Source organism: Rattus rattus, chromosome 8 (genome assembly GCF_011064425.1).
Source record: "Rattus rattus isolate New Zealand chromosome 8, Rrattus_CSIRO_v1, whole genome shotgun sequence".
Classification (NCBI taxonomy): domain Eukaryota; kingdom Metazoa; phylum Chordata; class Mammalia; order Rodentia; family Muridae; genus Rattus; species Rattus rattus.
Window position 1 is genome coordinate 97736129 of NC_046161.1, and position 66097 is coordinate 97802225.

Genomic DNA, 66097 nt, shown 5'->3' on the forward strand with positions numbered 1-66097 from the left:
AGGTGAGAAGCCTCCTAACAGACCTTCCTTCCCCTTCTCAAAGATGCCCCTCCCCAAGCCACTCCTACCAGGCACAAAGGTCATGTGGATGGTTCTAGGGAACCGGTGGCCCTCGCTCTTCAGCCTTCTCACGGCCTCCAGGTACCTAAAGGAGCAGAAGTTAAGTGCTCAGGGTGTGCATGGTGTAGTCTTGTGCCCTAGACACTTGGCTGCCATATATTTCAGGGACTCCAGAAAACTCCCTGCCCTTTTCTGGGCCCGTTTTCCCATCCATAAATGGCCACGGCAGCCATTTCTGCTTTAGACAGACAGTCAAGATGATCCCTGCTTGACTCGGGGTTTTCCAACACATCCCTGTGCTCTTGCTGACTCCAGAAGGCCAGCGGTGGTGGTCTGGGAGGAGGCTACTCACTGGATGCTGACACTCTTCATGTCCTGGGCGCCCCTAGCATAGATGTAGCCCTCGGAATCCTTGAAGGCTTCAAAGGGGTCATGATGCCAATGCTCCTGAGGGCAGAGGTGGGAAGAGAGGTCCGCCACAGAATTGAATTGAGAGAGACGGAAGGCTAGAAACCCCAGCTACCTGCTTTCCATCCCCCACTTGTCTCCTGCCGCCACCCCCCTCCCTAACACAAAATCCTGACTGGACAAAGGCTGCTGGCTTGGAGCCATAAGAACGTTAAGAGTTAGTGGTAGATAAACTGGGCATAATGGCGCATGCCCTGGCTAGTCAGAGCTACCTAGTTGAGACCCTGTCTCAAGAAAAACAAAACAAAATGAGTCAGTGGATGAGATCAGCACCATGGGTCCCTGGGGAATCCTGAAGACTACACTGTGTCTGTCCTCCAGGCCTGCACACATCCCTCCATACACACCTTGAAGACAGGTACCACATCTGTGTGGGAGTTTAGCAAGATGGAAGGAAGCGACGGGTTGGTGCCTGGCCAAGTCAGCACAGTGATCACATAGCCAGGCACCACCTGCAGAATCAGGGCAGGAAGCAGTTAGCACCAGGTGACAAGGTGTCCCCAAGCCAGGGCCTCACCCTGCTCAAGGCCCCAGGCTCACCTCTATTTTCTGACAGCTCAGACCCAGCTGGCGGGCTCTCTCCTCAAGGAAGGTGATGGCACTCCCTGGGAAAACAGAGAGCTTTGGCACTGCTTTTGCTGGTACCCACTGGCCTAGGCAGCCCAGAGATGTATAGCTGCTTTCCCAACACAATTTCAAATCTCTCAAGACATCTGCACCTGTGTCCCCCAAGGAACACATGTTCTTGGCTCATCAGTGACCCTCTGTGAAGGTCTTTAATGATAGAGAAGTCAGAGATAAAGAGACTCAGCTTGTAAATCCTACAACAGGATTTGGACCCACGCACAAGATCCTTAGCCACTAAGCCAGATTCCCTAAGGAGTGGCCTTTGTACAACTTTGGTAGTGTTAGACCAGGGATGGTTGGCCCAGTCTCCACACACCGCTCTGGCCTTTGAGGAGTGAGGTGAAGCCACGCCTTCCTTAAACGAGCTGCCAGGCATAACCATTAGAAGTTGCACAGCATAGGGAAAGTGTGGGTGCATAGTGGGACCCGTTGCCTTGGTCAGCTAACCTAGGGCATGGCAACAGGAAGGGAGGTAGCAGAAACAGCAGAGTCGGGGTCCACAGAGTGGCAGGTGTTGAAGGTAATGTACAGCATTCTCCCAGCCCATGAAGCCCCATCACGGGCCCTAAGACCCTTCGTTCTCACCATAGTCAGGATTGGGTTGCACAGTGCAGATGCGCAGGTACTGGCGGAAGAGCGTCACGGAGGGGTGCTCAGACTCAGGACCCTTGGTGGTCATGCTGGCTTGGGTAAAGTGAATAGTTAACTACTACTCCCAGCCCCGGAAGTTGGGGCCCGTGGTCTGCACCTGAACTCTGGCCTTTCCAATGTTGTTCCTATGGGGGTTTGACTCCCCCATTCTGTGCCAAGCCACGTGCTGGCTGGTTTCTAAACATTCCCTCATTTAATCCTCGAAGGAGTGCCTGGAAGTCAGTTTGATCCTCCGAGTGCCCACCTGACATAAGAGAAAGCTGGTGCACAGAGCCAGTTTAGGAGAACTTGGTTTGAATGAGACACTGACTCCCTATACCCTCCTCAAAATATTTCTCCCAAAGGTCGGGCTTTTATGCCACAGAGCCACGGAGCCCCATACTCCTCAACCCCTCCCTAAGGTCCCCCAACCTTGCTCTCTCCAGGTCTCAGTCCAGTGCTCTCCTCTCTCAGGGCCCTCTTGAGACTGTGGCCGGAACTCAGGGTCCACCGAGGTCACAATCTCAAAACCGCCCGGGGCCACCCACCACGTGGCCTGGGCGGAGTGGAGGGGCGGAGACCGAAGACTATAAGGGCTGTCCCAGTTCCCGTGGTGGAGCCGGCGCCGTTGTCCCTGCCAGGCTCTGCGTGGGGCCTGCGCTGGGTAACTGGAAGCTAGGATCCGGGATCCACCCACTGGGTCCTCCTCACTGAGGCCAGCTCCGCCCTACCGATACCCCGCCCTGGAGCCTGGACCGCCAGCCCAGGATGGTCCCGCCCCCAGGGAACCCTCCTCCCCTTGCAGCCTCCCGATAGGGCGAGAAAAGAGGGCGGGGCCTGGCGCTAAAAGTCACCGCCGCGCGTTAGGTACTCTGTTCTCTAGGTGCCTGCCTGCAAAGCGCATCCTGTCCTCTCTGCCCTTTCTTGCCTCCACTCCTCAGGGAGACCCCACTCCACCCCCAGGTTACCACACTCCTCCTGTAGTGAGGTTTTTGTTTAGTGTCTGCCCTCCCAACTCCGTGAGTTCCACGAGGCTGATGTGCCCATGGCGTTCTAACCCTGGTCAGGCAGAGTGGGTGTCTGGCAAAGTGCCATAACCATAAATGAAATATAAATACCCGGATGGGAGAACGTGCGACTCTGTCCACGAGTTTCTGTGTGGCCAAATCCGTGTAACGGTGGATAGAACCGTATGTGTGACATTGCTAGTCTCCATTGCTAGTGGAGGTGCAGAGCGTCGAGCACAATCGGCACACCTCTCAGTATGGGAGAGGGGGAAGGAAAGAGCAGCTTGGCTGACCCTACACTGAACTCTTAGCTCTTCTGCCTCCAGCTGAGCGAGAAACAGAGGCACGACTGTTCCTCTGGCCACCCACAAGCGGTTTGTAACTGTAGCTGCCCACTTGTGCTCCTACCTAGCTGTCCTTTGTACTCCCAGAGAGTTCTGCCCTCTGTTCCAGAGGCTGAGCCAGCTCCGGGAGGGACAAGGGGCAGAAGACTTCAACCCTGGAACCAAGGGAACTGGCAGGGAGGATCAAGGAGGGGTTCATCTCACCCTTGGGGTTGAAGTCTCTGGCTGCTCACCTTTAATAAGGAAGCAAGCAGGTTTGGTGGTTAAACATCAGTTTTAATTCTTAAACCACACTCCATCTCCACCTTCATGTACTCTCCCTTGCTTGCACTCAGCGCAGTTGGGAAGTGACCTATATTCCCTACCGACCCCAGTGGGACTGAAGCCCTAGTAACTCATCTTCCTGCTACCCCAGTCCTATATCACCCACATTCAACCCCACAATTATTCCCCCTGTTAGACACTGTTACCAGGCCATTTTACAGCAGAGGAAACTGAGGTGCAGAGAAGGGAGCACAGATTTCAAGGAAGTATTACACTCTCACTTAGGCTCCCAGGAGCACCGCCTCCAGCCTCCCAATCCCAGCACTGCTGCAGTCTTGCCTCCCACTCCCAGCTTCCCCACATAGTCAGGAAACACATCACTCTCCAGGCAAGACAAAAAGGCTTTTCTTTATTGTGCCTGTGAAATGGAATACAAAAGTCCTGGTTAGGTTTGATCCCCTGTCCCCCAATCACAGCCAGGGACTGTCACCCTGGAAGAGGAGAATGAGGAGGTCTAGACTCTTCGAGGTGGGTCCTGGGAAGTGAGTCCATTCAAGGCAAATGGTCGAGAAAGGCAAGGAGGGCAAGGTGGAAGGCTTCTGGCTTGTGGAGATAGCAGGCATGACCTGCATCGTGCAGCTTCACCACGGAGTGGTTGGGCAGGTGGCGGAGCTGCTGAAGCGACTCTCGTGCCAAGGTGTGGTCCAGTTCCCCATACAGGATAAGAGTTGGGGTCTGCAGGGCAAGGCCAGAGCTTGTTGATCCAGGGGCTTGGTGAGGACCAGACCCACCAGCTATTCCTTTACTTGTCCCACCCTCTACTTCTTCCATGGAACTGCAGAGGTCAACCCTCTAAGACACCCTCCCACCCCCAGTCATACACACACACACACACACACACACACCTTCATAGCCTGGAATTGTTCCTGTGCATAATTCCGGGTGGAGGTGGGTGCGATGGGCACGAATCCACATAGCTGGTGGTGACTTTGCATCAAGAAGGGTAGGGCATAGCTGCCACTCAGTGAGGGGCTCACCAACACAGTATTCTGCAGCTGTAGGTCCCGGAGCACGCCCTCCAGCAACTCCACTCGGCCTGACTCTGTGCTCACCTCCTTTGAAGGGGCTGAGTTCCCAAAACCTGGGAACAGCAGTAGGCACAACCTCAGAGGAGCTAAGAAGTGCTCAGGACTTCCTGCCCATTGCAGTGGGAAAAAGAGCAGAGGACACAGCACACTCTACCCCAGCTATTCTCAGAAGCAAGTTTTTCTAGTATAACAGGTCCACTAAAAGACAAAGCAAACCATGATTCTAGCAGGTGACATGGCTCACTGGGTAAAAAAGCACCAGCTGCACAAATCTGGATGACTAGAATCTGATCCCTGGAACCCATGTGGTGAGAGGGGAACATGTCTCATGTAGATTAGAAGAGATGTGGAGTGGATACCTAAAAGACTGAAGGAAGGATAAAACTATTTTGTAGCTTTTCTGAAAGGAAAGACAGTGTATCCCCTGCTTGTAGTGATAATTCTGGAGTTGTACTTTCTTTTTTTTTTTTTTTTTTTTTTTTTTTTTTTTTCCGGAGCTAGGGGACCAACCCAGGGCCTTGCACTGCGTAGGCAAGCGCTCTACCACTGAGCTAAATCCCCAACCCTGTAGTTTCTTTTAAAAGCACAGAAACATTGTAAGAATATGTTTTGTTGGGGCTGGAGGGATGGCTCAGCCGTTAAGAGCGCCTGACTACTTTTCCAGAGGTCCTGAGTTCAATTCCCAGCAACCACATGGTGGCTCACAACCATCTGTAAAGAGATCCGATGCCCTCTTCTGGTGTGTCTGAAGACAGCTACAGTGTACTTATATATAATAAATGAATAAATCTTTAAAAAAAAAAAGAATATGTTTTGTTTTAATCTCAGGTGTGGCCATATGGGGCTGCTACAGACAGTCTGTAGCAGCTGACTATGATTTGTCTTGTGCTTTATCAGAGGCGTGGTTTTGCCAGCAGCAGACGGTTTCTGGGATTGTGTGATGTTTGGGATCTGGGGACCTTTTCAGAGGGTATATAAATGCTAGAGCCCAGATAGATGGGGTTGGTGGCTGGTGATCATTCAGGGAGGTTGGTTGAGGTTTGTTAGTAATCGTGTTCAAAAAAGAAACAAGAAAGAAATTAGATTCACAGATCTTCCCCCACCCCCCATCTTTCTTTCTCTATCTATCGAGAGGGGGTACAACCAGGGGGGTAAAGGGTGGGAAAAAGAAGAATCCAGAGGGCTGGAGAGATGGCTCAGTGGTGAAGAGCTCTGACTGCTCTTCCAGAGGTCCTGAGTTCAAATCCCACCAACCACATGGTGGCTCACAACCATCTGAGGGATCTGATGCCCTCTTCTGGTGTGTCTGAAGACAGCTACAGTGTACTTTAAATAAATAATTAAAAAAAAAAAAAGAACCCAGAAATTATCAAAGACCAGCTATATCTGACCAACTAATTGTCCTTGATACCCAGAGAAACTATTGCTCTGTGTCTTTTGTTTCTGGTTTCTTCCCCCGGGGCCCCAGCAAAGTTTCTCTGTGTATCCCTGGTTGTCCTGGAACTCACTTTATAGATTAGGCTGGCCTCAAACTCAGAGACACCTGCCTCTGCCTCCTGAGTGCTGGAGGCATGTGCCACCATGCCTGGCTCTCCTATAGTTAACACAAAATGTCTAGAGAAGTTTGGGTTACACATTTGAGCACTTCAGGTGACTATGACAATGTTAAATTGAGGAATGTGCATAAGAAGCCGGTCCATGTCTCCCATGCTTTCCACTGCAGCATTAACAATGGAGAAGGAGGTTTGGAGGACCTGGCTTGGCCTACAAGTCATTGGGTAACCAAGGAAATTAAGGTGTAAATATATTCATTTAAACAAGCAGGATGCTAATACTCCCAACCTCCATATATAGCCTGCATGTTGTTTGTCCGTGTCCGTTTCTCTTTCAGTCTCTCTCTGTCTGTCTGTCTGTCTGTCTGTCTGTCTGTCTCTCTTTCTCTCTCTGTACAGGTAGGTTGAGCCCAGGATCCTGCACATGCTAGGCAAGGGCTCTACCATTGAATGACATTCCCAGGCCTTTTTTACTTTTTATTTTAAGGCAGGGTCTCTACTAAATTGTCAGGCTAGCCCTGAACTCACTCTGTAGTCTAGGCAGGCTTAAATCTGGGACTCTCCTGCTATAGCCTCCAGAGCATCTGGGATTACAGGTCTGTACCACCAACCCACCTGTCTGTTACCTCTATGCATGGAAATACCTGAAAGTGGGGGCTGTCACAGCTGTTTAGAGAGTCAAAAGAGAAGTAGCATTGGTTTCTAAAGACTTCACTTAAAAAAATTGATTTTATTTTTAATTTATATGTGTATCCCTGCATGTAGGTTTGCACGTGAATTCAAGTCCTCTCAGAACCCAGAAGAGGGCATTGGGTCCCCTGAGCTGGCATTAGAGGCTGTTGTGAGCTGCCTGTCACGGGTATCAGAAAAACAAACTCAAATCCTCTGCAGGAAGGCTCATTGCTCTGAGGCTGAGCCCTCTGTCTAGTCCCTGGGCGACCCTCATCCCTCTACTTCCCATCCCCCACACTTTCCATTCTTAATGAGAAGAATGATGGCGTGGGGTTAGGAGTGTAGCTAGGAGTGTAGCTTAGCGGTCGGTCGAGTACCTGCCTAGCATTCTTGAGGCCCTGGGTTCAATCAATCCACAGTACTAGAAACACCAACAAACCCAGAAAAAAGCATAGTCCATGTATAATGTTAAGAAGAATCGGGGTTGGGGATTTGGCTCAGTGGTAGAGTGCTTGCCCTAGCAAAAGCCCCTGGGTTTGGCCCCCAGCTCCAAAAAAAAAAAAAAAAAAAAAAAGAAGAAGAATCAAGGCTGGGCTGGAGAGATGGCTCAGCGGTTAAGAGCCCCGACTGCTCTTCCAGAGGTCCTGAGTTCAATTCCCAGCAACCACACGGTGGCTCACAACCATCTGTAAAGAGATCCGATGCCCTCTTCTGGTGTGTCTGAAGACAGCTACAGTGTACTCATATATAATAAATGAATAAATCTTTAAAAAAAAAAAAAGAAGAAGAACCGAGGCTGGTGAGGTTGGGTTGCTAAGTGAGTGGGTAAAGGGGCTACCAAGCCTGACAGTAACAGAAGGCAGAAGGAGAGGACCAACTCTAACAAGTTATCTGCCCCCAATGGGGTGGGGGTAAAGCCACAAAAATCACATCAAAAAAAGCACAGGGAAATCCTCTCTGATGGTTGCTCCTGAAATGAATCACTTTTCTGTTTTCTCTGTGACCTGCGATAAATAACTCACAGTGTAGTTTTCAAGGTAGGAAATAAAAACAGGTCTTTATTGTGGTGCTTTCTTGGGACCTGCAGCTGGTTTTTCCAGACGCGGGGACCCATACGCCCCAGTTTTGCCACCCCTCCAGTTCTCCCTTCCGGTGACTTCCTTTGTTCCGACTGCAGTCTGTCCTCTCTAAACTCGAATGTGGGGGTACTTACCTGGAAGGTCGACGGCCACGGCCCGGTAGCCCCTCTTTGAGAGTAGCTGCAGTGTACCCAGCTGCTCCCATGTGTGGGAATTAAATGCTTTCCCATGGAGAAACAGGACTTCCGCCCTGCAGACACATTGGGAAACACGTGGTATGGGACCGGAGCAGCCAGTGTCCCTTCTTCCCAGGGGTCTTCCACTGTCCTCCCAGGCTCTGAGACCCGTGAGTTAGGCTGGGGTCGCCACTAAACCCTTGAGTAAAGCATTCACCTGTGTGTCTGCTGGAGCGGCAGCACCTCCCGGTAAAAGATCTGAGAGCTGCCTCTGGTGAGACCAGTCAGGACTGTGACATTAGGACCTCTCCCGAGTTGGGAAGTCTGCTTGGGTGGGCCAGGCAACCCCATGTACAGTAGGAACATGAGGAGCAGGCCGAGACCCAACAGGGCTGCCTGGTACCGGGTCATGAAGATCTGTACCACACAGCCTGGAGGAGAAAAAGGAAGAGAGAGGCTGGGGAAGACTTGCAGCCCTCTTCCCTTCTTTTGCCCTGAATGAATGTCTGGATGCTCATACCCAACTACTTCTCAGGCTACTTTTTCTGGCCGTAGCCTCTGTGCTTGGGTCTCTACACTCAGCACTCAGAGGCCACAGAAAACACAGCGAGCAGATAGGGTTATAGTTCTCTGACGCCAAGGAATCCAGGCTCACAGGTGAGTTCTCTGCTGCAGTAGCAGCCGGGGAACCGGGACCCAGGGCTAGCTTCCAAACCATCAGATCGAGTGTGTTGGCAGGAGATGGATGAACTGCGGAATCAGCGGAGGGTGGAGGAGTGAAGGCTGCTAAAGGTCAAAGGGTGCAGAGAGACCTCCACTGAGGGCCTGCCTGGAAATGATTGTCTCTCCTCACAATGAGTAAACTGCTAAAAGCAGACTGTGCCATACGATAGGAGGGGATGGTTCGCGGTCGCCTCAACCTTTGTGGGCCAGTTCACAGAGGACTCTGGGCATATGGCTGAGGGGTCAGATGGTGGGGGCTGGGAGGACTGGAGCGGGTCTAGAAATGAAGGGGAAGCATGAAAGCCAGAGAGAAGGGGCTGGGGATTTAGCTCAGCGGTAGAAAGCAATCGCAAGGCCCTGGGTTCGGTCCCCAGTTCCGAAAAAAAAAAGAAAAAAAAAAAAAAAGAGAGAATTCCCCCTCTGCCTTGAGTTGAGTTCTGTAACTCGGGAAAACCTCCTGGTACCTGCCCAAGCTTCTTGTGAGATTTTCACAAGACACTCCACCTAAGCTGGTGGGGAGGGGGCGTCCCTGTCATCATTTACGGGGCCTAAGATGCACGTGCTTGTCTTATTCTGGGATTCTGGATGCATCTTTACTGAGTGTGAACAAAGTGTGTGCGGTGTGGTAGGGTTAGGAGCTGGGGCCCACCTGGGGCCACACGCACCTCCGTGGAACTCTTCTGGAAGCCTCACTCCCAGCTCCAGTCAGGCAGTGTGTGGGCTGCAGCAGATCCTCCAGCGCTGATAGAAAATCAGGAGCCAGGTGGAGGAAGAGCACGCTCTTCTTCCTAACTGGAGCAGCCAAGGACGCTTGTTTCCATCGAAGCTTTAGCTCAAGTTCCCAGGAGGCGGAGTCAGGTTCCCAGGAGGCGGAGTCAGGTTCCCAGGAGGCAGAGCATCCCGATGGACGGACCACACTCTTAGTGTCCTGTGCTTCTTTCAGGATCAAGGGGTGGAGTTTCATTCGTTGCCAGGGCAACCTGAGTGCCCAAGAGTAGACAACTTGTAGAGGTTCTGACGCAGACTGTTCTGCAGGTGAAGGAGGTTGGAGTTAAACTGTGCTCGTTCGGGCTACTGAAATGCCCCCTCTACCACGGCACACAGGAGTGCACACTCTCATAACAGACACAAGAGCCTCACTACTGCACACTTTTCAAAGGGCTATCCCCCCAAATGTACAACAGCCTCTTGGCATCCCCAGTGGCTTACGCAGTCAGACTCTTGCCGTAACAGCCACAAAATCCCATGCATGGGTGTGTTAACAGTCTCCTCTAAGATCAAAAGATTCCATGCTGCAGAGAAGCTCCTCAAAGCAGGGAGGTGAACCACCAGAAATCAGTTCCAAGAACTGCATGAAACCGGCAAGATTCACCAGGCCCTTTCCTGCCAGAGCAAACCACAAAAGCTGAGAACCCCTCTCCCACCAAATAAAACTAAGCTGCAAAGAGGACTCCGAGAGCACACCAGCTCCCTGAAGAAGCAGAAACCAGCCGAGCTGCCTACACGAGGCTTACACACCAGCTGGGGCACTTGGGAAAGACACTCTCCAACCAGTCGAGCCGCCTGCTGGCTGTGCAGTGTGCTCCATGTTTTTGTGAACTGTCACCCCTGCTTTGGGCTCTTGGTGACACAGCTGTCTCTGAGTCCTTTCTGCTCCCATAAATATTTCTGTAAGTAACCTTGATAAAAATAATTGCTTCGACGAGTTGGAGTCTGATGGTATCCGTGCTGGGGTCTGTCATGGGCTCCCTATCTGGGATAAGTAGACATGTGTTGGGGCTGGAGAGATGATGGCTCAGCGGTTAAGAGCACTGACTGCTCTTCCAGAGGTCCTGAGTTCAATTCCCAGCGAGCACATGGTGGCTCACAACCATCTGTTATGGGATCTGATTCCCTCTTCTGGTGTGTCTGAAGACACCTACAGTGTACTCATATAAATAAAAAAAAAGTAGACATGTGTTTTCTCTCTACAGGAAACGTTTTGTCACAGGATGTTAGTCTGTGACAAAAACAAAAAAACAAAAACAAACAAACAAAAAACTTTTGTTATCAGGACAGGCAGAGGGATGGACACATAGGATTTCAAAACCATGTGTAAGTCAGGCACGGTGGCCGATGGTTTTAATCACAGTACTTAGACAGAAGTAGGAGGATCTCTGTGAACTCGAGGCCTGCCTGATCTACATAGGGAGTTCCAGGTCAGCCAGGGTCACATAAAGAGACACTGTCTCAAAAAATTAAAAGTCAACCCATACACAGGCATGGAAGTTCGATATCCAGGACCCATAGAGTGAAAGCAAGGAAACAATTCTCGAAACTGTCCTCCAAAAGAAAAAAGACGCAAGGAAAAAGATATTACTAGCAAGCAAGGACCTGGGGGTGCGGAGGGACAGGCGGGGGAAGAAACGCACCAGCTGAGGGACACACATAAACTTTCGGAAATACACGCAGTCATATGCAGAGATCAACAGAAAAGAGACCTACAAGCAGGCAGGCAGACCGGAAAACACCTACCTCCAGGCGCCCCCCACCCCCACTCCACCCCGGCCAAAGCGGAGAGAAGCACTTATACCCAGACCTTCAAAAACACACAGATATTCTCGTGCATAGGGGCACAGGAACACTGTTGTTCACGTGTTGCCTTGCGCTTGCGCCTTCCGAAGGACTCTGCCCCAAGCGGCAGGGACAAGGATGGCAGATCTCGGGACAACCTGCGTGCCTCCTTCCCTGGGGACACTCACCGCACTGACAGGAGTGACCAGGAGGGCTCCGGTGACGCGGGGCCCGGCCTAGGCGGAGCCAACTGCCAAACAGCCTAGCGGTTATGGCACAGCCTCCTCCTTGGTAAGCTGGCGACCGAAGTCCAGCCACCCAGGCGCGCTTGCGCAGTATGCAGCTGCAGGCCAAGCCTGGTTACTAGGGAAGGACGTGGGGCGGTGCCCTAAAGCACCGAGGCCCGCCCCTCTCAGCCCCAGATTTTCGGAATTGTTTTGGCCTGAGGCCTGAGAACCTGTGGAGGGCCACCAGATTCATCAATTTTAGCAGGTTTGTTTGCAAAATGGGGTTTAGGAAAGACCCACTGCATAAGGTTGTCATAGAACTTAAGGATAGGTCAAGCCTCAGAAGAGTTTTTGGCACCGGGCTCTCCTAGCGTAAGTGCCAGATGATGTTATTGTCATGCATCAGCTCCAGGCTTCTGCCCAAGCATTTTCCTTACTCTCCCCATTCCCCTGCTGGGTCAGAGTTGAGGTCTGTACAGGGCATTTATTATTGGTTGGCAACCTGTGATCGACATCTGGTCTGTCCCAGGTTCAGGCCTCTGTGTTGCAACCAGACCTCGGGGCAGTGAGGCCCTGAAGGGCGCAAAAGATTCACTACTTACTTATTGGTACCTCGCCAAGGTTGATATTAACCAGATTCATTCTACAGGCTCAGAACAGACTCCAAGGCCACCTGGCTGAACTTTGGCAGAACCTTTCACTCAGATATGTAGGATGTCAGCTTTATGACAGGTGCACAACCCGTCCTGTACTGTCCTGACTCGGGGTGAGGGCTGGGATGGGGGGGTGGCGGACAGCAATGATACCAGAAATAGCTTTCGCCTTTAAGTCAAGCCATTTCCGTGTGGGGCAGATTGCTGAGGGTTTCGAGATCTTCAATACTGCTTTTGGTGCACATGGGGGTGGAGGTAGGCTTGGGGAAACAGGTTCGATCCAAGAACCGAGGGTTAAGGCGCAGACGAGCCTAGTGGCAGCTTGTGACCAAGAGAGGGCGCCTGGAACACCTAGGCCTGTTCCCACCTCCTGCCCAGCCCCTTTCCTACTGCTCTCCCCACCCGCCAACAGCACACGCCATTCTCCTGCGGAAGACCACGCACATTTTCAGGTACCACCCTGGACTCTCGACTCTCTCTCTCTGCGTCTCCACTCAGAACCCACATGCCCCAAGTCTTCTCACCTCGACTCTCCAGGTCACTTCTCTCTGGGCTACCCCTCCTTCCCGTGCTCCCTCCAGACAGACTCAGGGATCCGGAACTGTGGCCAGTGAGCCGACGGAGCCTTGGCAGCGCGGGCGACCGCAGCGTCAACTGGTTGGGCTCCAGCGGCTAGCGCTCTGAGCACCCCGCGTCCCTGGCAGTCAGAAACTCCAAAGTCCTTGCTGACCGGTGCATGTGTTTCTGCTTCTGGAAAAAGGGCCTTCATCCCAAACAAACTTGGTTTCCTGCCTGTGTTATTAGTTCAACCACAGTATGATAGTGTTGGTTTAGATGAGGCCAATCAGGACAGTATTTATCCTTGGTTGAGCACTATGTCCAAGGCATGTATAAGTTTTTCCCCTCATACATAGCTTCATTTAATGTCTATGAGCTAGTACTGAATAGACCCATATACCAGTTTTACTAACAGCAGATACCTTAACTAGTAGAGACCACCCTGATTCTTCACTTTTTGCATAGCTTTCCTTTTTGTCTTCTTAAGACAGGGTTTCTCTATGTAACCCTGGCTGTCTCTGAACTCACTCTATAGACCAGGCTGGCCTCAAACTCAGGGATCCACCTGTCTCTTCCCCCCAAGTACTGGGACTAAAGGTGTGCGCCACCAACCGCCCAGCATGTTTTCTTAAATTTTTTATGCGACATTCGTAACTCTGCCATGTTTCTGTTAAGACACTTAAAGTCCAGCATCAAGCAACCAAGTGTGAGCGGCAGAAATATGTGCTTTTCCTGACCTTAATTCAGATCCTAGAGACCTGGTAGTCACCTAACTGCTCCCTGCCGCTCCCAGGCAGGGGTTCCTTCCTTCCTCATCAGCCTGGCTTTGAACTGCAGGCACATCACCATCGGGCATGGCCAATGTGGAGCCGCGTGAAGGCACCATCCAGGTGCGGGGCCAGAGTCTTTTCTTCAGAGAGGCCCGGCCTGGCAATGGGCAGGCTGTCCGCTTCTCTGTGCTGCTGTTGCATGGTATCCGCTTCTCCTCTGAGACTTGGCAGAACCTGGGTACTCTGCATAGGCTGGCTGAGGCTGGCTACAGGGCTGTGGCCATTGATCTGCCAGGTACTTCTGGGGGTAGGGCTTCTGTGCCAGGGTTGGGGAAAGCTTGAGGACGGACGGCTGGAAGGATTTAGCCAATCTGGTCCCTGAGCTTGACGGAGTTAGGTAGCTAGACCTTTGGACTTGTCAGGTCTCGCTCTAGAAAGGTCAATAAACTGATTTGCTGTTTTTCACTGGTACTGGGCCTGTGTCTCGAAGCCTCTGGGCTCATTCCCCTTCCCTCACCTGTAATGGTAGGTACCACACTGCTGCTGGTGACTGTCCCTAGTGAGCACAGAAGGAGATCATCTGTGTGAAATGCATTAGCTAGTACTTGACAAGCAATAGAGGGTGCCCAGCTGATTGGAAGCAAAGTACCTGGAGAGAACCATATTGACCGTCTGGTGATAGCACTAACCTTCTAGAGCCTTGGGAAGCATGACAGGGCCTGATGGATGGCTAAGTACCCGGTCACCTATTTGCAAGCACAGTCCTGGAGCTGGGCACTTCCAGATTGCTTGACAACCTGAACCGCCAGGCCCCACCCCTTTTAGTGTCTAGTGAGGAATTGGAGACATAGCCTATCTGACAGGATCTAATCCCCTCACGGGCTAGAGCTGATACAGTTTCAGGTTTCAAGGGCAGATTTCCAGCCTGGTCAGGCTTGCTTCCAACAGTGGGTTGGGCTGAGCTGAGGTGAAGATCTACACTAATGTTGTTGTGGGGGAGGGGCGGCTGGTAAGTCCCACTGCAGAAGTAGTCTCCTCAGCTGTGATCTCCCAGCACACCAGGGTCAAGTCAGGGCTCGGTGCCTTTTAAACAGTTAACATGCACAACTTTAAATGACATATTTAAACCCCTTTTAAGGAGAGGGGGAAACTGTGCAGCTGAGGAGGGCTGAGAGGCCTCACCCACCGTCATCTTTAGAGTAAACGGAGAACGGAGACTCAGACCGGTCCTGATAAAGACTCCAACGCTTCACTCCTTTCAGGACACTGTTAGTTCGAAGACAAACGTGGAAGGGATTGTCTCATTCTCGCCACCAATATAATACACTGGGCTGTGGGTGGATGTGAATGGGTTCAGTCGACTGGGTGTTATATGAACCTGGGCATGGAGTGGTTGACCTAGGAGCACTTGCTGGAGGAAGGGACCCTCCCCATTCATTGTCCCTGTCTCTCCTATGCCCGAAACCCTGCAGGTCTTGGGCGATCCAAGGAAGCAGCAGCCCCTGCCCCTATTGGGGAACTGGCCCCTGGCAGCTTCCTAGCTGCCGTGGTGGATGCCTTGGAGCTGGGATCCTCAGTTGTGATCAGTCCATCATTAAGTGGCATGTATGCGCTACCCTTCCTCGTGGCCCCTGAGTCCCAGCTCCGGGGCTATGTACCGGTGGCTCCTATCTGCACAGACAAGATCAATGCTGCTGACTACGCCCGTGTGAAGGTACCGCATGCATGCGTGTGCGTGTGAACGTGACACGGAGGTGGTATCTCAGGAGCAAGGCAGGGTCCATCCCTGGGCCATCTTCATGTGGGAGCTGGGTGACCAATGGGATGGTTTCTGCAGAGACTCCTTTTGGTTGACTTGGTGAATCACTAATGCCAACCTCTGTATAAACTGTGTTCTGGGGAAAGTACAAAGCCATGTCCCCACCTGCCGGATCAGCTTCTCTCTCCTCCTCAAGAGGGCAAGAAAAGACCAAAGTGGTGGCGAGGCCTGAAGCTAACCTTTGTAAAGTGGGCTGGTGCGACAAGTCCCTGACTCTGTCCCCTTTCCTTCCTCTCAGACTCCGGCTCTCATTGTATATGGAGACCAGGACCCCATGGGCTCCTCCAGCTTTCAACACCTGAAGCAGCTGCCCAACCACAGAGTGCTGGTCATGGAAGGGGCGGGGCATCCCTGTTACTTGGACAAGCCGGATGAGTGGCATACGGGGCTTCTGGACTTCCTGCAGGAGCTAGCTTGAGACTGAGTCCGGCTGATAGACAGACTGACCGCCTGCTCTAGGATCTCTTACTGTCTTCTGGTCTCTGGCTTGTGCCTCACCTGCAACAGGTCTGTCTATGCATCTGTCTGTCTTGCTGTCCTTTCTGCTTTTCTCTCGCAGGGACAGATCAGATCAAGGAGGTAAAATCAAGTGGGAAAAGCCTTGGATTCAAGGAGAGAACTCTGATTGTGGGTAATCCATGAGCTTCTCCTACAGGCTTCCGCTTGGCTCTCACTCCTGCCTTACTTTACTTTCTGATCCATCTCCCTCTTGAGCTGCTCTACAGAGAAGTCCATTCCTTTTGCTCCCCTACCCTTAAGGCCACCGATAACACACGTGTATGCTTGTTTAGATTTATCCCACACCCAAACAGAACCTCTCCCTTGGGAGCAGCACAGGGGTCCACATGATTGGCCCGATGCCACATTCTTGTGTAGCATTGCATCTCACGCTGACACAGGTACATGTGCTGTTCCCCCGAACGAAGGAGGGAGTCTTTGTAAGAGATTCATTTGCCAGAATAAAAATGTAAGCACCCCTTAGGTTTCTCTTACCAACCCCTTGCAACTGGTCCCAGACCAGAATTGCTTCCTCAGAAGGGAAGGTGCACCTCTCTCTGCTTTTCAACCTCCCCGTTTTTCTTTTCCCCTTCTTCTTGGGGGCTGCACGCCTCCCCTGGTCATCAAGCATGAATCTTCTCAGCCAAGCCCATTTCCTGCTCTGAGGTTTGGGAGTGGGATAGGGAGACCGACTACGGAGGTCCCTGGAATAAAGTGATACAATTAGACCTCACATGCTTTTGCTGTCTCCAGCGCGCCGCCCCTCCCCCTTCCCCTTGGGACTGCCACTGTGGGCTCCTCCCCCACCCTGGCGGGACCAGATGGTCCCCCTGCCCTTTGTCCACTAGGCCAGATGGAGGGAAAGGGAGATTGGATTCCCCTCCCCACCCACACACATCCAGGTGCCAAGAGACTCAGCCGAGGGGGGAGGTGTAGGTCAGTGGGACCCACATGAGCCGATTACCGAGAGGGGGAGAGAATATCTGCTCTGAGATGGGGGAAGGGCGGGCCCAATTACCCCCCCACACACACCCCTATCCCTTTCCTAGTAAAAGGAGTTAATGGCACTCTGACCCTTAGAACCCTAGCTCCAAAAGGAATCTGGCAGTAGATTTGAAGGATCACGAGACAAGGTTGCTTAAGGGCCACACGTATCTCAGGCCCCTCCTCCAGTTGGTCGGGTAACCTCTGCTGGGAGGACCAGGGCAGGGTAGTGCGGACGCCGTAGGTGGCGGGTCTAGGTGGGCTGGACTCGGGAGTGAAGGATGGTGAAGAAGCAAGAGCCGGGACAGGGCGGAGGGCGGTGGGACAGAAGCCCGGAGGCGCGGCCAGGACTGAGATGAAGGCTGCGGGGAGCTCCGCAGAAGCGCAGGGCGGGAAGGACAGGCCGGGCGAAAGCCACACAGGGAAGATCCGGGGCCCCTGGTGAGCCGCAGGGGAAGGGTCTACAGCTCCCTCCCGGAAGCGGCGGATGCTCCGGGCGCCGGACCGCGCGGGGCGGGGCGGGGCGGGGCGGGCGGCTGCGGCACTGGGGCTGCTGGGGCGGGCCCGCCGCGCTGTAATCGGATCCGGGGAGGGGGCGGGGCCGGGCCAGGCGGGCCGGGGGGTGGGGGTGGGGGGGCGCGGAGCCGGGCTCCGGGCCGGCCGGGCTCCGCGCCTGTCAAACCCCTCATTGTTCGCAGCTGATGTCACTCGCAGTTGTGAGCGGCCGCCTTTCCCGGGGACAATGTGGGACTGAGCGGCCCAGCCGCCGCGCCGCCGCTGCCGCCACCGCAGAACAGCCCCAGAGAGGTAAGGCGCGGGCCGGGCGAGGCACCGCGGGCCATTGAAGTTTGGGGGTTCGCTGGGGGGGGTGGGGAATCCATTCCTGTGTACAACCCGACCGCGGGCCTGGGGGTACTGCGAGGAACACGCTTTCTGCCCAATGCGGCTGAGGCCTGTACAGGTGGGGGGCGTTGGTTTTCCAGGGGAACACCCCACTTCAGGGAGGGGTTTCTTGGACCTTGGGTACCAGGTTTGAGGCTCTCACCCTGTTTGCCGTTTCTGTCCTTTGAGCTTGCTCTCAGTTCTGGACCTCATGCCCCAGGTTCGGGTTTTTACTTCGCCTCTGTTCTCATCTGCCATTCTCTGCAGCTCCTGGCTCATACACACCCCTTCCCATTCTCTGCAGTCCTTAGAGGAGCCAGACACAGACCTCCAGGCCAAGGTGGATGGAGATGATAGTTGGGAGCACAAAGTGTTCTCCCATTTCCTGTGGCTCACCGTCTCTAGCTCTGACCTAGCTTCTTGGCTGGGGTACTGCAGAGGGAGGCGAAGGGGCTCTTACATACTTAAACCTGGCATGATGCATCCCTGACCAGGAGAGGGAGGTACCCACCTCCTCACTCTCCTAAACCAGGCCCGCCATCTTGAGACCTGTGGCACCCAGGGCCCCGCCCCACCCCGGCACCCAAGGGAATGGTCCTCAAGGGGGATGTACCTTGGTCCACTCACACCCCTTCTTTCAGAATGCGTGGCTTTGGGTCCCCACCAAGCCAAGGATGGTTACCTCCTTCCTGGACCAACAAGGCATGTGTCCCCAGGGTCCCTGTTTTCCCCATAAACACACCAAGCTTTGGTCAGGAGTTGATCTCTGGCTCTCAGTGTTCACTGGGGTCACCCTGGTGGCCTCGCGGCCAACACCTGGGAGGGTCTATTGTTTTTCCATTTGAGAATATTATCCTTCTTGGTCCTGGAACCCCCTCAACTTTCAAAACACCCCTATCCCAGCCCCCACCCCATAGCCTTCATCAGCATGCAGGCTCAGACTGCCCAAACACAAGGGGATTGTTCTCTTTGCATGCTCAGGGTGGGGGGCTGGGAGCAGGCGGCCCACACACCCTGGCAGGCCCAGGCCGCAGAGAGGCTGGCCTGCCCCACCCTGTGTCCCCAGACAAGCTCTGTCCATCGGCCCACTCTCCTCCAGCCTCTATCACCAACGCTTAGGTCCTGAAGGGCTCTAAGCTGTACAGGTGGACCCACGGCTACTCCTGGCCTGCCTGATGCCTCCCATGCAGTCCTCTAAACAACTCCCTTCCTCCCTAGGCCTCAGGTCCCTCTCTTGATTGGTGAGGCTTTTCCAGTTGTGATTGGCTGAACCCACCTCTATGCTGTGAAACCTATCTCACACTCCCGCGTTCCTACCAGCCCCTCTTCCTGCTAGGGGAACCAGTCTGGTTTCTCAGAATTCTCAAATTCCTCGCTTCAGCACCATAGAGCCCCTGGGGCTGGGAACTCAGCAGGAACAGGGGCTGGGATGCTGAATGAAGACGGAACTTGGAGTTCTAACCAGGCACGTCCTCAGTGCTCACGTGCCCACGTGCTCAGTCCCCTAACCCCAGGATTCTGAGGCCTGATGGTGAAGGTCTCTGATAGTCCAAGGCCTGTGAGCCCTAACTCCTCCCCTTACCCCCAGGGCCAGGTCTTGTCTCAGATTTCCTATTCTTCTGTAGCAGAAAGATAGGCTCAGAAATGCCCACTGGGCCTCCTTTGACTTGCAGCCGTGTCTTTGGAAAGCTCCGAAGCCAGAGGAATTTTGCCTGGTTTGATGGTGGGGGAGGGCTCCATGGAGGAGGGGGCTTTTGAGAAGAATTTTGTCAAAGAGTGAAGGGCTAAGTATTTTAAGCTGGCAAACGTTCTGTCTGAGGCTTGGGGTTGCTAGGCCTATTTTGTAGCCTGGTGTGTATGAGAAATGGGGCCGAGATGCGACAAGAGAAGTTGGTAGGGGCTGGACCATGGAGGCCTCCGTTGCTAGTGCCCAGGTCAGGTCTTAATACCGGGGGTCTTAGGGAGTCGTAGATGGTTGTTAACTAGCAGAGTGAACATTCAGCATGGAGATCTGCAATTAGAGAGCTCTCTCAACTTGGATAGACAGCACCAGTACTGAGCCTGGCTGTGAAGACTCTTGGGAGGCTCTGGGGAGGCTAGAGCATTTCTGTCACCGACTAGTTTATCAGCTTCTAATCTTTCTATGCTCCTCTTCCCTGGAACTTTATAAGACAGGCTTAAATCAAGGAACCAGGGCCTAGAGGTTCCCTAGTTCTCTCCTCTCCTCTCCTCCCTCCAAACTAGGGATGATTGGCCTTCCTGAGAGGCTGAAAGGCTGAGACTGGGTCTGAGGATGCTGGACAGGTTTTATGGAGACCAGGTTAATCAGCAAGGGTGAGCGTGCCCATCGTAGGATGGACAAGGGAGTCGGGAGCTCTCAAGGCTGTCAACCTCCTCCTCCCCAAGGCCCAGTGGCCACACTCCTGCCACACCCTGCCATGCCTGATGCTCAACCATTCCCCAGCATCATCGGGTGTGGCCAGGATGGCTGTTTTTGGAGTAGGGATTGGAGGAGAATGTTAGGATAGGATTGCTAAGGGGAACATGCTGAACATGAGATCTAGGGTGAAGTTGGAGACTGGATTTCCACAACCTTCCCCAGCCCAGGTGGGTCCACAGTGTCTAGTGGTCCAGACTCGCTGGGCAGTAGAGCAGAGGGAATCCCCCGAGGGGCGGGCCAGTCTACTTGGTTCAACTGGCCCCAGGAGCCCTCCCCTCCTCTGGATTGTTCTCCCACTAGAACAAAGCCAGCGAGGACACTTGATCCCTGCATGTGGGGGGGAGCTGGCTAAGCCCCTGGCCCTTTGATTGGGCAGCTGTCATGGGAGAGAGACAGCTGGGGGGGAGGGGCAGGAAGGGGGCAGCCACCAACGCTTACACAGCTGTCACCCCCTCCTCCCCCAGCCCCTTCAGCCAGAGTGGCAGGAAGCCAGGTTCAGAAGGAGTAGGCACTTGGTCTGGGGAGGGGGCCTGAGAAGCAAGACGGAAGGCCTGAGGTCAGAGGCTTGGTCTGACTGTGGGATGTTCTTGCCAAGGAGTTCGGCTGACCAGAGGGGGCTGGGCACCCTCAGAGGTGAGCTGGAGGTCAGCATGGCATGATGTGTGGCTGCCACGTGGGTGGCCCAGCAGAGACCTGGGGCCCACCGGACCGAAGCAGTGAAAGCAGGGCATCTGGTCATGAATGCCCGGTGAGGCTACTTATGCACAGGGCTCTGGGAGAGAGGCCTGGAGGAGGGTCAGAGGCCTTATTCTTTCCAAAAGATAGGAAAAGCTCCAGCGTCTCTAGAACAGGGTCGCAGAGATACCAACCGCTCTCTCTCGCCCCAGCTCCCCAAACAGGGCAGGTGGGCAAATCCAGATCCAGGCTGGGGAAGAACTAGGCCACGATCACCTATTGGATTTGAGGCAGGGGTCTTTGCTGCAGACCCAGGCATCTTCACGCCAAGACTGAGCAGTTCTGCCCACATTTCCATCTTTCCTGGGGTCACAGAAAGTGAGGAGATGATATTAAGGGTTGCTTTTAGACTTCCCACTATATATCACTTAGAGTCCACGGAGTTCTGGAGCTTAAGATTCTATGATCCCAGAAAAGTCATCAGTCTTTCCAGACAGGATGAACAGCCATAGGCAGGCAGGCAGGAACTCCCTCCCCCGGCCACCAAAGTCTAAACTCCATTTCAGAAAAGGACTTAGAGACCTAGACTGAAACAGCTTCAAATGGGACACAGATGGAGCCCGGTCGAGCCCTACACTAGCTTGTTGGACCCTGTTCTTCCCTTCACTCCCCTCTTTCTGTGACCTTGGGCAGATTACAGACCCTCTAGCTGTTAGGTTGCCCTTGTGTGCAGCAAATTCGTCTGTTCCAGTCACCAGCGCGTCTGAGCACCCTCTCTAGCCTGGCTCTGAACTGAGCCCTGGGGACACAAGGAGAAGGTGGCAGCTTTGGCTCCTGTTCTAAGGGGCTCCCAGGCTTGGCTGTCCAGGGAGACAGAAACTATTCACGTCATCACAGGCGCTTTGATGGGGGAAGTGCAGGCCGCCAGGGAATGTCTAGCAAGGGCAGCCAGCGTGAGGTTGGCCAGGATGTCCAAAGAGCACAGGCCCCAAATCTATTGCTGGTCTCCACCCTCTGGCCAGTCTATGGCAGAACTCAGATGGAGACGTGGGCATCCAGGAAAAGGCACTTAGGAACAAGGTTGCCATCCTGATGGTCTCCAAAGCAAGGAGGAAAGGAGACTGTGTCTGGTACAGTACCTCACTCAGGTATCCAAGAAAAGCCAGGTTAGGAACTTCCCATGCACCCATACCCAAACTCAAGCCGGCATTCAGAGGAAGGCTTTGGGCAGAGCCCTGCAACCCTGACCCTCATGTCAGGGTAGGACAGCGGGTTGGCAAAGGTGCTCCCATTGGGAACACTTATCCCTTGCTTCAACACCCTTCTGGGCAGAAGGAATTCTTATGGTTAGTGATGTCTGGGCCAGACCTGTTGTCTGTCCTCCTTGGGCTATGGTCCCCAATGAGTTCACCATCAAGTCTGGGCCTTGAGGAGAGACAGCCGCTGCTGAAGGATTTCTGAGGAGGATTAAGGTTCAGGATTAAGTTGAGGCATGAAAGGGGGTCGGGTGGGGAGGGTTGGCGGCTGAGCTAATCCCAGTAGCTAATCTCAGGCTCGGCCTTGCTCCATCAGTTAATGGCCTTGACATTCCTGCAGCCCACCAAATCCTTCTCTTACCCATTACCCCATACCAAAGAGACAGATCCTTTCTGCTGTGTGTGGACATTGAACCCCAGAGCCCCAGTGACATGTTTCTGGTACAGTAGTGTGTCCTGGGTGGAAAACGTGACCAGTCTCTATGCTTCTTACTGTGTGCGGGCCATTCTGAGCACACAGGAAATGGATCAGAAATAACCACTGTAGAGAGAGCCCACCTTTACTCCCGTGTCAATATTGAATGGATCGTGCCCAGAGCCATTTGCAGTGACCCTCTCTTCTAATGACCCCTGGTCCCTAGGAAATCAAATCACCTCAAGGGCTCCCTCTTTGGTCTCTGGAAGCAGATACTTCATATTTAGAGTATACTTTTCTGTCTAATTTCTTTTAAATGGGTTCTTAACACATAGCCCAGGCTAGCCTTGAATGAGGACCTTAACTTGGGTGCATCCTGAGTTTAAAGGCCTGGGCCACCATGCCCGGTCCCAAGTACTCTCAACTGTAACTCCACAATGGAGGCTCAATCTACAAGGATCCTCTCTTCCAAGTCAGGGAGGAAGCTATCCTGTGGTTTCTCATACATGTCCAGACCACTTCATTAATACCCCTCTCCTCCCATGCTGGTGCTCAGGCCCAGGGCAGCGTATGTTCTAGGCAAGCATTCAACCACCGAGCTATAATCTCCTGCCATCCTTCTAATAGCTGGGAGGAAGGGAGCGAATAGTCAAGGAGTCTGGGTATCTATCACATGGTTATCTTATTTTAACGTTCAGAAACTTGGGAGTGTAGGATTGAATTGTTATTTTCTAGGTTGGGTGACTTAAGGCCCAGAAGGCTCAAATGACCAGGATCACACAGCCAAAAAGCACACAAATACACTGGTCAGGAAGGCTGGAGAGATGGCTCAGTGGTTAAGAGGACTGACTGCTCTTCCAGAGGTCCTGAGTTCAAATCCCAGCAACCACATGGTGGCTCACAACCATCTGTAATGGGATCTGACGCCCTCTTCTGGTGTGTCTGAAGACAGCTGCAGTGTGCTCATATAAACCTTTCATCTTTAAAGCATGGCTCTGGGGTTCCCATGTGAGGACAGTGTCAGGATAACTAAGGCTCCTCTCAGACACTCTTCTCTCCTGTCCTCTCCAGAGCCAGCTGAAGCACAGCGTGGACACACTCCCCGGCCACTGTGGCCCCAGCCCCGCCTGACAGGATGAGCGGTTCAGATGCGGGGCTGGAGGAGGAGCCAGAGCTTAGTATCACCCTCACCCTGCGGATGCTGATGCATGGGAAGGTGAGTGGGTGGGGCTGGCACAGCCCGGTGGTAGCACATGTCTGGTCTCAGTGCTTCCTCCCTGCCTGAGTGACAGGAGGAGCTGGGCCCGGAGCATTCATCTCATGTGAGTCCACTGTTGTTATCTTTGCAGGAGGTGGGCAGCATCATTGGGAAGGTAGGTGTCCATCCCTGCCCTGTATACGCCCCTCGACAAGAGCGTTAGCCTGGTAAAGAGGTGACCACTTAGGAATCTTGGTTTTTGTCTCCTACAGAAGGGAGAGACTGTAAAGCGAATCCGGGAGCAGGTAAAGATGTGGTCAGGGGAGGAGCCCGGGGTCCTGATGCTGAGGGAAGGGGAGGTGATCATCCCCCCCCCAATCACTCCACCTGTGAGAAATAAATGCCCAAGAAGAATGGCAGTTTCTAGCCCTGGCTGGGGCCTAGGGAGAGGGGCAGAAAGATAGATTCCTGCCACCACGGTGGGGACAACGCCTGCTGCATAGTGCTTGTCCCACACCTGCAGAGCAGTGCCCGGATCACCATCTCCGAGGGCTCCTGCCCTGAGCGAATTACCACCATCACCGGCTCCACGGCTGCCGTCTTCCATGCAGTTTCCATGATCGCCTTCAAGCTGGATGAGGTTCGTGCCTAACTGGGGTGGGAGTCTGAGGGTGGCTGCCTGTGAGAAACCTGACCCTGTCTCCAGATAGCAGCTATGGGGGAGGGAAGGTCAAGTCCAAGGCCGAGTTCCCTTGGAGGAGGTCTAGGGAGGAGGCATTCTCCTTATTCCTCTTCAGGAGAGTTCTTGAGGGAGGGTGGGGGAGTACTGGGGACACACCTGGCTGACTCCCTGTCCCCCTCCCCCAGGACCTTTGTGCTGCTCCTGCAAATGGTGGCAGTGTCTCCAGACCCCCAGTGACCTTGCGCCTTGTCATCCCTGCCAGCCAGTGTGGATCACTGATTGGGAAGGCAGGTACCAAAATCAAGGAGATCCGAGAGGTGAGCAGAGAGAGCTTACCACCCATAGGGGTGTGTCTTCTACCCTTCGATGGGAGAGTGAACTAGCACTCCTGAAGCACTCTAGGCCTTTGTAGCCTTTCGCTTGGCTATTGGAGTCTACAGGAGTGGTTACTGTTTTCTATTTGTAGACCACGGGAGCCCAGGTGCAGGTGGCAGGGGACCTGCTTCCAAATTCCACAGAGCGTGCTGTCACTGTGTCTGGGGTGCCTGATGCCATCATCCTGTGTGTTCGCCAGATCTGTGCTGTTATCCTGGAGGTGCTTCCCGGGTGGGAGAGAGGGAAGGAGAGGCCCCGGGGGCTTGTCAACCATCCAGATTGTATGGCTGTAACTTCGGGTGGGGTGGGGTAGGCGGACTACAGCTGTAGGTTGATCGTAAACTTTAGGACGCTCTGGGATGCATTCTCCCGAGTCTGGGAATGCCTTAACGCTCTTGGGAAGGCCTGGGAGGATCCTGACAAAGCTTCTCAATTTGTGCCTTCCAGTCCCCACCCAAAGGAGCCACTATCCCGTATCACCCGAGCCTCTCCCTAGGTACCGTCCTCCTCTCCGCCAACCAGGTGAGGGAAGCATCTGGAGAGCTTAGAAGCCTTACCGGAGAATGGGGGATCAGGGTGGAGGAGGGAGAGGAATAAAGAACTGGGGGGGGGGCTGAGGAAGGGAGGAGGGGACGGGGAATGATGGGACTTGACTTCCCTGACCTGTCACGGTGACTCCCTTTTCAACCACTTGGTTCCCACAGGGTTTCTCTGTCCAGGGTCAGTATGGAGCAGTGACCCCTGCAGAGGTAAGTGAGCCGTATCCTGAGACACCCCTTCCTGGATTGCCCACCCCATCCCCTCTGACCTCTGACCCTGTTCCCTGGCCCAGGTCACCAAGCTCCAGCAGCTCTCAGGCCATGCAGTTCCCTTTGCGTCACCCAGTGTGGTGCCAGGTACGCAGTTCTCGCTCAAGGAGACAGCCAGCGGCTGGGCGCCCCTTGCAGTGGGCTGGGAGGCCCACTGAGACCTAAAACCAACTCAGTCCCTCTTCTCCCCCTCAGGACTGGATCCCAGCACGCAGACCAGCTCGCAGGAGTTTCTGGTTCCCAATGATGTAAGCAGAAGCTCGGGGGCTGCGGGTGGTAAGGGGATCCCAGGGGTCTAGCCCTTGCTCGAGGTTAAATTCTGCCTCCCCTCTAGCTGATTGGCTGTGTGATCGGGCGCCAGGGCAGCAAGATCAGCGAGATCCGGCAGATGTCAGGGGCGCACATTAAGATCGGGAACCAAGCGGAGGGTGCTGGGGAGCGGCATGTGACCATCACTGGCTCACCGGTCTCCATTGCCCTGGCTCAGTACCTCATCACTGCCTGGTAAGCATGGGGCGGGCAGCGGGGAGCACAGGCGGGGGGAGGAAGGGAGCACCTCCTGTGCTCTGGAGCAGTTCCCCGGTGCTCCTCAGCTCCTCCTTTCCTTTAGGTATCCTACCCAAGTCACCTATGTTGCCTTGTTTACGACTTCTGTATCGTTCCTCATATCCTGTCTTATCCTTGTCCTTTTCCTCAGATCTTCTCTCCTATTTGTCCTCTTAACCTGTTTTGTCTGCCTTTGATTTCTGCCCTTCCTCCCTTCATACCTTTCCAATCCCTCCCTCAAGCACACCCAGCCCATGCCCGCTCCTGTCTACTCCTCTATCTTTTGGCTAACCTCATGGCTCCTGTCTCACCCCCACCTTTCCCTTCATCTCCCCTCTGTATCCCTCTCTCCAGTCTAGAGACGGCCAAGTCTACCTCTGGGGGGACGCCTGGCTCAGCCCCCGCAGACCTGCCCACCCCTTTCTCGCCACCCCTGACGGCCCTGCCCACAGCTCCCCCAGGCCTGCTGGGCACACCTTATGCCATCTCCCTCTCCAACTTCATCGGCCTCAAGCCTGTGCCCTTCCTGGCTCTACCACCTGCTTCCCCAGGGCCACCGCCGGGCTTGGCGGCCTACACTGCCAAGATGGCAGCGGCCAATGGGAGCAAGAAAGCTGAACGGCAGAAATTCTCCCCCTACTGAGGCCGGCTGAGGCACAGGCGGGGGCAGGCAGGACCGCCGGCAGGGGCTGCCTCTACATCCTTCCTGCCCAAGGAGACTCCACCACGGGGTCTCAAGCGCCAGTAATGCCAGACGCATGGATGCACCCCCTACCCTGCCCCATCTTTGGAGATCCTCCTCAGAGAGGGGACAGTTTCTGGCCCAGGGTTCTAGGAGTTTGGCAGCCCCAGAGCAGGGGCTCCACCCCGTCAGACCTATGCTTGGATGCAGGGAGTGGCTGGGGCCTCCCCAGTGCCCTGCCGTGGGAGGGGCTACTGGTGTCCTCTCCATCCCTTTGGGCTTCTTCCTGCTGCCCCAGTGGGAATTGGAGGAGAGTGAGGGGTGGCTGGGGCCAAGCTTCTCTTCATCCCCTGCAGATCCTGCTGCTTCCACTGATACCCTTTTGACTGGAATAGACTGGCTGGGCTTGTCCGGGGGGCAACCCAAAGAGAGGGCTCTGCCTATAGCAGGGGGTGCGGCCTGGGGGCAGGGGCCCAGTTCTCAGCAGCAGACACTCTGTACAGTTTTTTTCAATCCCCGTTTTTGAATAAATATTCTCAGCGACCAGAAAGCCGTGAAATAATACTAGTCTAGTGTTGGGGTAACAAAACTTCCAGGGAAGGGATGTAACTGAAACCCCAAAGAATCCCAGTCTGAATCCGCCAGCTCTCTTTGACCCACAGTCCTTTCCATTCTGTCCATTCTGGGGTGAAACCACAGGGCCCTTTGGGTGGGGCGGTGTTCAATCTCCTGCCTTTTAGCACCAGACCAATCAGGTGGTTTTCTGAGCAGCTTGGGTGATGAGGTTGAATCGAACAGCCCAGCTTCTCCATGGTACAGATGGCAGGGAACTCTGCACGCCTCTCCACTGGTTCCTCCTGCTGTGGTGAAACCCCTCGACCCCGTCCAGCTTGGCTCATCCTTCTGCCTGTGCGCTCTTAGGCCCCTCTTCTTTTTTTTTTTTTTCCAACCATGCCTGCCTTTCTCCTCTCTGCACCAGGGAGTGAGTATTCATGAGTTCAAAAGGCCTACACTGGAGGGGTCCTCAGGTATGATGGTGCAGCATACAGACGGGAACAGTGAGGCCCCTGGAAAGGTAGGATTGAGTACAAGACAGGTAGTCTTCTGCCTAGAATCAGGTTCCTGAGAAGCCTCACCAGCTAAGTACCACCCCCTCTGCCACTTCAGAGCCATTAGTGCGTGCAGAGTACCTGCCACAACCTGAGCAGGGGGTAGATGTGCCCTATGACCCCGCCCTCCTTAGCCCAACTCAGGAGAAATCTCTCTCAGGTGGCCTCTGACACTCTCGGGCTCTGTCCAGCCAATTCTCGGTTCTGTTCTGTTGCCTCCGAGGGGCCTAGGGCGGGGTCCTTGCGGAGTCCCTGGAGGCGCTGAAGGAGTGTCCGCAGGTCCCAGGCTTGCGGTGTGCAAGCTTTCGGGGCTCGAGGTAGCACTCGGCGGGTGAGGCGGCCCAGCGCCAGGCGCACGGGGCGTTGCAGCAGACCATAGAGAAAGGGGTGAGCCGCGAAGGCGGAGTAGGCTACCCAGGTGACAGCAGCCTCGGCCGCTGCGGCGCGAGCCGCGGGCGCCAAGCACGCGCAGGCATAAGGCAGCCAGCAGGCTGCAAACTGACCCACGGCCAAGGCTGGGGCCAGGGCCGCCTTGCCCCCAGGCAGACGTGGCCGGAGGGAGGGCAAGAAGGAGAGGCGGCTGTCCAGAGAGTCGGAGCGGGGCCGGGTACCGCGCGGGGGCCGGAGGGCGGCGCGCCGCGCCACCAGGAAGATGCTACCGTAGGCGGCCAGCAGCAGAAGGGCAGGGAGCGCGAAGGCTAGCATCGCCCAAAGTGGCCGGAAGGGCCCGAGCCCCCCGGCCAGGACGGAGCAGCGAGCCGGAGCTGGAGGTGGCGCGGGCGGTGGCCCGAGCAAGGAGAGCGCGCCCAGGAGCGCTGCTGCGGACCACACCGCGGTGAGCACCAGCGCCGGCGCCGGGCGCGCGCCTGGCCGCAGCGGGTGCACTATGAGGCGGTAGCGCGCCAGGCCGAGAGCGGCCACGCCGAGCGTGCAGGCGGGAAGCAGTGCTGCCGAGAGGAAACGCGCCGCCCGGCACGACGAGGGGTCCAGCGGTACATTTCCCAGCCCGGGCGGCGCGGCCAGCAGGCCCAGAGGCATGATGGAGGCGGCCGCCAGCAGGTCCACAACACACAAGTGCGCCAGGTAGAAGGCATCTTGCAGGTCCGGCGTGCGCAGCACCACCACGAGAAGAGTGCCGTTGCCCAGCACGGCCCCCACCTCTACGAGAACCGCCAGGATAAACCCCACCGAGCCCGCGAGTTCGGTGACGCTTAGCCCCGAGCTGCTGGCCATCTGAACGCTCAGGCTTCACTGGGGTTGCTATAAGGGGAGCGGAAATGGAGCCTCTGGCTCCAGGATTCCCATCACCTGTCCCATGCTCCTCAGGGCCCCTCACCTCGTTGGCTGCCCAGGAGGTGACTCCGACGCCCAGGCTGCCATCTTCTTGCGAGGTGTAGAGGGCCCTATGGGTGAGCGAGGCTGAGCCTGGCTCGGCTTTCTCCCCCTGCCCTAGCACGGCTCCAGCAGCTCAGCCTCTGTGGAGATGGTACTGGCTGTCACTCTGATGCTTCCCTTTGAAGACACACACAGTTTAGTAAGGGAGGGTCAGGGCCTGGTGCCAACCCCCTTGGCCCTAACAGCTGCCAGCTGGAGACTGGAGGCTCTTCTGTGAAACTGCCCGAGGGTACAGCTTACTGAACCTAGACCCTTCCCTGCCTTGCTCAGGGGTGGGGCGTGGGGACAGTTTGGTCAGGCATCACTTTTCTCAAGGTAGCCCAGGAATCAGGAAAAAACATTTAGGTTTGCTTACCCCCTCCTCCCCCTCCCCCCTCCCCCACCTGCTCCCACCCCGGAGGTCTGAAGGAAGGAGAGAGAGAGAGAGAGAAACCTCAGGGCATGGCACAAAGTGGCTGCTCAGCCAGTGTTACCTTGGCACATCATCTTGCCGAGTACATGTGAAGAGGAGGCCTTGGCTTAGTGGGTTTTGTACTTTGACAGCTGGCAAAACAGCTCTCTTCTAAAGAGCACCCTGCAGGTGCACCATTAACACCACCCCTCCCCATCCTCAGAACTAACACCATCTCCACATAAAACAACAATCCTGGCCTGTCAGTATGTAGCATCCCTGCCCCCCTCCCCCAGGTAGGTGGCTCAAGGAAAGCCCCGTAACTCCAGAGTGGCCCATGTTCCAGTTATAATCACCCAACCCCTTGAGAACCCTACCTGGACACTGAGAACTGAGCAGGTGTCTGAAGTCTCCCTTGAACCAGACTTGAGTCTCCCTAGGACTTTGATTAATGGCTTCTCAAACATCCTATGTCCTGAACAAAACGGGGACCCTTGACTGTTCCTTAACTGGCTCCTTGCAGGATCCTCTTGGCAAACTCCTACCTCAGGATAGAGCTTCCTAGCTTTCTAGCGTTCTCTTCTCCCACACCTGATTCAGTCTGACAAAAGTCCAGGGAATTCAGACATTCCTTATCACCAATACCACGGCCCCTCCCATATGGCTACCCACCCAGAGTGTAGCAGCGTTTGCCTAACTGGCCTGGCCTCTGCTCCTGCACCTCAAGCTGCTTAACTGCTTTGTCCTTAGGTCTTTCCCCACCCTACCTTCCTGTACCTGTCCTTCCCAGGCTTCTCTTGGGGGAAGAGTCAGTCAACGGAAGTTATCAGCAGTAAACTAGAGAGTGGGAGGAAGGAGGAAGCCATGATGTTTCCTCTCATAGTTTAGCCTACGCCTCTATAGCCCTCTGTGGAAGACAACCTCTAGCCCCGTAGAAGTAGAAGGAAGCTATGCTTTCCTTCCTTCTGTGTTCTTGATGGTGCAAGGTGGACCTACTAGCATCGTCACTGTCTCCTCCCATTGTCTGTCCAGCCTCTGGGTGGTGGGTGGTGATATTCCTTGCTATTGTTGCCCTGTCTTTGGTTGCCTCATTGTCTCCTGTGCGAGCATCTCTGTTCTTTTCCTATCCATCAGTTCCCTTGGCCTTTCATTATCTTATGTGATTCCTATCTTGCCTATATCTTGGCTGGGTTTTTTTTTTTTTTTTTTTTTTTTTTTTTTTTTTACCAACATTACAGCACCACTCTTAGTAGTGGCTGGAGGGACCCTTTAAAAATAAACCAGGTGGCATCTAAAACCAGTCCCCTTCCATCCAAGAGCTGTCTCTCCATCATCAGTTTGAGCTAGCTCCTCTGGGCCTCCCAGGCCTTCTTCTGCTCATCCCCACCTCTCCTCGCCCACCATGCTGCAGGCACAGTAGTCACTTGCTGTTTGTGTAGCTCGCCCAGCAAACTGCTCTGGGGTGGGGGGTGGGGTCTTTGCACTGCTGATCCCATGACTTGCTCTCTTGTTTCGCTCTGGTTTGTTATTTTTGAGGCAGGATCTACCATAGTCTAGGCTGGCCTCAAACTCATGTAGCTAAGAAGGACCTTATGTTCCTAATGGGTTTCCAGGCATATGCTACTGTAGCTAATTTTTGTTCTGGTATTTACTTCAGTTTTCTGCTCACAAGAGAGGCCTGCCTTGACCGTCCATCCCAAAGCACCCCAGCTTCAGCTCCCATTACTCCATTCGCTGTGGGCTTGCTGGCACTGTCCTCTCCTGATGTTCTGTCTATGTGCATGGTCATCTGGAGCCTCTCTTCCTGGGCCCAGCATCCCATCAGCCCTCAAGATCAGGTTCCAGCCTGTTGGTGTGGCTCATCCCCTGACAGACTTTGTCCAGTGTCCCATCATTCAGATGCGGAGGTTGCGGGGGGAGAGGAGAGGCATTGCTTCAGAGCATATAGCTGGCACTCTGGTCACCTGCTTCCTAGAGCTGGTCCACACTGACATCCCTTTCTTTATTTGGCCACAGCTTGGATGTTGTTTGCCTCTAGAGCGTGAAGCTGGATCTTTGAGGTGCTCATTCAGAGAATGGAGAAAAGCCAACTCTTTACTCTTCTCCCCGCCTGACAGGCCTGCAGGTGTGGGGCAACCTCGTGGGCCTCCATAGCCCAGGGGAAGCTCAGTGGGATCCATGGGAACAGCAAATGAGAAACAGAGTCTAGAGAGGACAAGGAAGGGGGGGGGAGCTGGGGGTGGTGGTGGTTGGTGGGTGCATACTCCCTCCCGAATCATAAACTTAATTTAAAAAAAGGATGTCAGGTATAGTGAGTGGTACCTGCTTTTAATCCCAGCACTTGACAGGCAGAGGCAGGTGGATCTCTGTGAGTTCAAGGCCAGCCTCCTCTACATAGTGACCCTACTGGCTACATAGTGAAACCCTGTATTAAAAACAATAGAATCCCACCAGGCAATGGTGGCATGTGCCTTTAGTCCCAACACTGGAGCAGAGGCAGATGGATCTCTGAGTTCGAGGCCAGCCTAGTCTACAGAGTTAATTCCAGGGCAGTCAGAGTTACATGAGCAAAACCCTGTCTTGAGCCCCCCACCCCCCAAAAAAAAACACCAAAAATAGAATTCTTTGTAGTGAGTGTATATGCCTGTGTAAATCTGTAAAGGATTGTTAAGGAGATAAACCAAAACTCAACATAGTGGGCTCACTCCGACAGATGAGGGGGGATGAGGAGAGGGGCAGGGAGGTTCTTCCACTTTATTTATTACTGTTATTGGGAGATATCCTGGGGTGCTCTGGTACATCCATGGAGATGGATGGGTCCTCAGGTGGCCAGGTGTCATGAAGGAAGCTCGCAATCATCTGTAACTCCAGTACCAGGGGATCTGATGCCCTCTTCTGGTCTCTGTGGGCACCAGGCCCACAAGTGGTACAGACACACGTGCATGCAACACGCAAGACACCTGTACACATAAAATAAAATGTAAACACACGTTCTATGAAGCAACTGTCCTGCACTTGTCCGAATATCAACATGAACTGGGTGTGACAGCAGACACAACTGGAACCCCAGCACTTGGGCAGATGAAGAGTTCAAGGCAGCCTAGGCTACATAGCAAGACCCCCATCTCAAAGAAAAAAATAAGTTAGGAAAGAGAAGGGGTGAAGGAACATTTTCCCATTTAAAGAGATACTACAGGAAGCAGCACGTGACCCAGACAGGGCCTTGACCTCGATTTCTGGCACCGGCACCCCAGGCTAGGACAGGGCTATCCAGATGACAGCTGTCAATCTTTGAGGATCGCAGAGCCGTCCTCCTCTGACACAAGCTCAGCTTGTCTATAACATCCAGACACGAGACACACAGGGATGCCTGGTTCGCCTGGCAATGTTTAAGCCAAGGAGACAGAATCAGTTGGCTTTCCAAATGGAGGTTTCTGAGCTGATGGCGAGCCTCCTATTTGGATATTAGAGGGGACAGGGTGCTCCAGGAGTAACCTTGGGGGCAGGGGCAGGATGCATGTGGCTATTATCAGCTCGTGTGATCACATGCTTCTGGATGTGCAGCTGGAGTGTCATGTGCAGGGCCACCTTGGGGAGAAAGGAAGCCTGTGGTCAGCCACTGTAGCACAAATAAGCTGGGTTAGACCTCATGCTTAATAAACCCGCCTGTGAGTCTGGGATGTAGCTCATTGTTGGATGGCCTCCCTTAATATGCCCCAGGCTCCATTCAGTCCCTGAGCACAAAAACTGAAATGAAGGGCTGGAGAGGTGGCTCAGCGGTTAAGGACACTGACTGTTTATTCTTCTAGAGGTTGTGAGTTCAATTCCCAGCAACCACATGGTGGCTCACAACCATCTGTGATGGGATCCGGTGCCCTCTTCTGGTGTGTCTGAAGACAGCGACAGTGTACTCCCATATATAAAATAAATTAATTAATTAATTAAAAAAAAACCTGAAATAAAACATAAGAAAAACTGCCAAATGCTGGAGATTCAAGGCAGTGGCAGGATGCATTAACCAGTGCCTCTATTAAATATCACTTTAGGAGGCAAAAGAGTCTGGGGCCACAGCCACGACCAGGCTAAGAGGAATTAGAGGGTACTGGGAATCACTCTTTTAGATATAGGGGGGCCCGGCAGAGAGAGATGAGACGGACCCAGCAATACCACTATTCCAAAGGAAATGAAACCAGTGGGTTGCTGGTTTTCAGCCCTGTTCACAACAACCAACGTGCACATCATCCTGTGCCCCTCAGTAGGTGAATAGGCAAAGAAAATGTGTGAACATACGACGGAATACTATCTAGCCTTTAAAAGGAAGGAAATGCCGTTGTTTGAAACAACATGGGAGGACCTGCAAGATGTTAGGTTAGCCAGGCCCAGAAAGACAAACAGCACTTGATACCACCTATATGCGAAGCCTAAAAAAGCTGGACTCAAGAGCAGAGGGAGATGTGTGTACAAAATTCAGTCAGACAAGAGGAATGAGCTTAAGAATCTACTGCACAGCACTGACTAGACAGTGCCAATGTGAAGTCGTTTTCCTCGTGATGGTGACAGGTTCTCATGAACATGACATGGAGCAGTTCTGTCACTGTGGGTAGATTCTGTGTACATAGACTGAGATGACAGCGGTGTCATTAGGTGGTATAATCTTAGCATGTACAGTCCATCACCGACGTGAACATTGGCTTCTATATTTCTGAGTCAGGGTCACCATTTAGCCCAGGCTGACCTTGAACTCACAGTGATTCTCCAGTCTTAGCCTCTCAAGTACTGGGATCATAGCAGTGAATCATACCCTGCTTCAAAATATTGGCTTTGACTCATGACTGTGATTCTTTTTAAAGATTTATTTATTTATTTATTATATATGAGTACACTGTCGCTGTCCTCAGACGCACCAGAAGAAGGCATCAGATCTCATCACAGATGGTTATGAGCCACCATATGATTGCTGGGAACCGAACTCAGGACCTCTGGAAGAGCAGTCAGGGCTCTTAACCGTTGTAATTTTTTTGAGACATGTCTTACTGTGTAGCCTAGGCTGGACTCCAAATCTCAGGGTAAAGTGTTTTTCTTGCCTCCGCCCCGAGTAGCTGAGGCTACGGGTGTGTGTCAGTGTGCCTGGCACATGCTGTATTCTTGAGAGGCAGACAAAGTGATATGATATGAGAGTCAGAGAGAGGAGGGTGAAGATCGTGGCCCGCCAGGGCTGGACCTGGGGAGGGCAAGCAGCTCAGAGGCGAATCTCCAGCAGGTAGCGCAGACGGCACTGGCTCTCCTTGTAGATGAGGTACTCACTCTGGCTGAAGCTGGAGCTTTTGAAGGATGGGCATGCCACAGGTCGGCCTTGAGGCACCACCACGGGCTGCCCATCCAGCTGTAGTTCAATGTCCTGGGCTGGATCTGCAAGGGATGGCGGGCCAACTGGGTCACTGGCGCCTAGGGCTACTTTGTTTCCTATGACTTGCCACTTGCTACAGAAAATGCTACCTTATCCCCCACTCTTCCCTGGGAAAATCCTTAGGCTAGCACTCAGCCAATGACGTGATTCTTTATAGCCCTCTCAGCCACCCTGGAGAGAGTTGTTACAGTGTTTGCTGGGTTGACACAGGGAATCAGTTCCTGCATATTTTTTTTTTTAATCTCTCTATAGTCTACTCTCTCTGCTGTCTTACTTTTATGTCAACCCTACTTTTAGCCGGAGATAGGCCTAATATCGGGGCTCACCAGGCTCTGTTTGGCCTCGGGCGATGACGCTGTCAAAGCCAGGGGGTGGACTCTTCAAGCTGGGATCATCCATGGTGATGTGGTGCTCTTTGCCGAGGGCCACCTCGCCCAGGAACATGTAGCCCACCTGGTGGCTCCCACAGCGCATGGCAGTAACTAGGGGAACACAGAGGCCTCAGCGGTAGGAGGCGGCAGCTCAGGTCCCTCCCTCATCTCTGCTGCAGTGGCGCTGTTGTTCCCCCCAGTTTTGCAGCCCAAGGAAGCACTCGCGTTCTTCCAGCACATCCTGGCCTGACCCCTCCCACTTCAGGCTCCTCCCTGTCCCCTGCGGCTCGGCCCCCATAGGCTCTCGGCTAACTGAGTCAGCCATGGCATCCCAGCCTGGGAGCTAGGGAGGGGTACATTTCCCTGGCCTACCTTATTCACGTTCTCATTGACCTCCCTCAGGCCCCACCACGGACTCTTTTGATTGGTTCTCTTGAGGCCCCATAGCCAGTCTTTCTTGGGATACTCTGTCATCTTGAGCCCCGTTTGTTTTGCTTAGACCCTTGCTTTCTTGGACTGGAAGGTGATCATCGCACCCTCCACTGATCGGGACAGCCTGGGCTGATAAGGTCACTAAAGTGGAGGATACCCTGCTCATGAACTTAGAAGTAAGTGGAGTTACCTTTGACCTTTCCCCACATACTACCGCACTGCCTCACACACCCGGCTCATGAGTTCTTTCTCCCATTTCTGCAGCCCTGAGGCCAGAGCCAGTGCCCAGAGAGGGAGGGAGAGAGACAGGGAGACAGAGACAGAGAGACAGGGACAGGGTGCAGCTGCTATCGCCCTCTCTACTGCTCCAGTCACAAGATTCTTCAAGTGCACATCCAACCCAGGCTCTCTGTGAAGGCTCCCTTGATGGTCCCATGTCCCTGTCCCTCTTCACCTGATACTGCTGTGAATTTCCACACAGACCGAGCTGGCCTGCTGAGACCCCGCCCACAGAGCCTTCACCCCTCCCCTTCAGGATTTCTCTTACTCTGGAGACTGCTCTTTCTTATCTGTCTCCTCTCTTCTAGGATGACACATCCCCACTGCCAGGTCCTTCTTCAGAGTCCCTGAGCCCTGGGACACCTCATGGCGTACTCTGGTCAGTAAGGCCCTCAGAATTTATCTCTCAGGACTCAGCTGAGTCTGTCTTGGTGCCTCCATCCCTACCCTGGTCTCGACCCAGGGGTGCCTCACCATAGCTAGCTGATTTGCTGTTCTCCGAGGCAAAATAGATACCCTTGCCAACACGACCACCTGAATGCGGCATGATTCTGAGCCCACTGGTCAGTATGGCAGCCACCACGGCCACGTTGGTGCCATGCCACAGCAGCCTCCGATTGCCCAGTTTGGAGTGGGCCTGGAATCTGTCTCCCTGAGTGGGGGGAAGTAGAAAATGGTAGCGACATGCCTCGTGAGGGTTCAGGTATCCCTCCCACCGGTCACGGGCGTACACTCAATCTGGTGGAAACTGGTCAGGGTTGTTAAACCAGCTCAGCAGGGGGCAGATAAGTAAATGTTATCCCTCTAAGGGACAGGGTAGTGGTATAGGGGTTGAATCTCCCTCACCTCCCCTTCTCGGTTCACTTTCCAAACATGCTGCAGGTCTGGGCGTCTGTAGCCGTTGCCAGTCTGTTCCAGGTAGGTCTGTATGGCCTGTGGAGAGCAAAGGCCAAAGGTGGGAGACTTGTGGACCAGTGCCCTGTGGTCTTCCCACTCCGGAGCTCTCCTTACGTCTGGGCACACAGGAGAGAATGCTGCAAGCTAGAGCTCCCTCGGTATCTGAAGGACAAGTGGGCAGCGCTCACCTTGTACTCGGACTCCTCAGAGTCCAGCAGTTGAAGCTGACACTTGAGGAGCTGGTAGTCTCGGTCCAGTGGATGGGGTACCTCTTCTACTTTCTCCTCCTCACCAGGGGCTGCCTGCAAGGTCTGCGCCAGCTCGATGTCCGCTAGCACCTAAGAGAATAGGCGCTGGACCTTGCCTGCCCGATGGGCTTCCACTTCCATGCCCAGCCCCTCCCATGTGACTCATACCCCCCCCCCCCCCCCCCGCCACCAGCCTCCGCTGTTCCATCCCCACCCCATCTCTCTGTCTGGCTCTACCCTCCCTTGGCTCTCAGCCTGCCCCTTGCTGCCTATCCCTCTGGACCACGTGACCATCTGCTTCTCTCATCTTTGCCCAGCCTGCCTGGTATCCTCTGGGCCAGCAAGCCCTCACCAGCAACATGTCCTTCTTGGCCTGAAGAATGTCAGGGGAGTTGATGGGTGGAGGTCGGCTACGGCCGAAGTTGTGTGGGATGACCGTGTAGAAACAGGAGGACAGCTCTTCCAGGCTCTGGCCGTCCCCTGTGGGGTTTTTCATGGCCTCCTCTAGAGCTTCCAAGGCCTCGAAGCCACGAGCAATCTGCTGTTTGCTCAACTTTCCCAAGGGCATCTTCTTCACATCTGGGGGTGGGGGTGGGGGATGAAGGGATGAACTCAGCCCTGTAGCCCCTGATATCAGGGGCCCCGTCACCCTGCTGAGAGCTCCTCCTCACCCAGGTTCATGAGGGTCATAGCGTTCTTGAACATCTCTTTGCTGAAGATGTTGGTGATGAGTTTCTGGGTGGCAGGGTCTAGGGAACAGGGCTTAAACACAGTCCTCACTGGGCCGTCCACCTGGGGAGATAAGGGCTGCATGGGCAGGAGCCATTGGGCAGGGCGCCCACACAGGGCAGGATGTTAAAAAAGGCTGAGGTCAGACAGGGAGGCTGGGATTCGAGGGTGTGAGGATGTGCGGCAGGCAGTCCCTTCCCTCTGTCCCCCTCCTGCCCCCTACTGCCCTCTACTGCCCTTTCACCTTCATTACAGCCTCTTGGGTCTCTGCTTCTCCCTGAACTTCTATAAGTGTGTACTTGTTGGGGTGGGCCACGAAGTGGTCTCTCTCCTCCCATTTGTTTTTAGTCTTCTCCCAAAATTTCTTCTTAAAGTCCTTCTTTGCATCTTCCAGGCAGCCGAAGTGGTTCATCTTGCTCCGGCCCACCTCTCCCTGCAAGGGACAACTTTCAGGGGTGCACTCCACCAAAAATGTTTGCCGGCCTCTGGGCTGGGCCGATGGCCTCTGAAAACAGCTGGAGATGGAGTGAGAGGGTGGCTCTTTGGATCCCCTTGAAGTGTGCCCAGAGGAGGGAACGTGGGGGAGGGCAGCCCTGGTGATGGCTCACTCACCACTCGGCCCCAGCGATTCCAGCAGGAGAAGCGACCGCCCTCCTCCAGCAGCTGGATGATGTAAAACTTATTATTGTTGTTACCGATGTTGGTCTGGTTCAGGGTACAGTCGTAGTCCTCGTGGACCTGTGTAGAGAGAGTCCAGAAGGCAGCTTGGCTGGGCATGGGCTGGGTGTCACACTGGGGAACATCGGGGTGGGGATGGGGTGGGACTTGTTTGGCACTGGGTGACTCTGCTCTTGGGGTCACAGTCTGACTGGATGTGATGAAGCCCCTGTTGTGGGCATGGGAATTTGGAGAGAGATGCTTCCTGGGTTGGAGGAATCTGGAAAGGACCTGGCTCTGCCCTGAGGGCTGAGTCTGAGGGAACATGGAGGAGGGTCCTGGGGAAACTGAGTCAGGCCCCTTCCTTGAGTGTTATGCAAGAGGCAACATCCTAGTGTCTGGTGGTCAGACATGATACACCTTGACCTGATGGAATAGCAGCCCACCTTGGTGGTCTTCAGAAGACATGTATGCAATCCCTGGCTTTCTGAGAGACACGGAGCTACTGGGCTAGGACGGAGAACGCGAGGAGGAGAAGGCTGTGTATGGGTTCAGCTCACCTGAATTCCGGGGTTCCGGCTGAGTGGACATGAGGGATCCACACGGATGATGCGATTACCAGCAGGAGCTGCTCTGAGAGCCTCGGCAGTGGACCGGAAGCTGCCTTCCTCCCCTGTGCCCTGTCGTTGCTTCTTGGAGCCCTCGGTTTCCACGGAAGACTTCCGTTTTGGAGCCATGGCTCTCCTGGGGCAAGAGATAGGGAGCGTTCAGATTTGCCTTTTTTCTCCTACTCCTCCTTGGTATACAAATCCCCATCTTCAAAACTGCACTTCATACCTCAGAGATGCTCCTCCCTAAGTTGCAAGTACAAGGTTAAGGAACCCCGGTCAGTTCTGCCCACCCTGGGGTTAGGGAGAAGTTGCCTCCCTACTCTCTCCTGCTTGAGGTGTGCCCTGAAATGGTAGAAAAAGAAAGTGAGGCTCACCCCTCCCACTTCTGGGGCACCTCCCTTTCTAGAACATTTCCTCTTTCTGTCAGTCATCTGGCAAGGGCTGAATCATCTGAACTATAGGACAAGGACTCTATATGTAGCTCTGCAGCCGGATCTACCTCTCTAGAGCTTAGGACCAAGTGGTGTAGAAGCCTTTTGCTAACAGTCTAGAGTTCTGGGGTGCCAGCCAAGGTTTCAGGTAAATGGCTTTCAACTAACTGCCAGAGAGCAAAAGCCACTTTAACCCGCCCTTCCCTGCCCTGTGGAGGACTCCAGGGTAGGGCCAGAGGACACTCACCGAAAAGAAACGGAACCTTGAAGAGGTGGCTGTTATTCCGTCTGGTATTAGGAATTCTGAGTGCGCCTCCTAAGAAACAAGTTCCAAGTCTGGGCTCCCATCTAGTGACCCTTCGTGAGCTTTCGGTTTGTCTTTGGTAGGGATTTCCCAGCAACCACCAGAGGAGGGGAAAGAGCTTAGGGGTGGTGTAGAATTCCAGTTATTTGGCCGCTAGTGGGGTGAGTCAGAGGCTGGGTAGGCCGAGGTTGGTGACCGGTCCTACAGATGAGAAGACACTAATCTAGACATATCGAAAGCCGCAGGGACTGACTCGCCCCTCATGTAGCTTTGATTAGGCACACGCAGCATGTTATTTGCCCAGTGAGTTTGGCTCTGGGTTCGGATACTGTCTCCTCTCCAGAGCTGCCGGAAATCCATTCCCTATGTTTTAGAAGCCTGGCTGGGTTAGCTTTATCGCCGCCCCAGCGGGGGCAGGGAGGGGGGGGTGAATCACAGAACCCCGCACCTCTGGCTCCCCCTTGTGGCCATAATACGCAAGCACAGGCATCCCCTCCTGGCCCCACCCCTCCCTGGAAGCCGGGAGTTAGCAGAGCGCAAGCGCCACAGGTCCAGGCCGGAAACAGCAGGAGAGACTTGCTTCCTACTCCAGGCTGGCGACGGAGCCTATAGGAGTTCTTGGAGGCGTGGCTAACTGAACCGGTCCAATAGACGATTGGAGGCGTGACAGGATCTTCTAAAGGGCCCAATGGAGCTGCGGAAGGCGGGGCCCGCCTCGCCGTGGGAACCTATCAGTGTTTCGGGTCTTGCCATGTGGCCGGGGTTTAGCAGCCATGTGAATTCTTCAGTAGAGGCTGCGGCACCTTGATGAACAGTATGTCGACCGCCGTGGCAACTCGTAAACAGGCAAAGCCAGCTCCAGGCAGGGCGCCCCAGTGGACGGCAAGCGGCGGCGAAAAAGAGCATGGTGTTTTTTCCTGGGCGCGACTGATCTGGTTACTGGGACATCATTTTCCATCCTAGGGCCCCACCGGAGCATGTGTGTATCTTCTCCAAGGGCTCTTTCAGAAGGGAGCCTCCATCTCTTTTCTTCCACCCACCAAATCCTGGAAAACCGTCTGCTTGGCCAGGTCTAGGTGCCAGGTTCCTTTCTCAGTCCCAGGGCTCTTGACCAAGAAAGGATCGTTGTATTTCCAGGTAGACTCTGCTGCAAGCAGAGGCAAATCCAAAGGTGGCGGCAAAATGAATGAAGAGATTTCCAGCGATTCTGAGAGTGAGAGGTGAGTTATTTTCTACCGAGAGAAAGGATAAACTGAGGCTCATGGTGACTAAAAAACTCGGTGCGACTGGTAACAGAGGTGGGTGTTTGGCTCGAGATCCTGGGTCTTTCCTTCAATTTCTGGCAGTGAAATGTCGTTTATCTCTAATGCGAGTCTATGGGAAGGACCCTGGGCCCCTGGGGGAGGGAGAGCCTGAGACCTTTTTTCGCTTCATGACATGGAGGCAGGCACAGGGCTGGATTGATTGAGAGGCAAGGGGTAAAGTGTACAGAACACATCTTGGTTTTCACACAGCACCACATGACTGGAGTCCTTGGACTCCATTTGAGATGAGTTTTGTCCAAATGATCCTACAGCTTCAACTTTCTGAAGAATTAAAGCTAGAGAGTGTATTGTCACACATGTAGCCTTTCTAACATTAGGGACTTGTTTCACCGTTAGGAACACAGGCGAGCAGGCAAGTGGAGAGAGGCGGTGTAGGGAGGCATGTGTCTTGGAGGCATGTGTTGTGAGAACGGAAGAAGCCTTTTTAAAAGTTGAGCCTGGAGAGATGAGGAGTGTGGTGGAGCAGTAGGGAAGAGGTTCAGGGATCCGTGACAAGTCTGGGGTGTTAGTGTGCCAGGGTGGGAGGCTGAAAAGATGAGCGGGCAGGTGACATACATATGGAGTTGAGGGAGGTTTGAAGTCTTCTTCATTCAGCTAGTCATGCGGATGGCTACAGGGTTTCCAAGGATAGGGTATTATACCTGGGGTAGAGATTCTTAGTCCCGGGAATCCTGAAACTTTCTGTATAAAAAGGATTTAGTAATTCTGTAGTATACCCCCAGACGGGATTTCTCTGTAGCAGCTATCCTGAAACTCACTCTGTAGACCAGGCTAGCCTTGAACTCAAGAGCTCTGCCTGCTTCTGCCTCCTGAGTACCAGGATTACAGACAGACCTGGCTATCAATTCTGCTTCTAAAAGTGAATATGTGTTGCCTTTTTTATTATTATTATTATTCATTTATTTATATGAGTACACTGTAGCCATCTTCAGACACACCAGAAGAGGGTATCAGATCTCATTACAGATGGCTGTGAGCCACCATGTGGTTGGTGGGATTTGAACTCAGGACCTCTGGAAGAGCAGTGAGTGCTCTTAACCGCTAAGCCATCTCTCCAGCCCGAATATGTGTTATCTTAACTTGCTCATAGAAACTTTTTTTGAGGCAAGCAAGGGCTTTCCATGTAGCCATGGCTGTCCTGAAGTTAGCCGTATAGATCAGACTGGCCTCAACCTCAAAGACATCTGCCTGTTTCTGCCTCCAGGACCCGTGCTAAACACTTTGGTTTCTGTTTGTTTTTATTTGTGCCCGTGTGTGCGAGTTTGTATGCACTGCCTACATGCTGATGCCCAGGGAAAACCTGAGACATTGGATCCCCTGAAACTGTCATGTCAGGTGGTTGTGACAGCACCTGAGGGGTGCTGGGACTGTAAGAGCAGCAAGAGCTCTCAGCTGATCAGCCATTTTTTTCCTGACCAATCTTTACCCACTCTTCAGTATTTTAATTAACTACAGAATCACCACCCCATTTTCTTCTGCTGATCTTCTAACATGGGCAAAAGTAAAAATAAATGTATACACATATTAAATTCAGGGCTGAGACAGTGTTTCTTTCTGTTTTTCTTTTTTTTTTTTTCGGAGCTGGGGACCGAACCCAGGGCCTTGTGCTTGTTAGGCAAGCGCTCTACCACTGAGCTAAATCCCCAACCCAGTGTTTCTTTCAAAAGGGATTTTTTAACAAAGGGTGATGCTGGGCATGGTGGTGTACACCTTTAATCCCCAACAACTGGAGGCAGAGGCGGACAGATCTCTTGAGTTTGAGGTATAAAGTCTGAGCCCCCTTACCTCTAACCAGCGGTCTGCTTTTCTGTGTGTGTGACCTTAAAGAAGAGTCTGATTGGTCTGGGCACATTCAGGAAGGACAATAACGCTGGCCTTACTCTTCCTCAGACTTTTTTTTTTTTTTTAAAGGCAGGGACTTTGTAGCTCTGGCTATCCTGGAACTTGCTATGTAGACCAGGCTGGCCTCAAACTCAGAGAGCTCTGCCTTCCTCAGCCTGATGAGTGCTGGGACATGCTCCAGGACACTGTTGTTCCTCACAGGTTTTAAAATCCCTTCTGGTGGAAGTCCTGGGCAAGGGTGCTGAGAAACAGCGGGCAGCAGACCGGATGTCTGCAGGCTTGCGATAGAGGGTGCAGCTGCCTTGGACTCCTGGCTCGAGAGTTCTCAGCTCCTACCTCAAGCTCCCAGGAACAGGTCAAAGCCGGACCTGTCTTTGAGTGAAGGGAGTGTCCTGAGCTGGCCCAGGGACACTGGGGCTTAGAAGGGACAGCCAGAAACTCATCATACATGGCTTAGTTAGTTCTGCTTAGGATTCACTTGGAGCCCAGTCCTTGGGGGAGGATGCAGGAGCAGCAGGGCCAGGGCAGCCCCAGTATGTCTGTGTCTGGGGTTCCTTTGGGACTAGCCATTCTCTGTCTTGGAGGGGTTGTCATCCTGGCATTTGCCTTCTCTGTTCTGTATGTTGCATTTCCTGTTTTCAGTATCCTGTGCTTTTCTCCTTTAATTTGGGAAGCTCAGTAGAAGGACAGGATCAATTCCCTGTCACTCTGTATACCTGACAATGTCTTTTTAGCTGGGAGTTTTAGGGATAGTCTTTCTTATTCTAGCTCAGGCTGACCTTGAACTTGTAGTCTCCTTGTCTTAGCCTTCTAAATTCTAGGATTTTAGGTGTGCCACTCTACCTGGCTTGACAATGTGATTTTCTGGTGGATGGTGATTAAGTTCAGGACCTCACTCTGTCACTGAGCCATACCCATGGCCATGTCTTCATTGGTCACCAGTTTATCCTGGTTCTTCCTACTCCTCCTCCTCCTCCTCCTCTTTCTCCTTTCCCTCCTCCACCTCCTCCTCCTCGCCCTCCTCCCCTCCTCCTCCTTCTCTTCCCTCCCTCCCTCTCCCCTGCACTGGCTGTGGACCCCAGGGCCTCAAGGATGCTTCTTTACTCTGCCACTAAGCTAAGCCTGCAGGCCTGCCACCTTTTACTTCTGATCTTTTGTATACAACCTGGCTTCTCTTGGAAGCTTGTGGAATCTTCTCTTTCCCTTTTTGTTGAGATGTTGTGATAATTTCCTGGTGTTGGGAGCTGGCTGTTTTGATGACCTTGGGCTGGACGCTGAGTAGGACCTCTCAGTTGGGGAAGTCATGTCCTTTTGTTTTCTGCATGTGTGTCATTGGCCCTGAGGGTTGGCAGGGGCAAGGCTGGCATTGAGGAAGCATAGTTCTAGTGGCCAGATGAGGGGGGCCATTCCCTTAGACTCTATCCCTTCTTCCCACAGCTTGGCTCCAAGGAAAACAGAGGAAGAGGAGGAGGAAGAGCTGGAAGAGACCGCACAGGAAAAGAAGCTACGCTTGGCCAAACTCTACCTAGAACAGCTTAGGCAGCAAGGTGAGCCGCTGGCTTGATGAAGGCCAAGGTCTCTGGCAGACCAGAGCCTACCTCCTGCCCGTGTTGCAGCCCCAGACACCTGATGGGCCAGTCATGTGGGTTCCCATGGTCACTGGTGCTGCTGGTGTTGGCTACCTTGCAGAGGGTGGCTAGGATCTCTAATGGGCCAGTATGTCCTGGGACAGACCAGACCTTTGGGGAGCCAAGCTCAGTCTAAACAAAGGCAGGCAGGAACTGCTGAGGCACCGGGAACTTTCTATAAGATCGGCACTTGTAGCCCAACCCTTGGGTGGAGGGCTAGACATGGGGGAAAGGGGACCACAGCCTTGAATTTGCGGACCATTCTATCCTGCACAGAGGAGGAGAAGGCTGAAGCCCGTGCATTTGAGGAGGATCAGGTGGCCGGGCGCTTGAAGGAGGATGTGGTGAGTAGGGGAGCGGGGTGTGGGGGTGTGGGTGTGGTGGAAGACTGGGCCTTACCCCGGGTCTTCATTCCTCTCTTCTCTCTTTGCAGCTCGAGCAGAGAGGCAGGTTACAGAAATCGGTGGCAAAGGAGGTGAGTGTGCAGGGCACTGGTATATGGGTAGAGTCAGTGTGAGTGTGCAGGGCAGTGTGAGTGTGCAGGGCACTGGTAGATGGGTAGAGTCAGTGTGAGTGTGCAGGGCACTGGTAGATGGGTAGAGTCAGTGTGAGTGTGCAGGGCACTGGTAGATGGGTAGAGTCAGTGTGAGTGTGCAGGGCACTGTGTATATGGGGGAGAGTCAGTGTATATGGTAGTGTGCAGGGCACTGGTATATAGGTAGAGTCAGTGTGTGTGCAGGGCACTGGTATATGGTAGAGTCAGTGTGGTGTGCAGGGCACTGGTATATGAGTAGGGCATTGGTATATGTGGGTAGAGTCAGTGAGTGTGCAGGGCACTGGTATATGTATGTCAGGTAGACTGGTATATAATAGAGTCAGTGTGAGTGTGCAGGGCACTGGTATATGGGTAGAGTCAGTGAGTGTGCAGGGCATTGGTATATGGGTAGAGTCAGTGAGTGTGCAGGGCACTGGTATATGGGTAGAGTCAGTGAGTGTGCAGGGCACTGGTATATGGGTAGAGTCAGTGTGAGTGTGCAGGGCACTGGTATATGGGTAGAGTCAGTGTGTGTGCAGGGCACTGGTATATGGGTAGTCAGTGTGAGTGTGCAGGGCACTGGTATATGGTAGAGTCAGTGTGCAGGGCACTGGTATATGGTAGAGTCAGTGAGTGTGCAGGGCACTGGTATATGGTAGAGTCAGTGAGTGTGCAGGGCACTGGTATATGGGTAGAGTCAGTGTGCTCATGTGGTCGGTAAGCAGTTGGCTTAGTGTTTCTTAGGCTGTTGGCTCTGTAGAGAACAGTGGACACTTGGGCAGGCATGGTCAGGTATGCAAGTGTCTTATCTTGTAGCCTTGGGTTCTGGTTTCCTCTGGGTAGGGTAGGTGGGTTCTAGTTGAGCAGTGACTTCATGGCTCCTACTGCAGTGACCTAGTCTCTGTCTCTGCAGATCCAGGCCCCAGCTCCCACTGACATTCGAGTTTTGCGTGGCCACCAGCTCTCCATTACGTGCTTGGTCATCACTCCCGATGACCTGGCCATCTTCTCTGCTGCCAAAGACTGCACCATCATAAAGTGTGAGTGAGACCTTGAGGGTGTGAGCCTGGGGTGGAGCTGATGATGGGAGCTTCTAGACAGCTGCTACCCTGGAGGGTCTTTGCGATTGGCAGTAGGAGCTTCTAGCAGCCAGGTCTCTGAGCTCTGTGGGCACAGAGCTGAGGCCTCAACCGGGCAATCGGATTAGAAGGTGTTTGAAGCTCTGCACGGACTTGGATGGAGTCCTCGGTCCTTCTGGGTTCTTAGCCCTCCACACCTGAGCATAGTCCTCACCTCCCACCATCATCAGAGGGGGCGGTTAGTGCTCCCAGTGTGCGTTGTTCCTCCTCCTTCTCCTCTTCCTCCTCCTCCTCCTCCTCCTCCTTCTCTTCCTCCGCCTCCTCCTCCTCTTCTTCCTCCTCCTTCTCTTCCTCCTCCTCCTCCTCTTCTTCCTCCTCCTCTTCCTCCTCCTCCTCCTTCACCTCCTCCTCCTCTTTTTAATGCTTTTATCTATCTTGTGTGTGTGGTGTGCACATACGCCCCAGCTCACACGTAGAGATGTCAGAAGATGATCTGTAGGAATCGAGGGGGTTCTGGGGATTGAATTTAGGTGCACATTGCAGGTGGTCCCCACTGAGCAATATGTCCGTGCTCCAGGGCAGTTCTGTGTTCTTCCTCTTTTGGAAGTCATGGCTGCCCTTGGGGACTGTCACCTCCTTTTGGCAGATGAGACCAAGGTGACTTGTGCAGAGGTTCACAGCTGTGCAGGATCCTTCCTTGACCCGTGTCTGTGCTGCCCTTTCATTCTGGGGGAGGGGAGGTTCTGAGCAGCCAGCCCTGTCCGGTAGCCCGGTAACGTCTTTCCTGTCTTGGTGGCAGGGAGTGTAGAGACTGGGCGGAAGCTGCATGTGATCCCTCGAGCCAAGAAGGGCACCCAGGGGCAGCCTTCAGGCCACAGCAGCCACATCCTGTGCATGGCCATCTCCTCTGATGGCAAGTACCTCGTAAGACTGGGTTGGCCCTGTGGGCAGGGGGGACGTTTGGGGTGCGGTATGTGCCTGTGGCCATCACCTTCATTCCCACAGGCCTCTGGAGACCGGAGCAAGCTCATTCTGATATGGGAGGCCCAGAGCTGCCAGCACCTGTACACCTTCACAGGACACCGGGACGCCGTGTCGGTGAGGCTCTGGATATTGACCACCTGCCTAGCATGGGATGCTTGCTCAGTGTGCCCACCAGGCCCCAGGCCCCAGGCCCCAGGCCCAGGCCCCAGGCCCAGGCCCCAGGCCCAGGCCCCAGGCCCCAGGCCCAGGCCCCAGGCCCAGGCCCCAGGCCCCAGGCTTGTCTGCAGAGGTCTCTCTGGGTAGTGAGAGGTGTGTGAAAGACACGAGTGTGCTGAAGAGATGGGGAGGGAGGGAGACCATGGTCAGCTGATATCGGGGCCACGGAGGGCCTGAGGGTAGGTAGCTGTCTGGGGACAGGCGGGAGTGTTCCTGGCTTCACACGGGGTTATGTGGTACTCGGAGTGCTCTGGGGGAGCAGGATCCTAGGTCATGTGGTTTACTTTCAGGAGAGCCTCTCTGGGCCTGCCCTCCGCAGTCCATACCCTTTGACCCCTCTCGGTTCCCTCTAGGGACTGGCCTTCCGAAGAGGTACCCACCAGCTCTACAGCACTTCCCACGACCGCTCTGTGAAGGTGTGGAATGCAGCCGAGAACTCCTATGTGGAGACGCTGTGAGTGCCCAGGCACTAGCACGCACAGGGTCACGTGTGCCTGAGTCACTGTGACACCCTCCCTTCCTGCTCTGCTCTTCTCCAGGTTCGGGCACCAGGATGCTGTGGCTGCATTGGACGCCTTGAGCCGAGAGTGCTGTGTGACAGCCGGGGGCCGGGACGGGACCGTGCGTGTGTGGAAGATCCCAGAGGAATCTCAGCTTGTCTTCTATGGCCACCAGTGAGGCATTCTGCTGGGCTGTGTCGGGCTCTGTGGGCTAGTGAGAGGGCTGGACCGTGTCCCTCATAGCCTCTCTTTCTAGGGGTTCCATTGACTGCATCCATCTGATCAACGAGGAGCACATGGTGTCGGGTGCAGACGATGGGTAAGATTTCCTTTCTGATGTGTCTGGCCACTGTTGCCACCCGTGCTTCCTGCCTGCTGGGCCTTGGGCCACATCCCTCAGCTGGCCTATGTGCTTGGTCCTCTCTGTATGCCTTTGTCTGGCTCTTGCCCCTCAGACTACCTTCCTCACCCACAGCTCTGTGGCCTTGTGGGGCCTCTCCAAGAAGAGGCCACTCGCCCTCCAGCGCGAAGCTCATGGGCTTCACGGGGAGCCGGGCCTGGAGCAGCCCTTCTGGGTATCGTCCGTGGCAGCCCTGCTTAATACAGACCTTGTAGCCACAGGTGGGTGCTTGCTGAGGTGGGTGGGAGGGGCGCTAGGGTGAGCTGGTACAGGGCTTGCTCATTGACTCTCTGTCCTCCAAGGCTCCCATAATGCCTGTGTGCGACTTTGGCAGTGCGGAGAGGGCTTCCGGCAGCTTGATCCTCTCTGTGACATCCCCCTGGTAGGTGGTCTTAAACTCATTAGCCTGTCTTTGTAAGACTCTGGAGACCCCTGGAATGAGCAATCTCTGCTCTTCCCATCCAGAGAGGTCTCTTCAGGGCAAGGCCACTTGGCTGTCTGTCCCAGAGCCTGTCAGGGACTCCCTCTTCCCTCCTTCTCTATTCCCCAACCCTTACCGGCTCCGCCCTGTCCTGCCTTTGTGTACAAGCTGAGTGGTGGGGCCTGCGCTGGGATTGGTTCTGTGTAGTAGGGATTGGCTTGAGAACCAGGCTGCTCTGTGGAGTTGACTGTCCACACTGGGGTGACCTGTGGGTATGACCCAAGTGACAGCTTGGGTCAGCAGTATTGTCCTGGGGTTTCTAATACCCCAGTGCCAGGAGCCAGACCCGACGTAGCTCTTGACACACTTGATGGGCACTCTCTCTTCAATTCTCAGCTCCTCCCTGCTTGGCTGGTGCTTCTCTCCTACCGTTTCAGATAGGAGGCTGAGGCCTCAGGGAAAGGGTTGGTGCACCTAACCAGGGCACGGGGCAGCGGCCGTCTACCAGGCTCTTGACTGCTCTTGGGAGCTGTGGTGAGGAATGTTCTAGTGTCTTACTGTGTCCCTCTCTCTCAGGTTGGATTTATCAACAGCCTCAAGTTCTCCAGTGGTGGGGACTTCTTGGTGGCTGGAGTAGGACAGGAACACAGGTATGTGTGTGATGGGCGTGCGGCTGAGGGCAAGGCAGCTCGGGCTAGGCGGGAATAGGAGAGGGGTGTCGTGGGTCTGCATCAGTGTCATTCATTCTCTGCAGGCTGGGTCGATGGTGGAGGATCAAAGAGGCTCGGAACTCAGTCTGCATCATCCCGCTCCGAAGGGTCCCCGTGTCCCCTGTTGCTGGCTCCTGACACCCTTATTTAAGGATTTCCAGGCCCCGTCCCGCCCCCTTTTGTATTAAAGCCTCCTCTTTTAGACTTTGTTCTTCCCCGTTCCTCTGGCTTCTGGGAGGGTAAGGGGTGGTGGTGGTGGTGGTGGTGGTGGTGGTGAGGACCAGGAGGTGGCAGAGGCCTGGGAAGAGCAGGACTCTGCTAGCTCTCAGCTGAAGGCTTGTTCTCAGAGGACTGGGAGTCTCAGCCCTTGCAGTTAGACAGCCACTCTCCACTGGGCTGATGGCATCAGAGCTGCCCACCCATCAGCCAAGGAATCACCGCTTTGCATTCCTGTGTGACGGACGGCTCAAGCTGGGGTCTGGGGACCACGTGGAAGTTCACGTAGCCTTCAGTTCAGGCCGACCCCACTTCCCTGCCTGTCCAGCTCAGGAAGCTGGAAGGATACACTGCCCCTGAAGTGGGAGTCTACTGTGCTTGGGGACAAAGTCAGAATCAGGGAAGAGATTTCCGGTCGGATAGAGCTTGGCAAGGATCCTGCTGGGAAGGTGTGTCAAAGGAATACTGCCTGCCTTTACATCTGGGGGCTTCACTCCTGTCATGGGGTGCAGCAGTGGACGAGGGGGAGACTGGGAGTAGGGAGGTCAAAGAGGAGGACAGATGGGCAGGTCTTGAAATCTGAAAAGAGATGGATAACCCCCCTCCTGTCCCCACACCCCTCTCCCAGGATGGCTGGGCCCTCGAGTCCTTGGAAAGTCCCGGGGTTTTATTCTGGTGTGGTAGGAAGCCATGAGAGGATTGGGAGCTAAGTGACTGATCCTGGGCCACATCGAAAAGGTAACTGGGCCAATGAGATGGCTCAGTGGGTGAAGGCGCTTGTGCCAAGCCTGACGACCTGAGTTCAGTCCTCAGGACACAGACGGTGGAAGGAGAGAGCTGACCCCTGAAGTAGTACTCTGATGTCCACATGCATGGTAGGTGCCATCCTGATAAATAAATACAAAACTAGCTGCTAGGAGGAGTGCTTGCTGGTCAGCGGTGGGGAGTGGGAGGACGGGAGTCCAATCGGGAAACCGTATCGTGACAGGCGAGGTGTGGAGTAATGAGAAGGCAGCAGAGGCAGGGACAATGTGTTTGATGTGGGGGCTTGGAGGTGGAGCTCGTGGATGACAGGTGACAATGTGAGAGCAGTGACCAGCGGTGACCTGCTCCCTGAGGTGAGGACAACCAGTTCGGGGTGGCGCAGATTCCTTTTTAAATTTTAATATTTTTAAAAAGATGTGTGACTATGGGGGCTGGAGAGATGGCTCAGCGGTTAAGAGCACTGACTGTCCTTCTAGAGGACCTGAGTTCAATTCCCAGCAACCACATGGTGGCTCACAACCATCCGTAATGGGATCTGATGCCCTCTTCTGGTGTGTCTGAGGACAGTTCCAGTGACTCATTCATAAAATAAATCTTTAAAAAGAATGGGTGACTAGAATAGCCAGAGTGTAGAGTGCTGAGGAAAACCACAGGCTCTGGGCAGGTAACAGGATTCTAGGTCAGACGGGAGAGGGTCCCAGGCTACACCTGCTTGGGAGACAGGAAGAGTCAGGAATGGAAGGCCGTGCGTAGGTCTGCATTTGGGTTTCCTCAGTGGCGTGACTGAAGTACTGCCTGTGGCTTGTGTGTGCTTTGCCTCTGGCAGTGTCACTTAAACGGGCTTGCCCAGATCACCTACCCCTGCTTCTGCCACTGGCCATCCTCCAAGCCTCTGGTGATCAGTAGCTCTCCTTGGAGCTGTGTCCATGAGGATTGGGTTCAGCCTGTGACGGGGAGTGTGGTGAGGCACAGCCCTCCCATGGATCCGAAGGTCCTGGAGCCTGGCTCGTGCATGCAGGAAGAGCAAGTCCTGTCTTCTGGTCCTGCAGGACTTGTGCCGCTCTCCCAGGCTTCTCTCATCCGTGTTCAGTCCTGGCTGAAAGAGCACTCCCAGGGTGCGAGATGGTGTTTTGTCTGAGCTCATTACCCACTGTGTCCTGGGAAGAGAGGGAGAAGCCTGGCCTTCGCTTCACCTCCAGCCTGCGCTCCTGACCCCACCACAAAGTCAGAGACAAAGTGTTCTCCTTCCAAGTCTGTAGAGTTTTGTGGGATGTGAAGAATTCTCCCTTAAAGACAAGTGGTCTTATGCTCTTTCTTCTACACCGAGGTTGTTCCTGTCTTTCTACTGGGGACCTCAAGTCTAGACTGGATTATTCCAGAACCAGTGAGTATTCAGGAACACAGTGCACAAGCACCTGTGCTGACTAGTGTAAAAGGCAGTTTTGTCTGTGGCAGCCCTTCAGCACTGTATTAATGCTACTCGGTCTCTCAGACCTCTAACTCCAGAGTGATACGGCCACCTTTATCAGTGTCTGCATCGCCCGCAGCACAGCCATGAGCATTCTCCACGGCCAGTTACGAAGAAAACATGGTTTTCTTCCTAGAATCACCCTATATCAAAGTGACTTGGTCCTAGTCACTTCATCTACACAGTTCCAGAAAACAAATCACAAAGTGCTAGACTTGGGAGGGCAGCAGAAGAAACTCGCTTCATCTCCACGGCTTTCAGAAACAAAAGCTGGGCGCATCCCTTTTAAGATCTTGGAATTCTGTGCGTACTTCATTATTTTTACGTCTGTGTGTGCTTGTATGTCTGTGGATGTTGGGTGAGTGCAGTGGCCTGGGACGCCAGCAGACGACAGTGATCCCTTGGGGCTGGTGTCACAGGCAATCGTGGGTGTGGGTGCTGGGACTGAGGCTTGGTCTCTGCAATAACAGATATATTTTTCTTCATCACTGAGCCATAGCACCAGCTCCTTAAAAATGTCTTTTTAAAAAATAGTTTTTCTTTGGGACTGTAAACTCCCCCAGATGTCTCTTATGTCTGGATCTCCTACCATTCCCACCCAGAATGACACTGAGGAATCTGAGTCACGCTAGGCAATTATTCCTTCTGTCCCAGAATCACAGCCCCGTAGGTGTCTTGATCGGGGTCTCAGTGTTTTCTTAGAACGTGAGCTCTCCTCCGCTGTGTTAATGTAGCTCATTGTCAATGTCAGCTGACCTCTGCTCGAGGCAGATGGTAGGAGCATATGTATGAGAGATTACATCATTCAGTAAGAAGCCGGAGACTCAGGGTGAACCCTGCAATAGTCCGTCCTAAGGGAAGCAAGGTCAGTGACCTAAGGACCTTGAGGCGGACCCCAACTTACCTCCTTTTTTTAAAGCATTTTTTAAAAGATTTATTTATTTTGTCCGAGTACACTGTAGCTGTCTTCAGACACACCAGAAGAGGGCATGGGATTCCATTACAGATGGTTGAGAGCCACCATGTAGTTGCTGGGAATTGAACTCAGGACCTCTGGAAGAACAGTCTCTTACCTGCTGAGCCATCTCTCCAGCCAACTTACCTCTTTAAAGGTCTTTTTAAAGGCAGAGGCAGGCGGATCTCTGAGTTCAAGGTCAACCTGGTCTACTGACAGGGCTACCTGGAGAAACCCTGTTTGGAAAGTCCAAAAAAATTTAGTTTAAATGACACCCCCCCCCAACCCCGTATGTGTGTGATTTGAGAGGTAAAAAAGAAAATCGTCACAAAGTCCTGTCCCTTACCCTTTCCAAACAGAGGCTAAGCATCTTTGTGTAACCTACGCCCACATCCTGCCTTCTGTAGCTCCCTCACCCGTTAACTTCACACTGACACATCTATCCTCACGACATGACCCCTCCCTTCAGTATGCTCCCCTACTCTACTAAACATGCACATTCTGCAAGGACTACCCAGTGACTCCTGGGAGCATGACTCCGAATGAACTCCAGGCCTCAGGCTGCCAAGATGGGTCTTTGGGAGGTGGGAAGGGCAGCTGAAAGGGCTCCCCTTGTGTAGGCGTTGTCTCTCACTGTTGGGTTGCATCCCTGTCATCTGTAAGGGCAGAAGAAAGAACGCTCAACCCAGAACTGAGACGGGGCTAGGCTGGTTCTTGGGGTCTCCTGGGCGCTGGATGGGTGGGTGAGGTATGTCAGCCATCCAGTGCCTCTGTCCTCACCAGTGGTTGTGTAAATGCTTCGCCTCCCTTGCGTTCATGTTCAGATCCATGTATCATTGTTCTTATATTGCTCAGATGTAGCCACAGTGATCTGAGGTTTCTTTACTTACAGATGTATCCAGGTAAGAGAGATCAACTCATTTTTACCTTTTGAGACTCTGAGCTAGCTTTGACCCCAGAGCAATCCTCCTGACTCAGCTTCCTGAGTGCTGGAATTATAGGCCACTATGTCTGACTTAACTTACTGCTTTTTGATATATAGTATTTGAAGGTATAAGCAGTCTATGGCCAAACCACCCTGAATGTGCCCCATCTTGTCTAAAGGTATGTGCAGACTATAAATCATGAAATAAATCATTGATTACTCAAAAATGTGAACGAAGTGTTATCAATGGGTCATTGTACACCTTTACAGCAATGATTCCAATGATTCTGGTGACTCTGGCCTTGAAGCCAGGGTTCTGGTTATTTATGGCAGAAAAAGACCAAGCAAGCAAACAGGCATCACTCTGCCTTCTCCTTGGGAGTGACCCAACTGCTGCCTGAGTCACAGCCGCCCTTGTGACATCATGGGCCACCCTCCTCTGCTTCCTGCTCATGCCAACACTGGAGCAGCACAGACCTGAGGGGATTTGAACCATCTACACCCAATCCATGCGTGAACAATGGTGAGCAAGAGAGGGCAGACACATTATGCTTGTATGTCCCCACAGGTCTCCCGATGAGGGGACCCTCTGATTCCTCAGAGTCTAGGAAGGGAGTAGCTGTGTGGTGGTGCCACTCACCTTTAATTCCAGCACTTGGGAGGCAGAGGCAGAGGCAGAGGCAGGCAGAGGCAGAGGCAGAGGCAGGGCAGAGCAGAGGCAGGGCAGAGGGGCAGAGGCAGGAGGCAGAGGCAGAGGCAGGAGGCAGAGGCAGAGGCAGAGGCAGGCAAATCTCTGAACTTCAGGTCAGCCTGGTCTACAGAGCGAGTTCCAGAACAGCCAGGGCTACACAGAGAAACCCTGGCTCACAAAATGTAATGGGAAGCGAGAGAGTCTGGGGAGCTCTGGAAGTCAGGGATGTGCGGGTACAGACCAGTGAAGGGAGATGGCAGCCCCACCCTTGACTCCCCCAATTGCTGAGCACAGGATGAGGAGCAGCAGAAGCCTGAAGAACTTAATGCACCCACTGATGATGGTCCTCAGGAGAAGCAGGAGCCAGCTGATCTGTCCTCAGAAACAGAGAAGGCAGAGGTAGGAGGAGATTGGGCCTCGGTATCTCCTCCGGCCCTTGTCCTTTGCATGGTCCAGAGCTCAGAGCTGGGGCAAACAATTCCTTACCACCACTCTCTCCCATTTAATTTTTGGGCTGAAACTCTGGTCCAGAAGTGGAAAGCAGACAATGTTAGTGTGAAGCTGGAAAACTGACAGCTCAGACCAAGGGACTGGGGCTGATTCAGGGAACAGGTTTATGGAATAGAATAGCTAAGATGTTGGGAAGTTGGCTTAGAATTGCGTGTGTATGTTTACCCTTCTGCACATATGTCTGCCTGTTAATTAAGATGAGAAGTGTGAAAATCATCAGGCAATCATGGGAGGCTGAGACACTTAGGAGAGAGGTTGAGGCCAGCAAAAATTCCATAGACCCAACACATATACACACACGCACACACACACACATATGCACACATACATATATATACACACACATTCATATACACATTCACACATATATGCACACATACACACTTATACTCACACACATGCTCACACATATACACACATGCACACATATACATACACACACTCATACACATACACATATACTCATACACACATTCACATACACACACATACATATACACATACACTAACACACATACACACACACAGATGCTCACACGCATACACACGTGTACACATACACTCATACACACTCATACACACTCAACACTCATATATACACATACTCATACACACAATCACATTCACACACATACATCTACACACATCCACACCCACACACACATATACACACACATAGATTCACACACACACACCACACGCAATGGGGGCAGGGTGGGAAGAGAAGATGAGACAGAGAATGAGGAAGAGAAGATTGGGTTGTATGAGTTGAAAGAAACGTAACATGAGGGGTTGGGTATTTAGCTCAGTGGTAGGGCGCTTGCTAAGCGCAAGGCCCTAGGTTTGGTCCCCAGCTCCGAAAAGAAAGAAAAGAAAAGAAAAGAAAAGAAAAGAAAAGAAAAAAAAAGAAACGTAACATGAGGGCTCAACAAGTGAGGGGAAGGTTGAGGACTAGGGGAGAGTCAAAAGGGACAAATGAACAAGAGGCCCTAGAAGGTTCTAATTGCAAGGGACCTGGTAGGTGGGCAGGCTCAGCCTGGCATAACCACTTCATGTGCATAGGGTCACAGGTTTTGCTCTCAGCCTGCCAACCTAGTCTGTGGGAAAGCTGGAATGTCAGGGCTGAGACTCAAGGAACGCGGCGAGCTGCTAGTGGCCTGAAGCTAGAGGGTGAAGGACAGAGGCAGGACACCAACCCAGTCTTCTAGTCCCAGCCAGTGACCTGACCAAAGCTATGAATTTCAGGGAAGAAGGGAAAGGCAGTGATTGACAGGGAATCAGGGCCCTTCTCAGCATCTCCTTGTGCTGAGGTAGATGAGGAAACTCAATGAGCATTCCCTCTTTTTCTTTGCAAGTCCCAAAAAGACCAGGAGCTTTCTGAAAAGGCCCAAGCTGTAAAGATCCAAGCTTGGTGGCGCGGCACCCTGGTACGTCGGGGGCTGTTGCACGCGGCCCTCAGAGCCTGGATCATTCAATGCTGGTGGCGGCTGATACTGACAAGGATTATGGAGAAGAGGCGGCAGTCTGCACTGGACAGCTTCCAACAGGAGCAGTGGGCAGTCGTCAGGTTGCAGGCCTGGATCCGCATGTGGCGCATCCGCAGGCGGTACTGCCGGTTGCTCAAGGCTGTCCGGACCATCCAGTCCTACTGGAGGTGCCATGTTTGCTCTTCACGGGGTGTCATCAAGGGCCAATACCGAATTTCGGCCAGCCAGATGCATCTTGAGCTGGAGGTCTTGCTGGATTCAGGGCCTTGTATTGTGACCGAATGTATTCCCCTCCCAATAAAGCAATGAGGTGGTAAATTCATGTGGAGTTTCTGTCTAACGAATTCTGGGAGGACATGATGGGAAAGTCTTGGCATTTTGTTTACTAGCTCCGGGGAAGCGGCAACCCTAGGTTCTTGTCTCTTTGCTGGACTGGCTTTTCATCTCCATCCTCAGCTTTGAGTCTAACTTGATACCTAAACTGGATGCTCTTCCTCCTCCTCCTTTTTTTTTTTTTTTTTTTTTGAAATAGGGGTTCTCTATGTAGCTCTGGCTATCCTGGAACTCTGTAGACCAGGCTATCCCCAAACTCAGAGATCCATTGGCCTCTGACTCCCCCGTGCTGGGATTAATGTGTTACCCCTCCCAGCCACACCGGATTTTTTTAAAAAAGATTTATTTATTACATATAAGTACACTGTAGCTGTCCTCAGACACACCAGAAGAGGGCATCAGATCTCATTACAGGTGGTTGTGAGCCACCATGTGGTTGCTGGGAATTGAACTCAGGACCTCTGGAAGAGCAGTCAGTGCTCTTAACCACTGAGCCATCTCTCCAGCCTCACAAAAGATTTTTATTCCCATTTTCTCTTGAGCCCCCCAAGGAGACTAGGTTCACCTCTTCTCCACATCTGGCTATTGTGGGAGATTCTACAGTGTGAGTGGCCAGACCTCAGGTGATATAGAGCTGAGGAAGTTCTAGCTCTGCTTTCCTCTGCAAGTGGTGATTCTGCCAGAGCTAGGCTTTCTGAACAACTCTTCCTATGACATGTTGTCCACAGGGTGGGATTAGGGTTAGGTAGTGGTTAAGATGAAGAGGTAGCTCGGAGCGTTGGGGATTTAGCTCAGTGGTAGAGCGCTTGCCTAGCAAGTGCAAGGCCCTGGGTTCGGTCCCCAGCTCCGAAAGAAAAAAAAAAAGAAAAAAAAAAAAAGAAAAAAAAAAGGTAGCTCAGGCTAGGAGGCCCCTCTTCCTGTCTGGATATTGCTATCCCCAACATACTTACAGAAAGGGAGGATCTCTGAGATCTAGGTCTTTCCATATAAGACTGCCTCATCCTGTGTCTGTTCAGAGCCTTGGTGTCTTAGACCCACACTGACTTCTCCGTTCTTGCCTTCCTGTGTCGCACATTCAGTGTCTCAGGGTAAGATGCCCTGAGCCTGGGTCAGATCCTTGGCTCTGCCTCTCACTGTCACTTGGCCATGTCACTTCTTTCTGAGCCTCAGCTTCCTGAGCTGGGCCTTAAGCACCACATTTTAGGGCTGAAGGTCAGGTACATATTTTTGTCTCTTGCAAGCATCTCATTGTATACCTTAAACATACACATTGTTAATTACATCTCAATAGAGAGCTACAAGGTAATCAGCGTCAGCAACAAAGATACAGACTTTACAGACTGGTGCTTGTTAAAAAAAAAACAGTAGCCAATGTTGACCAGTTGTAGCAAATCCAAAGAGATAGTGGTACATTCTTGTGATCTCAGCACTTCAGAGGGAGAGGCAAGAGGATTGCTGCAAGTTCAAGGCCAGCCCAACCTACGTGGCAGACAGAGCTCTGTAGCAAAACTCTGTGTCAAAGCAAAAAAAAAAAAAAAAAAAAAAAAAATCCTGGCCTTCTCTGTGGACAGTCTGGAAACATATTTGTGCCAGCGTGCACAGGCACAGCTGAACTGACTTCTGTTTTTTTTTTTTTTTTTTTTTTTTGCCTTTCAAGACAGGGCTTCTCTGTGTAGTCCTGGTTGTCTCATCTTGATTTGGAGACCAGGCTGGCCTCCAACAGCTGTCTCTGCCACCCAAGTGGTAGGATTAAAGTCGTGTGCCATCACATCTGGTGCTGCTTGCTTCTGTATCTACACTGGAATTGTATGAGACCTTCAGACCTTCAATCCCACTGTAAACTCAGGTCATTCTATGACTCCCTTACCAAATTACTCTTTTTTTTTTTTTTTTCTTTTTTTTTTTTTTTTGAGGGACTGAATGCAGGGCCTTGTGCTTGCTAGGCAAGCGCTCTACCACTGAGCTAAATCAAACCCCCCAAATTACTCTTTTTTTTAAAAAACAAAAAGAATTTTTAAAGATCGTGTGTTGTGGTTATGTCTGTGTGAGGGTATGTGCAGGTGTGTGCAGGTGTGTACAGATGTGTGCAGGTGTATACAGGTGTCTGTGGAGGCCAAAAGAGGCTCTTGGGTCTCCTGGAACCTGGGTTATAGGTGGTCGTGACCCATCAGGAACGGCTGCTGTGAACTGAACTCAGGCCCTCTTCTGAGAGCAGCAAATGCTTTTAACCACTGAGCCATCTCTCCAGCCCCATATCTCTAACTCCTTTTTTTTTTTTTCCGGAGCTGGGGACCAACCCAGGGCCTTACGCTTGCTAGGCAAGCGCTCTACCACTGAGCTAAAACCCCAACCCCTTAACTCCTAATTCTCAGTTGGAGATGACTTCTGGTTCCTACAATTGGAAACAAATGGGATCTTCCTTGTGGTGACAAGACAGTGACTGATGCCAGTGTCCCTTCTGCACAGACCTGCCCCTACCCTGCCTGAGTAGTGGCAGACCCTCTCGTTGACTCTTGGCCTCCCTGCACTTTAAGTGGCTCAGGCTTCTGCCCAGTCAGAGCCCCATTTCTCTGCAGAGACACTGCTCATCCAGCTGCGGACCCGAAATGTGACACTCAAGTTCTGACTTCTCCAGAGCACAGATGCCCTTCCCCAGCCCACTGAGCATGCTTTACTTCAGTGATGTCGCTGAAATTTGTAGAGTAAATCCCTGGGGGTGTTGGTCTGGCAGCCCCAACAAGCTAGGCTTGGTCACCCATCTCCAGGATGCCAGTTAAAGGGACAAGAAATGGCGAAAAATAGAAGATTGATTAAGTCAATGTGACTGCAGTGCAAAGAGAAACAAATTAAGGGACCCAGAGACTACAAGTCCATTTTGGTTGAGCTGAAATCAACTTTGGGTTTAAGTAGTATTGGGACAAGAAATGGAGGTAGGCATCATTAAGCATGGTCTAGGTGTGGGCTCCTTAATCCTGTCTCAGTTCTGGGCCTTGCAAGACACTCTACAGAAGTCCTTCTTGCTTAAGGGGACAAAGTGGCTCTCAGGGATGGTCACTTGGAACTCCAGGGTGCAGCCTTGTTCTCAAAGACAACAGCCATCATCTGGTGTGGTCTCTGTCTTGGAGGTTTGGCAGCTTATGGAGTTTAAGGTGACTGCATGCTTAGGTCAGACTTATTTCTGTGCCTTGAAGGGGATGAGATAGTTCAGCTACTCCTTGGGTGATTAACAGTTGACCTGCAGAGGTCTCCAGGTGACCTAAAGGGAAGGAGACAGACAGGAAATGAAGGTGAACATACCAGGCTTTTGTCTTGTATTTATTATAGTTACCTTGTGGGCCCATGTGAGGGGTACGTGCTTCTCGGAGCAGTTTCTACATGCATGTTTCGGTGATAGGATCTTGGACCCCTGTCTGCACCCCTCCTCCCGTAGCCTGGATTTTCTGCTGGTTGTTTCTCCTATGGCGATGCCTTCCTTAAAGCACTTGCCATTCTCACTGGTTCTGAGCCTTGTGACTCCCTTCCTATTTCCATAACACCACCTACCTTGGCAACTTTCAGAGTTGTCCAGGAAAGGGCAGGGAAAAAGAAAAAAGAAAAGGACAAAGGAAAACTGAACAGTCAAGAGGCCGAATCAAATCACCTTCAGAAAAATAAGATGACGGACTGAGTGCTTCAAGGCTTCCCCCAAACCTCAAGGAAACAACCACTCAGAGAAGCTGGAAAATGCCCATCAGACTACAGGCCCGCATGCTGGGCACAGGCTCTGGTCTTCCTTTCTCTTCACACTTACAGGAGCAACAGGAAAATATACATTAATCTCTGGGGCAGAACAGGCGGCTCAGTGGTTAAGAGTGTATACTGCTCTCACAGAGGATGAGTTCAGTTCCCAGTGCCCGTCTCTGATCTCCAGTCTTCATACACACCCCTCCCCCACATACAGCATGTGTATAACTACGAATAATACAAATAAATCTCTAATTGTACTTAAAAAACCAGGAAGGTACATAGAGTAGATAGCAATTATTAAAGAAGGCAAATGTAGAAAGTAGATCAATTTTAATCTATCTATCTATCTATCTATCTATCTATCTATCTATCTATCTATCTATCTATCTATCTATCTATCATCTATCTATCTGGTATCACTAGGTAGCCCAGGCTATCCTGATACTCATTATGTAGAGCAGGCTGGTCTTAAAATCACAGAGATCCACCTGCCTCTACTTCCCAAGCTCTGGGATTATAAGCATGAGCAGATCCAAGCTGTTTTAAATGTTTTGAGAAAGCCAAGAGGCCATGTAGGCCATCTGAGTGCAGAGGGGTCTACTGATCCAGAAGAGCTAGATCAGCTCTTCTCCAGAGGAGCAGCTAATTCTCCATGCTGCTGAAGAAGAGGGTCTGTCTCCAAGACGACCTGTAATTGGGCCCAAAGCCTGGTGAAATACTCTTGCTTGTGGACACTGATATTCCATCTCCGTAATTTATGGAGTCAGGGGCGGGGTCCTCACTCATCAAAAGGCTAAGGTTGGGATCTAGGGACACTCAGAAAAGTAATCACGTTTTTGGGGAGGCCAAGAACATGAGAAAGCATTGCTAATCCCACAGAAGTGTGCTATTCAGGAGAGACTCGACTATAACGCAGAGAGATATTGTTTTTTTCCGGAGCTGGGAACTGAACTCAGGGCCTTGTGCTGGGGACTGAACTCAGGGCCTTGTGCTTGCTAGGCAAGTGCTCTACCGCTGAGCTAAATCCCCAACCCCGAGATAATGTATTTTTAAAGCTGAGTGTGGTGGTGCACACCTTTAATCCCAGCACTCAGGAGGCAGAGGCAGGCAGATCTCTGAGTTCCAGGACAGCTAGGGCTACACAGAGAAACCTGTCATGAAAAACCAAGGGGAGGGGAGGCATGTTAAAAAAACAAAAAACAAAAAACAGGAACTTTTAGTTGGGGTAGTGGCAAGCTTCTGTAAGTCTTCAAAATTTGGGAGGCTGAGACAGGAGGATTGTTTGAGGCAAACATGAGTGAGCTATATATTGAAATGTTCTCTCAAAAACAGAACAAAAAACTTCAAAGCATGGTGCTGGAAAGAGGGCTCAGTGGTTAAGAGCACTGACTGCTCTTCCAGAGGTCCTGAGTTCAATTCCCAGCAACCACATGGTGGCTCACAACCATCTGTAATGGGATCTGATGCTCTCTTCTGGTGTGTCTGAAGACAGCTACAGTGTACTAATAAATAAAACAAAACGTAAAATTCCTGGATTTTTAAAAAGATTGACTTTTATTTATGAATGCTCTGCTGCATATACATCTACAGGCCAGAAGAGGGCACCAGATCTCCTTCCAGGTGCTTGTGAGCCATCGTGTGGTTGCTGGGAATTGAATTCAGGACCTCTGGAAAAACAGTCAGTGCTCTTAACCACTGGGCCATCTCACCAGCCTTGAAAGAGAAATTTAAGAGTGAAATTGATATCTTCAGTGGATGGAAGAGGTTGCGGCAGGCATGAAGTAATCATCCTCAAAGAGCCATTAGAAGGGAATGCAACAGACATTTAACTGCTGGGGTGAGCGACAGAGAAGGCACACCAAGTGTAGATTCAGGACTGGAACATTTGCCATGGAAGTCCTCCTTGGATTGCAGTCCGAAAGGGTAGAGAAATGCAAAGATCAGATAATCAAAATGGAACAGGAGAAGGAACAGTGCAGAGGTTCCAGTCATGGCTGGGTCCCCAAGAACAGAGAGCAAGGGTGGAGCGTGGGCTCATTAAAGCACAGACAAGATTCCTAAAGGATTCAGTCACTGGCGCTCCACACTGGCTACAACACAGTGTCATAACCGATGAAGAGAAAATACTTAGTAGTCGAGAGGAAAAGAGATAAACAGGTTACCTATCCAGGGACCAAGTATCAGGGCGACACGATGCTCTCAACATCAATGCTGGGTGGGGGAAGAGTATGGAGGGACCCCAGTGCTCTGAAAGAGGTCAAGGAGTGCTGAGCGACCCCCAAATATGTGTCTCATCTCTCTCTCTCTCTCTCTCTCTCTCTCTCTCTCTCTATTCCTCTCTCTCCCTCTCCCCCTCTCTCTCTCCCTCTCCCTCCTCTCTCTCTCTATTCTTCTCTCTCCCTTTCTCTCCCTCTCCCCCTCTCTCCCTCTCTCCCTCTCCCCCCTCTCTCCCTCTCCTCCCTCTCTCTGTCTCCCTCTCCCTCTGTGTCTCTCTGTCTCTGTGTCTCTCTCTTCCTCGCTCCCTCTGTCTCCCTCTCTCCCTCCCCCCTCCCCTCGCTCTCCCTCTCCCTTTTCTTTCTCTCCCCCTCTCCCCTCCCTCCCCCCCACCTCTCCCTCTCCCTTCCCCCTCCCCTCCCTCTCTGTCTCTCTCTGTCTCTCTCTGTCTCTCTCTCTCACACACACACACACACACACACACACACACACACACACACACACACATATTTGACAAGGTCTCATGTAGTTCAAGACTAGCTGAAGATGATCTTCGTACTGGCTGGTTTTGTGTCAGCTTGACTAATAAGCTAGAACCATAGAGAAAGGATTCTCAGTTGAGGAAATGCCTCCATGAGACCCAGCTGTTAGGCATTTTCTCAACTAGTGATCAATGGGGGCGGACCCAGCCCATTGTGAGTGGTGCTGTTCCTGGAATGGTGGCTTGAGTAGCAAGCCAGGAAAAGCAAGCCAGTAAGCAGCACCCCTCCTTGACCTCTGCATCAGTTCCTGCCTCCAGGTTCCTGCCCTGCTTGAGTTCCTATTCTGACTTCCTTTGGTGATGCACTGTGGTCCTCCCCAACTTGACTTTTGGTCACTGAGTTTTGACACAGCAATAGAAACACTAAGACAACCTTGAACTTAATCCTTCTGCACTCCCTCTCCCCTCGGTGCTGGGATTACAGGTGCACACCACCACACCTGGCTTTTTAATGTCAGTTCTGGGAATACAGCTCAAGGCTTCATGCTTATGTAAGCAAACATTTTACTTCAGCTATCTCCCTAGCCAGTCTCTAACTGCATTTCTGGGGAGTTAATTCTAAGACAAAAGCAAACTCAGGAGTGTGATACAATAAGCAGTAAGATTCATTGCCACATCCAAACAGGATTTCTCTACATGCCGATTTTTATTAAACAGTAGTGCAATCTCAGACACAGGAGGTTGCTGGAGGCAGGGGAGAGTAAGGGGAGACGAGGCTATCCCCAGAATCCCCCTAACCCCAAGACAGGGTTTCTCTGTGTAGACCTGACTGTCCTGGAGCTCACTTTGTAGACCAGGCTGCCTCAGTCTCACAGATCTGCTTGCCTCTGCCTCCCAAGTGCTGGGATTAAGTCTGTTCTGACTATTACACTTCTGCTGTGGGATTAGCAATACTTTCTCGTGTGTGTATATGAGCACGTGCATGCAGATGCCTGCAAAGACAAGGGGAGGTTGGATCCCTGGAGCTAGAGGGACAGGCAGGTGTGAGCTGTCTGATGTGGGTTCTTTGGAAGAGCCTCAAGGGGTCTTAATTGCTGAGACCGCTCTCTGGACCTAAGCAGACGTATAAAAAGGAAATTGCTTGAAGCAAATTTTTTATAAAAAATTTTAAAGATTTATTTACTTTTATGCATATATGAGTACACTGTAGCTGTCTTCAGAAACACCAGAAAAGGACATCAGATCCCATTACAAATGGTTGTGAGCCACCATGTGGTTGCTAGGATTTGAACTCAGGACCTCTGGAAGAGCAGTCAGTGCTTTTAACTACTGAGCCATCTCTTCAGCTCTTGAAGCATATTATTATATTGATGGAAAATTAACTAACATACCTTCATGTCAAGACCAAACAAAGATACTGCAAAAACACAAAATTACTAATATACCTCATGAACATAGAAGGAAATAAAGGCCAATAAAATATTAGCAAATGCGACTTAACAGCATATACTAAATATAAAGTCTGTATTCTATCCTGTATGCCTATACATGCACCACAGCTAAGTAGGCTTTATATCAGATATACAATTTCAGTATTTGAAAAGCAATCATTGTAAGTTACTGTGATAGGTGACAACATTGAACTTGTGTGTGTAACTGAGACCGAAAGTTCATGTTTCCTCTCCTCATAATTGATTGCGAAGTTGGCTGTTATGGTTTATGCCTGTAAACCCAGAACTTGGATGACGGAGGCAGGAGACTTGAGAGCTCAAGGTCATTTTAGCTACAGAGCAAATTCAAGGCCCAATGAGCTTAACGAGACTCTTTCTAAAAAAGAAACAAAAAACCCATAAAACTACAGGAAAAAGTAAAGTCCATAGAAAATGCTTGTCTTGTGCCAGGAAGGATGGCACACCCCTGTAATCCCAGCCCTCGGAGGCAGAGGCTGGGGGATGTCTGAATTCAAGGCCAGACTGTTCTACAGAGTGAGTTCCAGGACAGCCAGCGCTATACAGAGGAACCCTGTCTTTGAAAAGCAAGCAAACAAAAGAAAAAAAGAAAGAAAAAAAAAATTAAAAGCTAATGCTTGTCTTTAATGAAATATTAATATTTTATCTTTGAAATTTTTTTCACAACACAGCTACTGTGTAAGATATTTGACCCTGCAAACGCCGATACACATCTATGAACTTACCATACTGAGAATATTCATCACTCAGGAGAGTTACAGAGTTCTATTAGATTCCTCTCTTGATGTTTCCCTTAACTGTGTCATTGTATCATGGGTTGTCTCCATCTGGAACGTGGGCGGTTACTCTTCATTTGCTTGACAAATATATCTAGACATATGGAAATCATTCTCGTATCTGTATGAGAAGACTGACAAACCGTGGCTACTGTACCTATAATCTGAGCTCGAATATATTCGGTGCAGTATATTTGTGTACACGTGGATGGTCTTGCTTTGTCTCAATTTTCGATAATACAGGACGTACGCAGCGAAGCTTGACGCGCTTGGGATTCAAAATTACTTCTTTCCATCATGACTTGGCCGGAGTACAAACGTTAGCTACAAGCACTGTGGTTTTGCTTTTTTTTTTTTTCCCTTAAAGATTATTTTTATGTGCTTTAGTACATGAATGTACGAAGGTGCCAGGTCCCCTGTAATTGGAGTTATAGACAGTTGTGGGCTGCCATGTGGGTGTTGGAATT

At 52.5% G+C, this 66097-nt stretch overlaps 8 protein-coding genes across 13 annotated transcripts in view; 4 read left to right on the plus strand and 4 right to left on the minus strand.

Annotated features, from left to right (window-relative positions):
- Acy1 (aminoacylase 1) overlaps window positions 1–1849 on the minus strand; it is a 4668-nt gene extending 2819 nt beyond the window's left edge. Inside the window, exons 1-5 of one of the 2 annotated variants that reach the window (XM_032910468.1) lie at window positions 1741–1849; window positions 1069–1133; window positions 876–980; window positions 413–507; window positions 69–145 (exon numbers count right to left, since the gene is read on the minus strand). In XM_032910468.1, coding sequence (XP_032766359.1) covers window positions 69–145; window positions 413–507; window positions 876–980; window positions 1069–1133; window positions 1741–1834 — 436 coding nt within the window. In that variant the 5' untranslated portion in view covers window positions 1835–1849. Of the gene's footprint in view, window positions 1–68; window positions 146–412; window positions 508–875; window positions 981–1068; window positions 1284–1740 lie in introns of those variants that run through there. The other variant, XM_032910467.1, reaches the window with a different exon arrangement.
- Window positions 1850–3783: 1934 nt separating this feature from the next.
- Abhd14a (abhydrolase domain containing 14A) lies at window positions 3784–11581 on the minus strand. 3 transcript variants are annotated; one of them, XM_032910471.1, is made up of 6 exons: window positions 11433–11581; window positions 9357–9715; window positions 8186–8399; window positions 7927–8042; window positions 4438–4541; window positions 3784–4135 (listed from the first exon to the last, which is right to left on the minus strand). In XM_032910471.1, the coding sequence occupies exons 3-6, from the start codon at window positions 8377–8379 to the stop codon at window positions 3953–3955; spliced, it is 597 nt and encodes a 198-aa protein (XP_032766362.1). In that variant the 5' UTR covers window positions 8380–8399; window positions 9357–9715; window positions 11433–11581; the 3' UTR covers window positions 3784–3952. The 3 variants fall into 3 exon arrangements, with proteins under 3 accessions (XP_032766362.1, XP_032766361.1, XP_032766363.1); XM_032910470.1 differs by having other exon boundaries at window positions 9357–9720; XM_032910472.1 differs by lacking the exons at window positions 9357–9715; window positions 11433–11581 and having other exon boundaries at window positions 4306–4541; window positions 8186–8395.
- Window positions 11582–12317: 736 nt separating this feature from the next.
- On the plus strand, window positions 12318–16502 carry Abhd14b (abhydrolase domain containing 14B). The gene is made up of 4 exons (XM_032910469.1): window positions 12318–12576; window positions 13520–13747; window positions 14925–15166; window positions 15510–16502. The coding sequence occupies exons 2-4, from the start codon at window positions 13537–13539 to the stop codon at window positions 15687–15689; spliced, it is 633 nt and encodes a 210-aa protein (XP_032766360.1). The 5' UTR covers window positions 12318–12576; window positions 13520–13536; the 3' UTR covers window positions 15690–16502.
- Window positions 16503–16955: 453 nt separating this feature from the next.
- On the plus strand, window positions 16956–27263 carry Pcbp4 (poly(rC) binding protein 4). Of its 3 annotated transcripts, XM_032910473.1 has the most exons (14): window positions 16956–17194; window positions 17452–17560; window positions 23493–23637; window positions 23771–23794; window positions 23892–23924; window positions 24143–24259; window positions 24487–24618; window positions 24768–24896; window positions 25124–25198; window positions 25381–25425; window positions 25509–25572; window positions 25681–25733; window positions 25820–25989; window positions 26386–27263. In XM_032910473.1, the coding sequence occupies exons 3-14, from the start codon at window positions 23557–23559 to the stop codon at window positions 26672–26674; spliced, it is 1212 nt and encodes a 403-aa protein (XP_032766364.1). In that variant the 5' UTR covers window positions 16956–17194; window positions 17452–17560; window positions 23493–23556; the 3' UTR covers window positions 26675–27263. The 3 variants fall into 3 exon arrangements, with proteins under 3 accessions (XP_032766364.1, XP_032766367.1, XP_032766366.1); XM_032910476.1 differs by lacking the exon at window positions 16956–17194 and having other exon boundaries at window positions 17379–17560; window positions 26583–27263; XM_032910475.1 differs by lacking the exons at window positions 16956–17194; window positions 26386–27263 and adding an exon at window positions 26096–26370 and having other exon boundaries at window positions 17379–17560.
- Window positions 27264–27645: 382 nt separating this feature from the next.
- On the minus strand, window positions 27646–29355 carry Gpr62 (G protein-coupled receptor 62). Its single transcript, XM_032910477.1, has one exon. The coding sequence runs from the start codon at window positions 29053–29055 to the stop codon at window positions 27979–27981; it is 1077 nt and encodes a 358-aa protein (XP_032766368.1). The 5' UTR covers window positions 29056–29355; the 3' UTR covers window positions 27646–27978.
- Window positions 29356–34441: 5086 nt separating this feature from the next.
- On the minus strand, window positions 34442–39597 carry Parp3 (poly(ADP-ribose) polymerase family member 3). The gene is made up of 10 exons (XM_032910484.1): window positions 39189–39597; window positions 38584–38709; window positions 38216–38404; window positions 37914–38049; window positions 37595–37821; window positions 37183–37332; window positions 36944–37030; window positions 36572–36749; window positions 35342–35497; window positions 34442–35017 (listed from the first exon to the last, which is right to left on the minus strand). The coding sequence occupies exons 1-10, from the start codon at window positions 39363–39365 to the stop codon at window positions 34848–34850; spliced, it is 1596 nt and encodes a 531-aa protein (XP_032766375.1). The 5' UTR covers window positions 39366–39597; the 3' UTR covers window positions 34442–34847.
- A 140-nt stretch (window positions 39598–39737) lies between these two features.
- Window positions 39738–49818, plus strand: Rrp9 (ribosomal RNA processing 9, U3 small nucleolar RNA binding protein). Its single transcript, XM_032910483.1, is given in 17 exon segments — window positions 39738–39818; window positions 40567–40836; window positions 40839–40871; window positions 41110–41194; window positions 44579–44688; window positions 45046–45113; window positions 45203–45244; window positions 46218–46344; window positions 47183–47307; window positions 47389–47481; window positions 47937–48037; window positions 48123–48257; window positions 48340–48402; window positions 48559–48704; window positions 48786–48865; window positions 49481–49554; window positions 49659–49818. Coding segments are annotated over 16 exon segments (1431 nt in total). The 5' UTR covers window positions 39738–39818; window positions 40567–40781; the 3' UTR covers window positions 49753–49818.
- Window positions 49819–54416: 4598 nt separating this feature from the next.
- Window positions 54417–56946, plus strand: Iqcf1 (IQ motif containing F1). Its single transcript, XM_032911578.1, has 3 exons — window positions 54417–54466; window positions 54929–55033; window positions 56500–56946. Exons 1-3 carry the CDS (start codon window positions 54464–54466, stop codon window positions 56938–56940), a joined length of 549 nt encoding a protein of 182 aa, XP_032767469.1. The 5' UTR covers window positions 54417–54463; the 3' UTR covers window positions 56941–56946.
- Window positions 56947–66097: the final 9151 nt, after the last annotated feature.

Excerpts from the sequence above, each read along its gene's own strand:
- Abhd14b (XM_032910469.1), top strand. The coding sequence starts at position 13,537 with ATGGCCAATGTGGAGCCGCGTGAAGGCACCATCCAGGTGCGGGGCCAG. Across the intron at positions 13,748-14,924 it reads TGTGGCCATTGATCTGCCAG|GTCTTGGGCGATCCAAGGAA; the intron begins GTACTTCTGGGG and ends GAAACCCTGCAG. Across the intron at positions 15,167-15,509 it reads CTGACTACGCCCGTGTGAAG|ACTCCGGCTCTCATTGTATA; the intron begins GTACCGCATGCA and ends CCTTCCTCTCAG.
- Parp3 (XM_032910484.1), bottom strand. The coding sequence starts at position 39,365 with ATGGCTCCAAAACGGAAGTCTTCCGTGGAAACCGAGGGCTCCAAGAAG. Across the intron at positions 38,405-38,583 it reads GGAATCGCTGGGGCCGAGTG|GGAGAGGTGGGCCGGAGCAA; the intron begins GTGAGTGAGCCA and ends TGTCCCTTGCAG. Across the intron at positions 37,333-37,594 it reads CCAAGAAGGACATGTTGCTG|GTGCTAGCGGACATCGAGCT; the intron begins GTGAGGGCTTGC and ends CTATTCTCTTAG.
- Gpr62 (XM_032910477.1), bottom strand. The coding sequence starts at position 29,055 with ATGGCCAGCAGCTCGGGGCTAAGCGTCACCGAACTCGCGGGCTCGGTG.
- Pcbp4 (XM_032910473.1), top strand. The coding sequence starts at position 23,557 with ATGAGCGGTTCAGATGCGGGGCTGGAGGAGGAGCCAGAGCTTAGTATC. Across the intron at positions 23,638-23,770 it reads GGATGCTGATGCATGGGAAG|GAGGTGGGCAGCATCATTGG; the intron begins GTGAGTGGGTGG and ends TTATCTTTGCAG. Across the intron at positions 23,925-24,142 it reads TAAAGCGAATCCGGGAGCAG|AGCAGTGCCCGGATCACCAT; the intron begins GTAAAGATGTGG and ends CCACACCTGCAG.
- Iqcf1 (XM_032911578.1), top strand. Across the intron at positions 55,034-56,499 it reads CAGAAACAGAGAAGGCAGAG|TCCCAAAAAGACCAGGAGCT; the intron begins GTAGGAGGAGAT and ends TTTCTTTGCAAG.
- Abhd14a (XM_032910472.1), bottom strand. The coding sequence starts at position 8,379 with ATGACCCGGTACCAGGCAGCCCTGTTGGGTCTCGGCCTGCTCCTCATG. Across the intron at positions 8,043-8,185 it reads CCGCTCCAGCAGACACACAG|GGCGGAAGTCCTGTTTCTCC; the intron begins GTGAATGCTTTA and ends ATGTGTCTGCAG. Across the intron at positions 4,542-7,926 it reads CGTGGCCGTCGACCTTCCAG|GTTTTGGGAACTCAGCCCCT; the intron begins GTAAGTACCCCC and ends TGCTGTTCCCAG.